This window comes from Mya arenaria, chromosome 4 (genome assembly GCF_026914265.1).
Source record: "Mya arenaria isolate MELC-2E11 chromosome 4, ASM2691426v1".
Taxonomy (NCBI): domain Eukaryota; kingdom Metazoa; phylum Mollusca; class Bivalvia; order Myida; family Myidae; genus Mya; species Mya arenaria.
In genome coordinates, this window is record NC_069125.1 from 1866515 (window position 1) to 1938603 (window position 72089).

The 72089-nt window shown below is 34.9% G+C and overlaps 1 protein-coding gene across 2 annotated transcripts; it reads left to right on the forward strand.

Annotated features, from left to right (window-relative positions):
- The first annotated feature begins 4901 nt into the window (after positions 1–4901).
- LOC128233090 (uncharacterized) lies at positions 4902–54832 on the forward strand. Of its 2 annotated transcripts, none has more exons than XM_052946971.1 (4): positions 4902–5121; positions 45113–45295; positions 52066–52200; positions 54110–54832. In XM_052946971.1, the coding sequence occupies exons 1-4, from the start codon at positions 5034–5036 to the stop codon at positions 54181–54183; spliced, it is 480 nt and encodes a 159-aa protein (XP_052802931.1). In that variant the 5' UTR covers positions 4902–5033; the 3' UTR covers positions 54184–54832. The 2 variants fall into 2 exon arrangements, with proteins under 2 accessions (XP_052802931.1, XP_052802934.1); XM_052946974.1 differs by lacking the exon at positions 4902–5121 and adding an exon at positions 43227–43431.
- The last annotated feature ends 17257 nt before the right edge of the window (positions 54833–72089 follow it).

A 72089-nucleotide genomic window follows, 5' to 3' on the forward strand; every position in this document is an offset into this window, starting at 1 on the left:
AATCAAGGCCTAACATACATTCAGTGGGAGACATACAAAGCCACAAGACAACGACAGGCACACTAATCAAGGCCTAACATACACTCAGTGGGAGACACACAAAGCCACAAGACAACGGCAGGCACAATAATCAAGGCCTAACAGACACTCTGTGGAAGACACATAACGCCACAAAACAACGGCAGGCACAGTAATCAATGCCTAACAGACACTCAGTGGGAGACACCTAACCCCACAAGACAACGGCAGGCACACTAATCAAGGCCTAACTGACGCTCAGTGGGAGACACACACCGCCACAAGACAACGACAGGCACAATAACCAAGGCCTAACAGACACTCAGTGGAAGACACACAACGCAACAAGACAACAGCAGGCACAGTAATCAAGGCCTTACAGACACACAGTGGAAGACACACACCGCCACAAGACAACGACAGGCACAATAACCAAGGCCTAACAGACACTCAGTGGAAAACACATAACGCCACAAGATAACGACAGGCACACTAACCAAGGCCTTACAGACACACAGTGGAAGACACACAACGCCACAAGATAACGACAGGCACAATAACCAAGGCCTTACAGACACTCAGTGGAAGACACACAACGCAACAAGACAACGGCAGGCACAGTAATCAAGGCCTAACAGACACTCAGTGATTGACACACAACACCACAAAACAACGACAGGCACACTAATCAAGGCCTTACAGACACTCAGTGGAAGACACACAAAGCCACAAGACAACGACAGGCACAATAACCAAGGCCTTACAGACACTCAGTTGAAGACACACAACGCCACAAGACAACGACAGGCACAATAACCAAGGCCTTACAGACACTCAGTGGAAGACACACAACGCCACAAGATAACGACAGGCACAATAACCAAGGCCTTACAGACACTCAGTGGAAGACACACAACGCCACAAGATAACGGCAGGCACAATAACCAAGGCCTTACAGACACTCAGTGGAAGACACACAACGCCACAAGACAATGACAGGCACAATAACCAAGGCCTTACAGACACTCAGTGGAAGACACACAACGCCACAAGATAACGGCAGGCACAATAACCAAGGCCTTACAGACACTCAGTGGAAGACACACAACGCCACAAGATAACGACAGGCACAATAACCAAGGCCTTACAGACACTCAGTGGAAGACACACAACGCCACAAGACAATGACAGGCACAATAACCAAGGCCTTACAGACACTCAGTGGAAGACACACAACGCCACAAGATAACGACAGGCACAATAACCAAGGCCTTACAGACACTCAGTGGAAGACACACAACGCCACAAAACAACGACAGGCACAATAACCAAGGCCTTACAGACACTCAGTGGAAGACACACAACGCCACAAAACAACGGCAGGCACAATAACCAAGGCCTAACAGACACTCAGTGGAAGACACACAACGCCACAAAACAACGACAGGCACAATAACCAAGGCCTAACAGACACTCAGTGGAAGACACACAACGCCACAAGATAACGACAGGCACAATAACCAAGGCCTTACAGACACTCAGTGGAAGACACACAACGCCACAAGATAACGACAGGCACAATAACCAAGGCCTAACAGACACTCAGTTGAAGACACACAACGCCACAAGATAACGACAGGCACAATAACCAAGGCCTTACAGACACTCAGTGGAAGACACACAACGCCACAAGATAACGACAGGCACAATAACCAAGGCCTAACAGACACTCAGTTGAAGACACACAACGCCACAAGATAACGACAGGCACAATAACCAAGGCCTAACAGACACTCAGTGGAAGACACACAACGCCACAAGATAACGACAGGCACAATAACCAAGGCCTTACAGACACTCAGTTGAAGACACACAACGCCACAAGACAATGACAGGCACAATAACCAAGGCCTAACAGACACTCAGTGGAAGACACACAACGCCACAAGATAACGACAGGCACAATAACCAAGGCCTTACAGACACTCAGTGGAAGACACACAACGCCACAAGATAACGACAGGCACAATAACCAAGGCCTAACAGACACTCAGTTGAAGACACACAACGCCACAAGATAACGACAGGCACAATAACCAAGGCCTTACAGACACTCAGTGGAAGACACACAACGCCACAAGATAACGACAGGCACAATAACCAAGGCCTAACAGACACTCAGTTGAAGACACACAACGCCACAAGATAACGACAGGCACAATAACTAAGGCCTAACAGACACTCAGTGGATAACACACAACGCCACAAGACAACGACAGGCACAATAACCAAGGCCTTACAGACACTCAGTGGAAGACACACAACGCCACAAGATAACGACAGGCACAATAACCAAGGCCTTACAGACACTCAGTGGAAGACATAAAACGCCACAAAACAACGGCGGGCACAATAATCAAGGCCTAACAGACACTCAGTGGAAGACACACAACGCCACAAAACAACGGCGGGCACAATAATCAAGGCCTGAAAGAGACACTCAGAAGAAGACACACAATGTCACAAGACAATGGCAGGCACAATAATCGATGCCTAACAGACACTCCGTGGGAGACACACAACGCCCCAAAACAACGATAAGCACACAGGCACAATGATATATTTCTAACAGACAATCGGTGAGAGAAACTCAACGTTACAAGACAACGAAAGTCACACAAGCACAATAATCAAGGCCTAACAGACACACAGTGGGAGACCCACAACGTCACAGGACAACGACAGGCACACAGGCAATATGATCAATGACTAACAGACACTCAGTGAGAGACACACAACACCAGAAAGCAACGACAGGCACACAGACACAATGATCAAGGCCTAACAGACACTCAGTGAGAGAAACACAACACCACAAAACAACGGCAGACACACTTATCGATGCCTAACAGAGAGTCAGTGATAGACACACAACACCACAAAACAAGGACAGGCATACTCATCGATGCCTAACAGAGAGGTAGTGATAGACACACAACACCACAAAACAACGACAGGCACACAGGCACAATGATCAAGGCCTAACAGACTCTCAGTGGGAGACACAGAACCCCACAAGACAACGACAGGCACACTAATCGATGCCTAACAGACACTCAGTGAGGGACACACAACGCCACAAGATAACGACAGGCACAACAATCAAGGTATAACAGACACACAGTGGGAGACACAGAACCCCACAAGACAACGACAGGCACACTAATCGATGTCTAACAGACACTCAGTGAGAGACACCAAACGCCACAAGATAACGACAGGCACAATGATCAAGGTATAACAGACACACAGTGGGAGACACACAACGCCACAAGATAAAGGCAGGCACAATAATCAAGGTATAACAGACACACAGTGGGAGACACACAACGCCACAAGACAACGACAGGCACAATAATCAACGTTTAGACACTCAGTGAGAGACACACAACGCCACAAGATAACGGCAGGCACAATAATCAAGGTATAACAGACACACAGTGGGGGACACACAACGCCACAAGACAACGACAGGCACAATAATCAAGGTATAACACACTCAGTGAGAGATACACAACGCCACAAAACGACATGGCATACACAATGCTCCAGGCTTAACAGACACTTAATGATCGACGCACAACGTCACAACATAGCAACAGGGAAAACGACCACGGCCTTACTGACACTCATTGAGACACCAACAACGTCACTAGGCAAATCTATGCCTAACAGGAACCCAAAGAGAGGCACAAAACATCCAAAGATAACATAGATATGTCATACGTAAGCATTATTGTATCGTTACCAATAAATGTTGGGCCGGCAAATAAAAGTAGGGTAAATTAATTGTATGAGGTTATAAGGGGTTAAACTATGTTGCGTGGACTCATCCCCAAATTTATTCCATACATATTCGAGAGTGTTTTTTTTTTAAATTAAACATCAATGAGTAAAGCTTTCATTAAGTGGACGCCCCTTCCTCCGATGAACATTTTCAGTTCAACATGACAAGGTAGGTGAAACACAAAATTCCCAAGGGCAGTGTTTGCTTAGTCCGCTCATTGATTACTAATAGTGTGAAAAGAAATTAATGTTTGACTCATAAAATCCATTTACAAATAATATATAAGTCAACTCCCATTAGACAAATTGTATGTCGATCCTATATTATTGACTGCAAAAACTGTAGAAAAAGCATGGTTTTAGTAAGATTTAATTGCATTCACAACAGCCAGTGCCTGTTTTTCTATTTACATTTTTTATCAATGATTCAAAGACGAGCCGGGAAGCGGTAGAGTGTTATTCATAAAAGCCTGTTCATTACCGTTGCCGACAAAGAAGCATATAAGAATAAAAAATTCCATGGTTTATAGTTTTAACGATGTATTGAAAGAATAACCAATTGTATTCAATAGCATCAAAACCGTTTCGTTAGTAGCTATTTGGCTTGGTAAAGCCGTATTACAGAGCGGAAATATGCTTTTGAACTGATTTAGAATCTCTATTGAAAAATATCTTGATAAAATCTCCGCTAGATAGACTTCTGAGTTGTGTTATTTTATATATAAATCCGTCTCAAAATTATATATTTACCTACGAATTACGGTGCTAATTGTAATCGCTATTGATTTTTGAAAATGGTTTTTGCATACCACGTGCTCATTTACATTTAAAGACAACGTTTAAAGATTGGAGCTGTAATAATTTTATTATTGAACTGAACGTGCAAAATATGTTCAAATGTTGATATAAGAATAAAAATAATCTTTATTGAAAACAAATCGATTACTTTTCGATAAGTTTATGAAACTGTATCAAAATAAATTAATATTTATCGATGAAATTTTTATAAAAGAACTTTGAAATTATGGAAATAATAAGTGGCATTTATGTTGTATTTTTTAAGCTATAACCTTAAAATAAATCCAGTTTGAATACCAGTGTTAATTTTTATGAATCATATACAGACAAGTACAATTATTTGTTCATGGATTGGATAACTTTGAATTCAGATGTGTCCACAGTGCGTACATTATCGTAAAGAGGAGTACCAATCAACAACAACAACACCACCAGTTAGTGTACAAAGCAACGACGAAGGTAAGTAGAGTCAGTTAGTTAGTATGTAGACTTTACTGAGCAAATATGTTTTATTTGAGTACGGTATCATTTTAAGACAAAAAGTTTAACTTTTTTTTACTAAGAAACCACTTTTGCAGCCCAATAATCACATTATTTCTTGAACAATAATAATAATATAAAAATGGGGATATTTGTTTTGATTTAGTTGAAATTAAGTACTTGAAAATAATTACTTCTACGAAAGTTTTGTTATTTATTGTTTTCTTCTTATGAAGCATTGCAAATTGATATGATATCGCTTAAAGGCATTACTTAACTGACCGCCCCTGCCTTACAAAAAATAATAAAAACAATAATAATAATAATACAATGTAGCGGATTTTGGCGTTCGTCATTTTCATTTTTTTAAATGTTTTAATTTTAAGACAAAACCGAGCGCCACTCGAATAGGTACGTCTTAAGGCGTGAAACTGAATTAAAATTAAACTGTCTTCAATAGGAATAAGGAGTTTATTATGCCTGATAATAACCTAGAAATGAAACGACAGATGAACAACTGGATTAAAATGACGTAATTGTGATTATCCTGGAAGGCAAGGTGTTCTCTTATAATCTTACTCCCCAAAAACGCGAGTGGAAAAAAACCCAATCTTTAAAGTTTATATTTCTATTGCACTATCTTACCATTTTTATGACGTGTCTTATTTTGTATCGGATTGTGATTGATTCAGCGATTGCGCATTCTCGTACACCAGAGTGATGATGATATGCGTACCACGTTAGATTTAGCATTGTCGAACTTCTGATGAATGAGAATGTGAACGTGAGGATACAATTCCCTAAAGCCTTGTGCTGGTGATAAGGCGGAAGCAAAATCATATTTGTTTCCGGTACCATGCCCCCCTCCCCCCCCACCCCCCCCCAAAAAAAAAAAATATATATTTATTTTATTTTATATATGTTTACAGTCGAAACCCGTTGACTCGAAATCGCTTGGCTCGAAATCCTCGTTGGCTCGAACTATATGTACCGGTCCGATTTCTTTAAACTGAAGGTAAACGTTTCCGCTTGGCTCGAGATATTTTCGCCGGTCCCTGGGAGTTCGAGCGAACGGGGTTCGACTGTATATACAAAAAATAGTAGGTCGGAAAATATTTTTTTATTAGGCAAATTGTTTCTTGCCATTTTTATGTTACCAAAAAGGTATATGCTAAAGAACACCTATACAATCAGTATTAGCATCACCTGTATTGTAATAAGCCAAGATATTTCATTTTTAACTTTAAAAAAAAATCAAACAAATGATAAAAAATCATTTTCAAGGCAGAAAAAAGGTCTCGGGTCGGGGCAAAAATAGGGTTGGTTGGGAAACCGGAAACAAACATTTTTACGCTTAAATACATTGTTTTTCATCCAAGGTCACCATTGCTTAGAATAGTATTACGAAAGATGCGCTTCTGGCTTGAAATAATATTATATGAATACCAGGCGTGTTACGAGCGGTATAATGAATTTAGCAGCGTGGAATTGTCCCCAAAGACATGTGAGCCTTTTTAGAACCACAACTTTTGAACCAGTGCTATTTGTATTCCAAATTCAATCTATTTTTATTCTTAATTAGTTTATCCAGCATGATCAGTCTGATGACGATTATAGATACTTTAAAGGCAATACAATATTGGTCATAACATCAACGCACTCCTCGGCAATTTTTATCGAAAACAACCTCGGTTGTATTTGGACAGAAATCGGTACACTTTAAGTCCGCTGGAAGAAGATCGCGTAGTAATTTCAATTTAGCAGTTAAACTTAATGACTTAACTCTTTGGAATCTTTATTATGTTTGCAATAATACACTTCACTGGCAATCAATTTAAGCTTAGATCAATAAAAAACAGGCTAAAACACTACATTTAATTAATGATATATTTAAAAAATGTACGAACTACTTCTACTGAGGTACCTGCATACATCCGAGGTTGTTTTCGATAAAAATGACCGAGGAGCTCCGAATGGTATACGCACTTATCACTTTTTACAATCGATCTAAGTCTGGGTGGTTGAACTTTTTCGAAACTTCGAGCTGTATGGGGCAGTTTCAGTAAGGACATTTTAATTCCATAAGTAAACTATCCAGTTCATTACTAATACATTCTATTCAGTTGAAATTCTGGGGCCATGATTACGAACAGTCTCCAGTCTGAGTCAAGACTCAGGACTCAGAAAAGCATTCTTATGATGGAATAAAAACTTGTCTTTATTTCATTTCCTTTAAAAATGAGTGTTATAAATAGTTAAACATTTAAATAGTATATAATTCATTATCAATGCTTTGCTTGTTGTCCGCTCGTTGATACGATATTTTGTCTTATGCTCGTTGATACGATATTTCGTCGTCTTCTCGTTGATACGATATTTTGTCTTGTACTCGTTGATACGATATTTTGTCTTATGCTCGTTGATACGATATTTTGTCGTGTGCTCGTTGATACGATATTTAGTCGTATGCTCGTTGAAACGATATTTTGTCTTATGCTCGTTGATACGATATTTTGTCGTGTACTCGTTGATACAATATCTTGTCGTCTACTCGTTGATACGATGGTTTGTCGTCCGCTCGTTGATACGATATTTTGTCGTCCGCTCGTTGATACGATATTTTTTTCGATAGCTTGTTTATTAGATCGTTCGATATTGTTTTGTATCGAATTCTTTACTTTTTATTTTTTATATCAAGGCATTTAATATTGCCTGTTAAATGCCTTGATATCAAAACACACGTGGAAAATACCGCGTGCCAGATGCAAGATCCAAATATAAATATATTTACACCAATCTGCATCGATAAGTATCTAATAGTTATAGAGCAATTACAAAAACTTGGTTCGGAAACACTCATTAACAATTTTGATGTAACTTGGCTATTACTTGCTGATTACGATTCTAAGAATTTCTGCTAAAATAAATAAAAGCTCAGATTTGATCAAATCAGCATGCAATTATTAATATGTGGTAAAGATAATAATATATTTGCGTTGAATGAAAACATAATTTCACTTCAGCTTTTGCTGAACAAACAAGGCATTCGGAACACCTCGCCCGTTTTACCTCGAAAACAACCTCAGATGTGTGCCGGTACATCAGTAGAAGTAGTTCGTAAACTTTAAAATAATAGTACAAACTGTATTAATTAATTGTAGTGTTTAACGTGAATTTTAAATTACTAAGTTTAAATCGATTGCCATTGAAGTGTTATTGCACAAATAATTAAGATTCCCAAGAGTAAAGTCGTTAAGTTTAACTACTTAATTAAAGATACTACGCGATCTACTTGCACCGTAGTTAAATGGTGATAATGGTAATATTTTCGGACATTGTAAACATCCGAAGTTTTTTTTGATGGCCCAGAGTGTTCCGAATCCTTACACGGACCGGATGGGAACATAACTGATTCACAGCAACAGCAGTCGTGGTCTTCATTACCCAGTACAATTATTACTAAATAATTTCATTTCTTAAAAAAATAATCGAACTTGACCTTGAAGACGCAAATCTTGTAAATGTTATTTTCAATATTAACCGCTAGCTCGAATTAAATTTCTTTAATCGGTATGATTTCCTTTAATGTTCATGACCACCCTCAACACTGAAACAACGGCTTTTTGGAAGCTGTATTCTATATAAGACAATTTCTTTGGTATATTCTGTGAACCCTTTGGAGTATTTTGGTGACATTGGACGTACTCTGGCCTTAACATTGAAATGGGCGATACTGTAAGTTATTATGGGATTCACTTCGAAAGAACATTGTATACTCAGTTAATAGTGTGTATATTTAGCATATGAGGTCACGTGATAAGTACAGATACATATGACGACGTTTTTTTAACATTTATTAGGATTTACGTGGTAGACAAACCCAGTAAATTTTGAATTGGAAAAAATCGCAAGCATTGCGAAAGACACATTTATTTTCTTGCAATGATATCATCTGGTGTCTAGTAAGCGAAGTCTATCCCTTCGAGCTGTTTATGGACATGTGAAAGTACTCAAGTTATGTACAAGTTATACTTGTGAAATGTGGGCGCTTTTGTCAGTTAAATGTAAAGAGCAAGAAAATTGAGCGTGAAATTACCAAGTTAGGTATGTAGCTTAAACATTCCAAAGGTTTAGGGTAAACCTTCGGATACAACACTGAACTGCAATTTTGGCGACACCGGTTCTTGAAACACGAGAAATGTATTAATGTTTAAATTTCAGTAATTCTATTTTCCGGTTGGCAACTCGAAATTCCTCAGAAAAACTGAAATACTCGAAATATTCAGGGAAACACGGCTTAATTTCGTTAAGAATTTACAAAGCATGCGATCATTCATAACAATTATCAAAAGTTGTATCTCATACTCAAGTGAATACTAAAAACGAGATCCAAGAGAATTTATAGATTCATTTAAGTTAAATTTAGAAAAAGCAAGATCCTGACATTACACGTATTCTTAAAGAATTACAGAAACTGCTGTGACGGAAATCTCATGTTGTTTCAAATTAAAATATATGAGATATTTGTGGGAGACCCGCATATATTGGATGAAATTGGCATAACAGTATGGTATTCAGTAATACTAAAAGAGAATATGATATTAAGTCATACTTAAAGACAGTATGATAAAAAGCCATGCTAAAAGAGTATATGATATAAAGTTATACTTAATGACAGTATGATAAAGTCATACTAAAAGAGAATATGATATAAAGGCATACTTTAAGACAGTATGATATAAAGTCATACTCAAAGACAGTATGATATAAAGTCATACTAAATGAGAATATGATATAAAGTCATACTTAAACACAGTATGATATAATATCATGCTAAAAGAGAATATGAAATAAAGTCATGCTAAAAGAGTATATGATATAAAGTCATACTTAAAGACAATATGATATAAAGTCATACTTAAAGACAGTATGATATAAAGTCATACTCAAAGACAGTATGATATAAAGTCATACTTAAAGAGAATATGATATAAAGTAACACTAAAAGAGAATATGATATAAAGTCACACTAAAAGACAATATGATATAAAGTCATACTAAAAGACAATATGATCTAAAATCATACTAAAAGACAATATGATATAAAGTCACACTAAAAGAGAATATGATATAAAGTAACACTAAAAGAGAATATGATATAAAGTCACACTAAAAGACAATATGATATAAAGTCATACTAAAAGACAATATGATCTAAAATCATACTAAAAGACAATATGATCTAAAAATCATACTAAAAGAGAATATGATATAAAGTCATACTAAAAGACAATATGATCTAAAATCATACTAAAAGAGAATATGATATAAAGTCACACTAAAAGACAATATGATATAAAGTCATACTAAAAGACAATATGATATAAAGTCATACTAAAAGACAATATGATCTAAAAAATTTACTAAAAGACAATATGATATAAAGTCATACTAAAAGACAATATGATCTAAAATTATACTAAAAGAGAATATGATATAAAGTCATACTAAAAGACAATATGATCTAAAATCATACTAAAAGAGAATATGATATAAAGTCATACTAAAAGAGAATATGATATAAAGTCATACTAAAAGGGAATATGATATACTAAAAGAGAATATGATATACTAAAAGGGAATGTGATATACTTAAAGAGAATATGATATACTAAAAGGGAATGTGATATACTAAAAGGGAATGTGATATACTAAAAGGGAATGTGATATACTAAAAGGGAATATGATATACTAAAAGGGAATGTGATATACTAAAAGGGAATGTGATATACTAAAAGAGAATGTGATATACTAAAAGGGAATATGATATACTAAAAGGGAATGTGATATACTAAAAGGGAATATGATATACTAAAAGAGAATATGATTCACTAAAAGGGTATATGATATACTAAAAGAGAATATGATATACTAAAAGGGAATATGATATACAAAAAGAGAATATGATTCACTAAAAGGGAATATGTTAAAAAGTCATACTAAAAGACAATATGATATAAAGTCATCATACTTAAAGACAATATGCTATAAAGTCATACTAAAAGACAATATGATATAAAATCATACTAAAAGAGATTATGATATAAAGTCATACTAAAAGAGATTATGATATAAAGTCATACTAAAAGACAATATGATCTAAAATCATACTAAAAGACAATATGATATAAAGTCATACTAAAAGACAATATGATCTAAAATCATACTAAAAGACAATATGATATAAAGTCATACTAAAAGAGAATATGATATAAAGTCATACTAAAAGACAATATGATCTTAAATCATACTAAAAGAGAATATGATATAAAGTCATACTAAAAGAGAATATGATATAAAGTCATACTAAAAGAGAATATGATATAAAACCATACTAAAAGAGAATATGATTTAAAGTCAAACTAAAAGAGAATATGATATAAAGTCATACTAAAAGAGAATATGATATAAAGTCATACTAAAAGAGAATATGATATAAAGTCATACTAAAAGAGAATATGATATAAAGTCATACTAAAAGACAATATGATATAAAGTCATACTAAAAGAGAATATGATATAAAGTCATACTAAAAGAGAATATGATATAAAGTCATACTAAAAGAGAATATGATTTAAAGTCATACTAAAAGAGAATATGATATAAAGTCATACTAAAAGAGAATATGATATAAAATCATATTAAAAGAGAATATGATATAAAACCATACTAAAAGAGAATATGATATAAAGTCATACTAAAAGAGAATATGATATAAATTATACTAAAAGAGAATATGATATAAAGTCATACTAAAAGAGAATATGATATAAAGTCATACTAAAAGAGAATATGATATAAAGTCATACTAAAAGAGAATATGATATAAAGTCATACTAAAAGAGAATATGATATAAAATCATACTAAAAGAGAATATGATATAAAGTCATACTAAAAGAGAATATGATAGAATATGATATAAAGTCATACTAAAAGAGAATATGATATAAAGTCATACTAAAAGAGAATATGATATAAATTATACTAAAAGAGAATATGATATAAAGTCATACTAAAAGAGAATATGATATAAAGTCATACTAAAAGAGAATATGATATAAAATCATACTAAAAGAGAATATGATTTAAAGTCATTCTAAAAGAGAATATGATATAAAATCATACTAAAAGAGAATTAGTCATACTAAAAGAGAATATGATATAAAGTCATACTAAAAGAGAATATGATATTTAGGCATACATAAAGACAGTATGATATATAGTTATACAAAGAGAGAATATGATTTAAAGTTATATTAAAAGACAGTATGATAAACGGGAGTATGAAATAAAGACATACTAAAATAGAATATGATATAAAATCATACTAAAGAAAAACATGATATAAAGTGATGCTGAAAGGGAACGGAGCATAAGAAAAAGCACATCATTTTATGCTTGCAGTAATTTAATAGAAAATGTATGACATGACACACGTGTAAATCATATATTTCAATTGTGGAAAATTTACACTTAGAGACTTAGAAGTTTTTTTTACAGCATAGTAAATTCCTTGTAAAATTTGTTGCATGGATTGATATGAAGTACGCTTATATAATGTTTCTAAGTGCAAATACTGAACTTTCAAATATTTCAACAATTAATCATTTTGCCAAGTATTAAGAATAGTTGTGGTAAAAGATGGCAATTTATTTATAATTGACGGATTTACATCATAAACAATTGAGTATCTGGCAGTTGCTGTTTAGTCTTCGTTCATGAAAGTATGTAAAATAACTTCAATTTTCAACAATATCACAAAAAATGCTGCCAACATAAAATCTTCGAACGAGTCCCTATAAACGGGTTCTTAGTTTACTGTTCGTCTAATGGTGGCGGTTTTATTAATGGACTTTAGGCGTAACGTCATTTTTTTTATATCTGTATAAACGTCACAAATGACAATACATCGATACATCGATTTCCTTTATTTCCTCAACTTATTATTCACTAACATTATTTCAATTTCCGACTAAAACTGACTAAGATCAAATGTTAAAATATTGATTATCAGTTCTTTTTCATGTCTGAGATTTCAAACCTTTCATGTTACCGTTATATTTATGCTTAATTAAATGTTTTTGTCTATCATGTAATGAGGAACACTTTTTTGTTCAAGTTACTTAATAAATAAGTTGAATCTTGAATTTGAATCTTGAATCTTTATTGAAACTGCCTCAAAGGCTTGTCCATGTACTTTACATTGTTTTTCTAAACCACCATGGTTATCCGTTCCAATTACTCATGTTCAAACACAAGGCTCGTCTGCAACAAGAGCATTACATGCGATTTCAAATCGACCAATAACATTATAATGTAGGAAACACGTGTGATATAACTTTAAAACACCTCTCTGATACTGTATGAGCTGCCTGGAGAGATCTTTATCGTTGCCCACAAGTGAAGCAAAACTCATCGTACGGCCCAGTGTAGGTAACAATTAAGATGTTATCCGATCCTAAACTAGACTTGTTTCTGTCTTGGAATTGAAGTCAGATCTCATAGTCTGTGGCATGGACACATATTCTGCAGCGTAAAACAAATTTGCACGTGGCAATTACAATTGATAATGTCGGATTTGTTTCCGGGAAGGTAGTAATGATTTGTATCCTGAGAATCTACAACTGCCGCTCTGTCATTGATGTACAACTCTGATGCTTTCTCATGCTATCAAGATAAACATTTCATACACACCATTCAACTTTCGTAAGCTCAAATGTTGATCGCACAACTACTTGTTAGTAAACAAGGAACAGAGCAGAACAGAACAATACTGAAACTATACAGTTGAGTGTGATACATAATTGCATACAAAGTGCATCTTACTGCCATTATACAATGAAAACTACAATACCAAGCTCAGTAGTAAAACCTTTAAATATGTTTACAGTGTGTGTATACCACGTGATAAATTGCGTCATAAATGCTACTCCGACAATATTTTGCTCTGAATGAAGACTTTAAACAAAGATAACATTACAATTTCTTCATCATTTTAAATGACACATAGCGTAGTAGAAGTAGTTCGTAATATTTTAGATAATTGTATTAATTAATTGAAGTGTTTTACTACATGTTTGTATTATTTTGCAGTTTGTATTACTTTAAATTAATTGCCGTTGAAGTATTTTATTGCATAAAGTATACAGATTCACAAGAATAAAGTCATTAAGTCTAACTACTTAATTGAGATTACTACATGATCTACTTGCAGCGTAGTTAAATGTTAAGATTTCTGACATTGTTAACCGTCCATATACACCCGAGGTTGTTATCGATGGAAAATGGCCGAGGATTTCCGAATGACCGCGAATGACGAAACGATATTCTAATTTGCTTCACATTTGCCAGTACTGCTACACTTATGCCTAAGATAATTCCTGAAGTTCCATAAGTACTGGTGTCCTTTGACAAACACCGACTGAACAAATTGACGAACTAGATAAAAAGGAATGTCAGTTCTGCTATTTATAGCCACAATGGTTTTTATTGAATATTAGTATACAGAAATAGAAGCACCTTTAACGGTAAAGATCATCCTAGACATAAAGCTGTTTCTAAGAATTGACGGAAAATGAAGATATTGTTTTGTTTATTAGGGTATTCGATGTCTCGAAGATGAGTAACATTTATGTTTTAAATGTCATATATATATAGACGAAACATCAAACAATTGTACATGTATATCTGTTCAAAACTAGAACATAATGCAACAAAAAAATGCAAACGAAGATACAATAAATAAAAATTATAATGCTTTTCTGTATTTCTATGTTGTATTACGAGCCGAAAGCCTTTCTTTACACCTTTAACTTAAAATTAAATTCATTTTACTAGTACATGCACACAATTTAAATTCGTTTAGTAGCACACGGTCAACGAGAACTACCAATATCAATATATTAAATATCAATTCAAATTTTGGAACCCCATTTGAACTGAAATTAAAATCACAGATTTTATTTAATTTTCATCAAACACGGTTTTCAACTAAGGCCAATAGAAATATATTGCTAGATCTTCATCCGTTTTTTAAAAGTGTTTGTATGTGGGGGGGGGGGGGGCAAGGGGGCCCTTTATTTTTCTTAGATGACTATCTCTTCGTTGAATATGGAAACATGCTCTTTCTTATTGCATAGGGACCATAAACATGTTTTTCTAGACGAATCACGAACACGAGCGTAACGTATCATGAAATTATCAAATGAAATAAAAATCATACTCACGTGTGTTCATGTAAACATAGGGCACAGCTCCACCATGGAAGTGTCGACAGCTCTTTTTTCTTTGCACCACCGTAAAGTGGTGGAGCTGGCGTTTAGAGGCCGTGTAACTATTCTCCTTTTTTACATGTGAATGTAATACATCAACACCGTAGATAAGAATAAACGCCATTCCAGGACAATACAGGACCGATATGCAAAAGCAAAAACTAGTTCGCATTTCTATTTGAGTCTTCAAAATTTATGGGGCGGCGGAAACTAGAGGGGGGCGGGCGGGGATTGAAATCTAGCAATTAATTTATAGTCGACTAAGAGAGAAATGGCATCAATATGATACAATACTTTTATAATCGAAAGGCAATAACAAGCCAGGAAGAAGACCCTTCGCAAATTACTCGTATACTTTAATTGTATGTAATCATCGGTAATTCAACTGTATTCCAACTATTCCGACATTATTGAGAGATTTGTTTCATTCTAATGGCCAATAAGTTAATTTGTTAAGTGCCGTGTCAAACACAACGCGTTAAAGATAAGAATATTGGCAAAATTGTTGTTGAGATTCCATATTTAGCCCAAGACGTCGATATCTGAATGATGCCTCGTCCTAATGGAGACGGATTTGGTCACACCTATTACATTTTACGTTCTTGTTATAAACATAAATGTGTTTAGCGTTACTGCGCGTAAAATAGCCGTTTGAAATTGCTGTCAATGTCCTTCTAATCATTGCAAACATGGGAAAAACATCTGATTTCTTTTCGGTTGTTAACAGTATGGGTTGTTTTATAAGATATAAGGTATTCTTCGCGTTTCTGATGGTATGATTAAGAAAGAACCATTCTAAAGGGCTCTTTTGTTTCAAAACTAAAAATAGAAAGAAAAAAGAAGACGTTTTAGTGGTTTATACTAATTTATTTTAATTACATTGGGAAGGCTGCTGACAGGTGACATAAATTTCTACCGAGTCCATTTCCTGTGTAAAAACTTTTGTTTGAGAGGCCATGATAAAGAACCCTGCGCTGGGACCGAGCCCGCTGTGGTAAATATCGGACATGGTGCACATCCCCGGTTTGAATGGCGTTGACAAGGGTTTACTTTCTGAAACATCGTAAAATAACAGAATGATTCTGTAACACAAACAATGCAGATACAACAGGATCTAGGCAACTCGTACAATTAAAGGGACATGCACTTTTTACGGATTTCTTTAAATACGAAATCAAGTGTGCCAATCATTGGGGGTGTAAAACAATACTGACGGTTGGAACCCTTCAACAAATGGTGTTATATGCTCAAATATTGTCGCTGAAGTCAATGGTTTTGAAATGCGTTAGTAACGCATTTAGCAAAAGGCTGTTAGTATGATTGGTTGATTGACATTATCACTTGATGTAACCGATGTATTAATTACAGCTCTAAATATGGCAGCTTATCACCAAGTCATTGTGGATGAGTGGGAAATGAATCGATTTTCTTGTTGTTTTTTTCTTGACTGTACCGGTGTGGGTTCGCTACCAACTACAACCAGTATGTTTTTATACTTTAATTGTATTTTTTCTGCAATTTCGATATCAAAGAGTACAATATTTATAATGTAAGTGTTTTCAGATACATTACCGGGAACATTATTTTTGATGCCAAAACATAAGCGAGTGCCTTTAAGGCTCATCTGTTTGGACAGTTAATGAAAACAGCAACAGCTGTCGTTGACAAGTTCAAGGTTAAGTGTAAATTTTATCTATTGTTGGAAGCATTTTCAAATGTTTACATTTATAAGTTATTTGCGGCTGTAAAAGAATAACAAAAAGGCAATGTTCACCAAATTAAGAACATAGAGTATATTTGTTGAGATTTGAGATCGTAATATATTTCACCGAGTAAGCACCGAAATTTATATTTCACGAGTGGTGTAGCCACGAGTGGAATATTCAGTTTTGTTGTTCAAGACGAGAAATATATTGCTATTTTTAAATGAAACAAACAATTTTTCATTTTATTATATGGCATAAATTGAAATGAAAAATCGTTTTATTTCACTATTTTAGAAAACGCGCCAATTTATATACCCACGTAACGATATTTCGGAATTGACATCATTGAAATTGGGTCCCAGCCCTGTACGCGCTGACGTTTGACTTGGACCCTGGAGCTGGCTAAAATTTCAAAACAGTGAAAAATATCAAATTGATATTTTCATTGTTTAAAACTGTGAAATATCAATTTTATTCCCCTGATAATTTTCTATAGACCAACGGAAAGCATGTAATGAATTGAAATTGATTTCGAATTTAATGCTGCTTCTCATAGGCAAATTTTCCCAAGATGCAACTATGTTCATATAAACGTAAATACCCATCATCAGGCGCAGATTTGGCCCTTGTCTAGACGTGGCGTATATAATCGTAGTCATAGATACCCCTATGATCGACTATATACTCAGGTGCATATTCACCCCTGTATGGATGTTGGGTAAAGTTGCCCCTGTCCAGGTATTTTTTTATCATTTAAACCAAAAAAATGTGGACAAATGTGTACTTTTATTAAGGTTGCCCGATTTTTTTTTTCAGAAGACACGCCTGTATTGCACTCCTCTTACCAAAAGGGCAAATATTAATGGAATATGTTTTGCTTTATTTATGACAACACATTGGCCTTCTTCTAAAACGTTTATAGTACGGGAAGCCTGGTAATGGATATATTACAGTACTGGGTTAATGGATATCTGGCTAATTCGACTGCGAAAAAAAAGTATACAGTTGCAAACACTAGTTCCCTGTCATATTGTTTTGTATTTGATTCGCGGTACGGAGGACTCATGGTATTGTTATTGCGTGCATGTACATTTTAAAGAATAGCCTCGAAAAAAAGGTTGTGGTTTACTTCCCAAGTAACGACTCACACGTAGCATTGTCGTACAGATAGTCGCATTTTGTCGTTTTTTCGCCTATTTCTGTCTTTTCTAATACACTAGTGTGTTGCTGGGTGGCGAAATTTTTTATATTCTCATTGTCATTTCTTCACGCTATTCGAAAAACGACTGCAGGCAACATACAGCGACATTACTTCGACATACAGCGACATCGCTACGACATACAGGGACATCGATTCGACATATAGCGACATCACTTCGACATACAGCGACATTACAGCGACATCACTTCGACATACAACGACATTACTTCGACATATAGCGACATCACTTCGACATACAGCGACATCACTTCGACATAGAGTGACATCACTTCGACATACAGCGACATCACTTCGATATACAGCGACATCGCTTCGACATATAGCGACATCACTTCGACATACAACGACATTACATCGACATCACTTCGACATACAGCGACATCACTTCGACATTCAGCGACATTACTTTGACATATAGCGACATCACTTCGACATACAGCGATATACAGCGACATATCTTCGACATATAGCGACATCGCTTCGACAAACAGCGACATCACTTCGACATACAGCGACATTACTTCGACATACAGCGACATACAGCGACATATCTTCGACATACAGCGACATTACTAAGACATACAGCGACATCACTTCGACATACAGCGACATCACTTCGACATACAGCGACATTACTTCGACACATATAGACATCACTTCGACATACAGCGACATACATCGACATCACTTCGACATGCAGCGACATTACTAAGACATACAGCGACATCACTTCGACATGCAGCGACATCACTTCGACATACAGCGACATCAATTCGAAAAACATCGACATCACTTCGACATACAGCGACATACATCGACATCACTTCGACATACAACGATATCACTTCGACATACAGCGACATCACTTCGACAAACAGCGACATATCTTCGACATACAGCGACCATATCTTCGACATATAGCGACATCGCTTCGACAAACAGCGACATCACTTCGACATACAACGACATTACTTCGACATACAGCGACATCACTTCGACATATAGCGACATCACTTCGACATACAGCGACATTGCTACGACATACATCGACATTACTTCGACATACAGCGACATACTGCGACATCTCTTCAACATATACCGACATCTTCGGCGTTATCTCTTCGACATACAGCCACATCTCTTCGACGTAATCTCTTCGACATACAGAGACAACTTTCGACATACAGGGCCATTTCTTCCACTTCTATGTCATGAACTCGTTGCAACTCGTAGCAAACAAGTGACAGTGTATGATATAGAGTATGTTCTTTGTTTCAGTGTAAGATCGCAATATTTTAACCGAGTTTACACCAAAGTAAATAATCTCGCATACAATAGCTATTGGTGTTCACTCGGGGAAATATATTGCGATCATTCATTGAAAAAAAATAAATCTCTTTTCATAGAATGCCTAATCAGAACAGATTATATCATTTAATTGTATTTTAATTCACTGCTAAATCTCATGGAAGCATATACAGTCGAAAATCGCTATGTCGAACTCTGTTATCTCAATGTTCTAGTTATGTCGAACTTTTTTCGAATGATTTTGTCTAGGAGCACACGTTTTGTCTTTCGGTTATACTGAATGCTCGTTATCTCGAAGTATCTCCCAAGGTCCAAAATGACTTCGACATAACGAGTTTTGACTTTGATAATTCCGTATATCGAGTTTTGACTAATAAATTCCTATCAAACTGTCACGACTTTTGATGCCTTTCATGACTTTATAGGTAAAAATAACCAACTGTCGTCTGAAGTCGAACTCATGTCATCATATCCCCACCATCGAGCAAATTATAAAGGATAACATTATATCCACACGATTACGTCCTCCTTATCATGATTCGATTACAAGCAATTAGTAGAAAATTGATCATTTATAGCATTTTGTAATATGCCCAAAGGTAATTTTATAGTTTGTGGACGATTGCAATTTTATTTGCAACACGATCATTATTCATGTATATCAAACACATGGATTTGTTATTTTCATGGCTGATTAATGTGCCTAATTTAAAGTGACACTCTTATTCAAAATCAGTACATACACATGTAAAACAAACATAAACTTTAAGTGATATACCTTTAACTACCTACTAAATAATGCATTTATGGAAATAAATAATTACTGATAACAAGATTGTAATCGTGTATTTAATAGCTGAAAACGCAAAAATATCAAATGATTGGTAAAGATTTACTGTGATCTACTATAGTCTCATAAGGTAGAAATACCACGTTTTCTGAACCTGTCATTCAAATTAAACTCGATATCCCTCATATGAAACCATTATGTTTGACATTTATTCATCTCTTTTGGTATATCACAACAATTGTATTAGTTATGGAACATCTTATTTGGAATTAAGAGTGGATCTTAAAAGTACATGGCTACTATGTAGTCATAAATGTCATTAGCTTATATATACAGTGCTGAGCGCAACTGGATGGTTATTATTTGAACTTTTAACCAAAGAATCAGCACTTAGAACTTTTCCTTGACAAGCTTCTCATGTGACGTCCATTCGGAATGTTTGTATACTTGAATAATGTCTTATACCGGTGCTAGTGGGCGTTGACAGTGCACTTACTACTTTCAGTGACCAGTTTCAATCAAACTGAGTATTTATAAATGCAGCCGAGACTGCTTTATTCCGTGTATGCGAACCGAGACAACTTTATTATGTGTATGCGAACTGAGACTTCTTTTTCCGTGTATGTAAACCAAAACTGATTTATTGCATGAACGCAAACTGTGACTGCTATGTATGTGTATGCAAACTGAGACTGCTATGTTCGTGTATGCAAACTGAGACTGCGAACCGAGGATGCTTTTACGTGTATGCGAATCAAGACTTCTTTTTCCGTATATGCAAACCGAGACTGCTTTTTCCGTATATGTGAACTGAGACTGCTTTTTCCATGTTTGCGAACTGAGACTTCCTTTTCCGTGTATGCAAACCAAAACTGATTTATTCCATGAATGCAAACTGTGACTGCTATGTATGTGTATGCAAACTGAGACTGCTATGTATGTGTATGCAAACTGAGACTGCTTTGTCCGTGTATGCAAACTGAGACTGCTATGTCCGTGTATGCAAACTGAGACTGTTATATCCGTGTTTGCAAACAGAGACTGCTATGTCCGTGCATGCAAACTGAGACTGTTATGTCCGTGCACCGAGACTTTTGCGTTTAGTCTTGCTAACAGAGACTACTGTTTTTAATCATGCAAATCGCAACTTCTGTACTCATCTTTCTTAAACCATTGTTCGAGAATCGCGTACGAATCACGATCTTAATAAGTTTTTAAACCCGCGTTCAGGAAATATTCCAATTCATGAACCCAGGCTCAAGAACTGGGATATTAGTTAAATAATTATAGAACTGATTATTAGTTCAAGATCGTTTTCTGCCAGGGGCGGATCGCTTACTAATAACAATTGTCAGAGATACCCTATTAACCGTCCTTGATGGGGCGGGTCGCTAAATAATAAAAGCTGTCAGAGATACCCCATTAACCTCACCTTCTTCTGCGTTTTATTTTTTTGCGGTATTTATATGACTAAAGAGCAATAAATACCCCTTGAGAATGCAAGGGTTGTTACTAAAACTTTAATTAAAGAAAATTAATAAAGAACTTACCAGTTGCTTCTGACAGGAAGAAGCTGTACCTCAGAATTTTCTCCCTGTTTGCCTGCAATTAATTTAGGAGTAGTTTTTGAAATAATAAACACATCGAAAACACATTTTCCGACAATTAGTTACCCATAATTGCTTCATAAGTCTGTTTGAAGTTAAAGGGAGGTTGATAAACATCTTTCGATTGTAAAACACTTCGTTAGAGTAATCATATCATTTAGTTGTTTCGCTGAGCGTTTCCAAATTTTCGCGGAGTTTGAATTCGTTTGATTCCGTACAGTTGGATAGGAAAAAACATCATTCAAATATTTTTATGATCTTGTCTTAAGTATTTCAAAACAAATTTGCAATTCTCCCCTGCTTTTACGTTGCTTTTTATGCCAAGTAATTCAGAAGTTTAATAAAGGAGGTTAATTATTATGAAGTTATGTTGATAAAGTTATGTTTATCGTAATTTTTCGAATATGTGGAATACCACACACACTTTGTTCATCCGCTTCTCTCATAGTTTCACAATGGCTAAACACGTTACAACGCCATCGAAAAAAGCTGTAATATTGTTACTATATCCGGTGTTTCCTTATATCGATCTTTATCAAACTTAACCGTAATGAAGTCTGTAGTTCATTATTCCAATAATTATGAAATCTGGATTGGTACAGTAGATCAACATGCAAATACTTATTTAAACTAGCTGTGCTTTAGATCACTATGGAAATGATTATTAATAGAGCTATACTGTCGATCAAATTATCAAATCTAACTGTAAAGTAGATCACTATGCAAATAGTCATACAATATATAGAAACTATGCAAAAACATTTTAAAAAGGAAGTTTTAAGCTTTCGTTATAATATTTGATAAATGATAATGAGGTTGGGGTGAATTTCGCCATTTTGATTCCAAATTTAACATTTTCACTCACATTATAAAACACATGTTTGAGAGCTACAGCTAACTGTTTCATTGAACATGAAAGTAAAGTCAAGTCAAGCCAAGTGAAGACAAGACAAGACAAGTCAAGTCAAGTCAAGTCAAATTGTATTTGCAAACACAAATACAACATATACAATACAAAAACAGTCCATAGATGTTATAGAGTTGTGTTTCTTCTTGACAGTAAAACTTGACACTCTTGTTCAAAATCAATATATGCACATGGATGACAAATATAAAGTTGGAGTGACAAGCCTTTAACTACTTCCTAAATAATGCATTTATGGAAAATATTTATTACTGATAACAAGATCGTCACCGTGTGTTTAATCGCTGAAAACGCAAAAAAAAGTTAAATGATTGGAGAATGCTGAAAGATTTTCTGCGATCTACTATCGTCTCATAAGAAATACCGTTTTTTTCTGCACATTTCTTTCAAATTTTACCGGGTATCCTTCATAAGAACCATTGTCTTCGACATTTATTAATCCTTTTTGGTATATTAAAACAATTGTATTTATTGTGGTAAATCTTATTTGAGAGCAAAAGTGCATCTTTAGTCGTGATGTTTTATTATTATCTTTACTAAGAATGCTATAATATTTATACTGTCATCGATTAGACTTTGCGTAAGATTAATGAGGTTTTGGAAGTCTTACCTACCTTTAACCACGAATGGATAAATAATTGCCTTTCTTGTCTGAATTTGTTACAAAGAAAGAATGCTTGAAATTCATCTACTTTACATCTAATATCAAAAGTAATTAAGCAATATCTACCCACGCGATTTTCCCGCGCGATATCCAAATGTTGACTACACTCATAAAACAATTAATTGCTAGAACATCGAAATCTCGCTAACAAATTTCTCACAAAATAATCATGAATCAATACATAAATATACTTCTTGGTTTTACAAAGGTTTAAAATGCTTATATGTGTCATAACACTGACAGATTATCTATAGTTATGATTTGCGAATTCCATTTAATAAGTATCATAATAAATGGTTAACTAGATAATATTCGTGTAACTACTTATCTATAAATGCATTTCTGACTCCTAGCACTAACTGACCATCTAGTTCTGATTTGCGAATTCCAGTTTTCTTAGTAAGTAATATAGTTACTGGTCATTCGGAACACCTAGGCCATTTTCCATCGAAAACAGCATCGGATGTATGCCGGTACATCAGTAGAAGTAGCTTGTAAACTTTTGAATAATAGTATTAACTTAATGTAGTGTTTTAACGTGTATTTTGTATTATTTAGTTTACATATAATGCCAGTGGAGTATATTTTGCTTTTATAATTAAGATTCATTAAGTGTAACTGCTAAATTGAAATTACTACGCGATCTACTTGCAGCGTAGTTAAATGTTAAGATTTCTGACATTGTAAACCGTCCATATACATCAGTGGTTATTTTCGATGGAAAATGGCCGAGGTGTACCGAATAAGTTTCTGGTTAACTAGATAAGATACGGGTTGCCAGTTATCTATAAATAGACGACTAAAACTTCACTAAGATCTTTTTTGCAACGGTACAAAGGGACTTGATGTAACTTGTTCGAGCTGATTTGTGGACCGTATACCTTAATGAATGCTACTTTAAAGCTCATAAATGCATCAAAGCATGTCATAAGATTGATATTATTTCAAGAGAATTTTTAGCATACCTCATTCATCATTTTATGTAAATACTAACGAGAAGAAAACTTCAATCAATTTAAGCACGGGGTCATATTCTTTCAAAAATGAAGCATAATAAGATCAGCCTGAATTCAGGTTTCCCGCTTGCAGTTCACTAGTATGTGATCAAAAATAGAAAGGATACAAAACAGGATCTGGCAACAGGGATGCCAAGTCAGCTAGCATAGTAATTGGATCATCTCGGCCATCTCCGCCATATGACGAGTCGCGGGTGTATGCCGGTGAATTAATACAAGTTATTCGTAAAATCAAAATGGTGGTCGGCGACGTCTATTAAGTTGATGTCTGCCTGTACATTATGTTAAGTGTCAGACAGGCGACTTTTTCGCCTGAAAAATAACAAAGCAACACAAAGTCAGGTGCATTTTGTTTTTGAATTACTACGCGATATACATGTACTTGCAGTGAACGAGTCTCTCGGCGGTTTGGGCGTTGGGTCGAACAATAAAGTCACAATTTAATTATACTATTAATCTTCTTTAAAATAGCATACTGCTGTAGCCGGTGCTATGGGATCGACAGAGTTCTGTGATTTTTGCGCGCAGGTAGTCCGCAAAATCCAAAGAACTACTTTTTTCATGTCGTTTTAATCCAGTTTGTTTGTCTCAATGCGCTTTTTGTTTAGCAGAATGACGACGAAATCATAAAAATAGATTAGTTGTATTGCTCTCCGAGTATGAGTTCTTGCTTGTTCGGCTATTTCCGCGCTATATTTTTCTTGTTGCAATTTACTTTCTTGTAGAGGCTCTCCTTGCAAAAGTAAAGTCCATTTTACCCCTTAATTGTAAAATCGAATTGTTCAGATATTATGAAACGATTATATAAAATTAATAAATGACTCAGGATATTTTTTGAATAACGGCCTTGACCCTTCCTCCAGAATCTACTTATCAACTGCAACGGAACCGCATACTTCATTTACGTAGACGGATGTTCCAATAATAGTGTGGATATTAGCTCCGTTATCGTTAAACACTGATGGCTACTGGGAATGATATAAGACTTGACCGGGTCATTCCAAGCCTTAGAAAAAGTATCTATTAGATGACTCAAAACAACCAGGTATCATTTTGTGAGAAGAAACGGTTAGTCATCATACATTTTGAAAGAAGGATCTCTTGGAATCAAACTTTACTCCATCTAAATGAAAATTACTTCATCTTGGTCATTTTAGACGCGACCCAAAGGCCAAACGTGTTTACAATTTCCGATGGACAAATGTCGAAAACAATGGTTCTTATGAAGGATACCGAGTTAAATTTAAAAGAAATTAGTATAAAACGCGGTATTTCTACTTTATAAATCTATAGTAGACCACAGATAATCTTTTAGCATTCACCAATCATTTAATATTTTTGCGCTTTCTGCTATTAAATACACGGTAACACTCTTGTTATCAGTAATTAATATTTTCCATAAATACATTATTTCGTAAGTAGGTTTATCAGTCAAAATTTATGTTTGCTATAAATGTGTATGGATTTATTTTGAATACGAGTGTCACTTTAACATATCTTTCTTTCAACTATGTCGTTCAGGAACCGTCTTGATGTTGAATAGATAAACACCGATATAAAATATATATTATAAAGAAATGATAATAGGACGGCTAAAACGGAAAAATGCAAAATATCGCTTTCTTTTGATTGTGACTAGTCACCGGTCAGATACAGTGGTTATTTCCCTTTATCAACTTGAAAGCTCTACATATCACGCACATATCTGTAGTAAATATTTACGACAGGGTACAAGTAAAGCCCTTAGCGTAATGCGTAGATTACTGAAATAGTATCCATTGTATGTGTATTGAACAACTTCCTCATACCTCTTCAAGTGTCGCATATTTCTATCACTTATTAGAAAGTGTACCTTCATTCGAATTATGACAAAAATATAAAAATGTATTCACATTTCAACCTATTCACTAGGGATTGAAAATCGGACCAAAGACATAATCGATCATCGAAAATAATCGGACGAGCCATTTCGATCAATCATCGATTATATTATAATCGAAACGGAACAAGTGAATATATTACAAATATATCCAAAACTATATTGGTTTGTACATACATGTCTTTAAATGAATAAACATATTACAATCAGTTATGTTTTTTATGCTGTTTTGTTATACAATTGATAATTTAGTAAAATGTTTTTAGGAGATAAATTAATTCTAAAATAATTGAGAATAAAAACTTGATTTATCCACACTATTGATTTCTTATTTCCGTATAACCCCGTAAAAGTCCGTACCGTTTCCCGTTTTAAAGAAAATCAGTACATACACAACACGGTTACTTCCCTTTGCCGTACATTAGCGATAATCGATTATGGAATAATGAAATCGATTATCGCCGACCTCGGACACAAATAATCGACTTTCGACAATACTCGATCATCGTTTTATCCCTACTATTCACTCGCTTCTCTGTGTTGTGCAACAAAACTCGTCTGAACGTTCATTAACTGAAATAATTTAACACTCTCAGCTAGGGATTGGTATTATTGGCAAACCCAAAACGTCTCGCGATATATTACGACATTTCACCAGCGTATCGCTATTTGCATGGGGCTTTATCACAGTATTCAACAGCGTAGGAATATATCACAACATTGTATCAGCGTATCGCTATATGTATCGAATATCTTTTGATTTTTTTAGATGAAGTATGATTATATAACTATTCCCCCTTCTGTTTAAGAAATCCAGAAGTTTAATAATAATGCTGTTTAAGTAATTTCTTTCTTTGCATCTTTGACAAGTTTTTCTACAATAATCACGGTGAAGAAATCGAGCCGTAGAATTTAAAGACATTATGGAGCAGGTGCGCTCAATTTCGAGTAAAAATAAGTGCATTTTGAAAGATATCCATTATAGTTTCTAAATGCCATGATGTGCACGGAATAAGCTGCAATTAAACGTTCAATCTGTTATTCTCTGCTGCTGAAAATGGTCTCGATATGTCATGAGAGTCGAAAAAGTTTGTCTTGATACTGCAAATTTGAAGTTACACAATTCTCGAATCCGACAGCCAGGGAAACACATAGAAGGTAAAAGGTACCGAGTTAAAGGTTCAAAAGTGCACAATCCGTGCACAACCATTTTGTTACGATAATTAAAGAATATATTCAAAATACGCATTTTATTTCTCGAATTTGAACGCATCTGCTCCAATATATACGTGAATGCTACGGATCGATTCTCCATCGTGATAATGCCATAATGAATAACATGTTAAACTTCGAAAAAAAATACTGAACATCATTTATTTTATTCACAATGGTTACATAATATGTAAATCATACACATACGTCGATGATTAGTGTAAAAATGCATTCAAAACGGGCAACACATTTTTCCCACCCCAGATGAGTAACACCAGATAGTTGGCCATGCTGGAAATTCTTATCTTGCTAACGGGCAAAGATAGCAGGAACACGAATGAAGAAAATAATTAAAAATACACTTTCACGATATTTCGTTTAACTGCAGTTGTAGAAAAAGTATTACCGTGGCCGCCCGTGTATAATATGCTCATCCCGACCCTCGTGCAGTGGCCGCCCGTGTATGATATGCCCATCCCGACCCTCGCGCAGTGGCCGCCCGTGTATGATATGCCCATCCCGACCCTCGCGCAGTGGCTGCCCGTGTATGATATGCCCATCCCGACCCTCGCGCAGTGGCCACCCGTGTATGATATGCCGCCCGTGTATGATATGCCCATCCCAACCCTCGCGCAGTGGCCGCCCATGTATGATATGCCCATCCCGACCCTCGCGCAGTGGCCGCCCATGTATGATATGCCCATCCCGACCCTCGCGCAGTGGCCACCCGTGTATGATATGCCGCCCGTGTATGATATGCCCATCCCAACCCTCGCGCAGTGGCCGCCCGTGTATGATATGCCCATCCCAACCCTCGCGCAGTGGCCGCCCATGTATGATATGCCCATCCCGACCCTCGCGCAGTGGCCACCCGTGTATGATATGCCGCCCGTGTATGATATGCCCATCCCAACCCTCGCGCAGTGGCCACCCGTGTATGATATGCCGCCCGTGTATGATATGCCCATCCCAACCCTCGCGCAGTGGCCGCCCGTGTATGATATGCCGCCCGTGTATGATATGCCCATCCCAACCCTCGCGCAGTGGCCGCCCATGTATGATATGCTCATCCCAAACTCGCGCAGGGTGTTCTGCGGAAACTCGGTAAACCTCGTCTGCGTAAAACACTCTATGCTCTGGTTGGGATGAAGCCATCTTACACTCTCGGTCATGGAAGATACTTCATGTCATATAACACAAAAGAAATTTCGATATGATTGCTCCTTTGTTTCAGTACCTGTAACCAGTCCCGTTATCGCATTATATCGGTGTATCGATACTATCGCATACCTCACTGCCAATGCGCCCTTGAACTGCCTTACACTGTTATAGACAGCTTTTACGACGCTTGAAGTGTCTCAACAGACAAAAGATAGAGATAAAACTTTTATACTTCGCAAAAAAAGAAATAATAATAAAATAATATTCAATGCACGAACTGACAGAGTCGTTATCGACGTTTGGTTTGACAACAGAAAGTCTATTGGCGTCGTTTTAATGAATAAGAGAGACGGGACATATTTCTGTTGTTGTTTTTTGTTCAATATCTTTATGAGGTGTTTTATGATATGCAAACACTAAAATATCGTTTACTCAAGCTACAGCAGAGGAGTTTTTGTCGATGTTTAGAATTGAAATTAATTTTACTTCTCGTTGCTTGAGTAAGAGTTTCGAAAAAGAACATCCAGAAATAACCTCTTCTTAAGCTTATCATTGTTATGGTATTAAATTATAATTGCTCCTTAAATCCATAATCCTCGGTTCATTTTATTCTGATTTGCATGGGGATATTCTTAAAAACTTTACAAAAGCTCCAGAAGCTTACATCTTACGATCAAAGAAACTGATCAACAAGATGGGTTAAATATGACATTTTTATTCCGGAAATATCTGTTTGTTTGGCTTATGACTTTCAATAAGTTATTGTTAATTCGACATCCATTTACCAAGCTTTATGTAGTATACTAAATGTAAGACAACATCAAAGAGTATGCCACAATATACCATTATCGTCTTTGTTTTATGCTATGGATTTAGCATGGCATTATTGTACCGGAAATGTTTTGTTTTAGCTTATGACATTTATTATGTTATTTTTAATTCGACGTCCATTTAGCAACCTATATGTAGTAAATAATATCATGGAAATACGTTAATGAATATGCCACAGTAGGTCATTGCTTATATACCTATTTATTTCACCCCGCCTGTTGACGCAATGGCTCAACCATTATAAAACTACTATATGAGAATAAATTAAAAAAACAACAACACCTAAAGCCGGGTCCAGGTTAGCTGTATCTCACAAGTGTTGGTAAAAACAACACCTAAAGCCGGGTCCAGGTTAGCTGTATCTCACGAGTGTTGATGAAAAAATGCGTTTGTGAACAATTATTGCCACCAACCTCGGAGGAGTTTACATCGTTGCTTTGGGTAGATTTTAAATATTTGTTGCAGTTTATGAATGAAAGAGACAGAATTGAAACATAGTTCTCACGTGTTTTTGTCTTTGTTTTTTGATTTGTATTATATCTTTACGAGTTCTTTTCATATGATTCAAAAACATTAAAAGATCATTTTGTCTGGCTTAGCAGACATTGTTATGGATCTTTTGAAATGGAATTAATTCAAGTTCTTTTTTTTGCGGTCGGAAACCTCGAATTCAGAAAACTCCTTTCTCTTTCTCTTTCAACGTAATAGTTTTAAAAATAGTATAAGCTTAAATACATATTTGTTGTATCTTTTCCCAATTTGTATGTTCTTGTAAACACACTTTAACATTCCGGCCATTGATCTGATCACCAAAATGGACTTAACTGCGACTAACTCTTCATTCGGAGATGATAATGACTTTATGTCACTAGAAACGTGTCTTCTAACAGCATTGCATTAAGAACTCGATATACAATTATGTAAATTTTGGATGCCTCGTGACCAAGTATTATTTTGGTGTACATACAATTGGAAAGCGTTTTATATGCAGAGAATGAATATGTAAACGTTATACTGAAACAAACATAACAAACCATAATGTTTGTTATGTTTGTTGCAAAGGTTGCAAAGTAGGTCAAGTTAATCTGAAATAAGGAACAAAACCCCCGAATGCAGAATCTTTATGTATAATGTTTTTATTATTTTGTGTAGATCAGTTATCATCTATATTTATATGAAAAACTACAGAAACAAGCTCAGTAGCCGAAATTATAAACTTTACTCCGTTTAATGACACAGGGTCAACGCCAAAGACTTTGAACACAAAAACAAACAATCACAAACAAGAAACATGGAATAACAGCACAAAACTCTAAAAACAACACAGTGCATATATACTATATAAAAACTAGGTGTGTTTATCAATGATTGTTAGATACCGCCTTGGAACGGCCAGTAAACCAGTACACGGTCAAGTTCATCTGAAATAAGAATAAAAAATACGAATGCAATAATCTTTATCTGTGATATTTTATCATCAATCAATGCGTTTGTTTTTCAAATTGCAAATTTGTATGGGATCAACAGGCATCACCATTTAACATTATCGCCGATGGCAATGTCTCTATGAAATGATTAAATGACAAGCTGATTTGCACATTGGATGCCACATATTGTTTATTCGACGTCCAAATAGCAAGGTAATATCGTTTATAATAATTTAGAAAACAATAGTCAATATGCCACACCATATTATGTTCTTGATTTTTTTGAATCGTTTTATTTTCCCCTTTTCTGTTTCTGCAATGGTTCAACTATTATCAGACTATAAGAGAGCACATCAAAAAGCCTAGAGTCCTATTGAGTCGAGCTGTATCATATGAGTGTGTGTGGATAATTGCTTTGTTAACACCGCTGCTTTGGCTTTATTCAATTATTTGCAGGTAATATCTGTATCTAGCTGGTCGTTATGAGATGTAAGTTCGTTTATGTGTCGATATGGTATTTGTGCATTTATATGATATATTGCCAATTTGATGCTGGCTCAATGATGCTATTTGTGTTGATTAATACATTAAGTAATGGTTACTGCACTCACTATTGAAATATACACGAGCTCGAAACGCGAGATTTATAATTTTAATCACAATGGCTGTGTATTTAAGTTACTGTTTGATACCAAGTTTGAGAACCATCGGACCAATCATGCTCTTATCATTAATCGAACAAGGTTTTTGTGTTCAAGGTTACCACGACCGTAACCTTTGATCTACTGACCTCAAAATTCAATCAGAGTCATCTTCTTGCCATGATCATCCTCCTTACCAAGTTTTAGGACAATAGAAACAGGCATGGACAAGTTATCAATCCGACAAGCTTGTTATGTCCAAAGAAATCACGACCGTGACCTTAGACCTGCTCACCTCAAATCAATAGGGGTCATAACCAACATATACCTTCTAAGTTTGCGAACCATGCAACAAAGCAATATCTAGTTATCATTCGAACATTCTTATTGTGTTCAAGGTAACCACGACGGTAACCTGTGATATTCAAACCATATAATTATTAAGGGTCAATTTCTTGTCATGATCATGACCTCCCTATAAGATCACCACGACCTTGGCCTTTGAACTATTGACATCAAAATCAATAAGGGTCATTTGTTGGTCATGGTAAACTTCCTTACTAAGTTTAAGGCATACTCTAGTTAATAATCGTACAACCTTTTTGTATATAAGGTAACCATGACCGTGACCTTGGACCTACTGAACCCAAAATGAATAGGGTTCATCCGCTGGTCAACATCGCTATTAAGTTTGAGGACCTTGGTCTAAACGTACTCTAGTTATCAATCGGACACGCTTAGATCTACCGACAGACCGACAAGTACAAAGCAATATAACCTCGTTGGGGGGGGGGTATGATAATTATTATATAACACAATTAAAACTACAGGGACAATCCCCATTTTGTGTCATTCTAATTTTAAATTACATTAGTTCCGCAAATGTTTGCTGTTAACAAAGTTTATAGAAACTCCTCTCCCAATTCCCATGGGGAAAGTTGACATATATAAACTACAATGCTTAGCCTTTCATCTAATTCTCTTACATTTTTAATATGAAATTAAAATCAAATAAAGTTCTAATATGTTTAAACAAAATAAGAAATAGAAAGAATATGAATGAGATGATTGAACAAAATTATAGTTACTTAATGGTGACCTTTGAAACATTATCATATTGTACAAAGATATGATGTTTCAAACCAGAATTGAAAACTATATTGGAAACACTTTTTGATATTTGTAAGTTGCCAAGGGTTAAACATCTAATTTAAGTGTCTTTATTAATATCTAGCATTTTATTTGTTATTCCAGACTTAATAATGAAAGGTCAAATATTCTTCTGAAAGGACCCAAAATATTATGATTTTTTTTTTGATATGCGTGTTTGGAAAGGAACAACGAAATTTTGCATTTTAACGCCAAAAAAATCCTTCTTGTTTTTCCAATATTTTGTGCTTACATAGTGCTATAAAAATAAAATTAAAATAATGTTAAATTTGTATGTACGTTGCATTTTGCTCGTTCGCTACGCTCACCTCGCCCATTCTTAAGCATTAAAATGTTACTTCATGTCACCTAACTATTACATAAATATTTTACTTTAGAATACAACCTATATTTGCAGCCAATGAAATTGCAGATAGGCAATTAGAACGTACTGGGCTTAATTATTAAGAATTGCAATTTTCGCGGGTGTTAAAAGGTCCGCCCACTGCCATTCACCCGATACTCACTCCCTGCGTAAAATTTGCTTTGACGGAAGAATTCAAAGACAGTTACATGACCTAAAATATGTGTTTAATTATTAAGAAGGGCTCGTTCACTAGGCCCATTCTTAATCATAAAAATGTTACTTCATTTCATGTGACAATTACTTATTTCGTCCTACCATCGTTTTTAAGAATTGATTCCCGATAAAGCTGGAAAAACAATTTAATTCTACGTGCAAGGCAACAGTCTCTACGATTAAACATTAGTGCCCCTGTACGTATTTCTGTGAGACAGTTTACTCCAACAACTGTATATGGAAAATGATACACCGTCACATTAAACAATTCTCATATTAAAGATACATCAGATTTTTTGCAAAGCTTCACTTATATTAAGCGAAAAGACATTTACCTTCTTATGCGAATTGAGTAGATGCGTGTTACACATATATAGATACGTACTTATTTTGAAATACTGGGTCAAACGGAAGAAAAGTGATGATATGTTTTATTCAGTCGGTTCTATGTTTATGATATTTAACCAAATTTGTTTGACACAGTTAAGAACCTTCTTACTAAATATGTTTTTTTTCTATAACGTTAATAGGATAATGATTCACAGATAAACTTAGGCAACGTTATTGGTATTTTTAAAACTTATCTTATAGACGAATATTTACAGATATGGCAAACAATGTCAATTAAAGTGCCGTTTAACTGTGTAAAGAGTACATAAATTTGAATCTAATTACGATAATATTGTGTCAATAAATCTTAAAATTGATAAAAAAGATTACCTATATAATCCAATAATTTAAGAGTAAACATTGGTAGATGTGGAACTTGCGTTATTGTAAAGCGTGTAGTGTAAATGCAGTGTACATACACACACTATATTCAGTTAAGACCTATCTTATTATAAAGTTAGCCTTAATTGGTTTCAACTCGTGCAATTGCTTAAAACACAACATAGATCTGGAGTTTTTTTGTTAAGAAAATATATAACGCAAGCATTTAAATTTCACTATACTTTATCGATGAATATATAACACATGTGTTCATGTTTGTAATAAGTCGTCTGTTACGCTAACAGTGAGAATATCGTGTTCAAAAGTTCATGGTGTACTTCATATACCAACTATTTAATATTATGTGTGTTTATGTTGTTACTCAATTATATATGGTTATTAAAACACCTTTGTCATATAAGTTTATTGTACTATAGATGCTCATTTGCATTTCTATTTATTTGATGTCGCTCACTACATCGTATAATTGAAATAAGTTTATAAGTTTGTTAAGTGCATATATGCAACTCAAAAACTTACATGTGTACACGTTATTTAATCTGTTCTGTTAATAGTTTACTAGGTCGAGTATTTTTATTGCTATTTCGGAAAAGAATAACCCAGATACATGAATACTGTTACACAAATATCAACCAACAAATGTATTTATCAGAAATATTGCTGTCCCGTTCCTTTCCTAGACATAAAGTGAAGAGCACTATATATAGAATGCTTTTAATCGAACTGTGTGTGGGAGTTTGATAGGATGAAACGGTTGAAAAAATATGTTTTGTTTGTCTAAGACAGGCGTTCCACTTAATGGATAGTGCTTCCATGGACGCTCTCTCTAGCTGGGCCGTCATTGTTTGGGCGCCGGGTAACGTTAGTTTTGATAATTGTTACGCGGAGGGGTCATTGATCAAAGTGCTTCTACGAATGATTCATACACAACACGCACGTAAACGTAATTAATTTACAATTATGGACTTGTTAAGTTATTGAATATGATGGTGATATTCATCAGTGGAAGCATTTGGAACTCCTCGGCCATTTCTCATCGAAAACAGCGTCAGAATTCTTTACATTTAACTACGCTGCAAGTATATCGCGTAGTAATTTCATTTTAGCAGTTAAACTTAATGACTTTACTCTTGGGAAGTATTACTTATGTAATTATACACTTCAATGGAAATTAAACGATAATTTAGATATAAAAACACTACAATTAATTAATAAATACTATTATTGAAAATTTGACAAACTATAGTCTACTGATGTGCTGGCATACATTCTAGGTTGTTTTCGATGTTGACCTAGGTGTTGACCATCTAACAAGTCCATAACAGTTTAATTATGTGTTTTCAGTTTATGTTTAAAAAGTCATTTAATAAATATTTCATTTTTCAGCCATGCTATTTTTGTTTTGCAATAACATAAGGTTCTATTTTTAGAAGTGCCAATGTGAAAACTTATCACGATTGAGAGAAATGTACAGATGGGCTAATTTTAGAAGTGTCACTGAAAACTCTTCCCATAATTTTGAGAAGTTAACATAGTTTTCTATTTTTATTATTGTCACTGTGATGTTTAACAGGGAGAAATGCAAATCTAGTGAAAATTATTTTGTATATTGAGTATGAGGTCGTGTACTGGACTTTGTATATAGACCATGTTTATAATAAACACTTTTAGTATAGAACCTTTTCCGTTATTCAAAAAAGTTGATCGATTTTCAGACATGTGTTTCAAACTAACACATTTTGACAAAAGTAACGTTTCAATAATTCATTCCAGAACATTTTTATTATTGACAAAGAAAATAACGACTGTGTGAATCTAATCTTCACCGCAGATGTTTGTATGCTTCATTTTTAATACTACCTATTACCTAAAGAGCCTTTCCCACTTTTCAAAGAAATAAATAGTATTATATTAAATCTCCGAAACAGTTTTTGAAACATCGGCTAAATTTAACTCCATCGCAAACACCGACGTATCGCAAGTAGACCTGTCATTGACTGACGGAAAGGTCACCAGAATATGACCTCCTTCGGGTGAACATAAGATCCTTATGGTAAATCATATTTAGGATGCGATTTTGAATTAAATTGGGATCATGATTTTGTCCCAACATTACTGTTTGTTTAGACAATCGCGACATTTTTGTCGTGCAGTTTACTAATATGCCTGCGTGTCTCAGAATGATATCCTCTATAGAAAGTACTAATACCACATCAAACTTTTATTTCGTTCCTCGGATTTACTTATACTTTTGAAAACGAAAAATGACATTTTTAAGGTATCGCTCAGATTTTTCACAATGATTCTTTCCAGCGAAAATGCCATTTTTGATTAAGCCATTTTGCATCGAACAACGCAACACATATGCTATAAACTCTCTTTTAAAATCCTCCCATAAAACTGAACAAAAGTCTTCTTCGAGACGAAAAAATGCAATCGCAAATAGGTTTCAGAAGTTTTATGAAAGCTTTCGTGGATGTCGCTAAAAGGTTTTAGTAAGGTTAGAAAGTGGTGATAAGAATACACAAAAGACTGCCTGGGACCGAATATGTCGCCCAGATGTTGCATGGCTCTCCTAGAGTCCTTCAAAAGAGTGTTGGCCTGTTTGGCTAAGAATATGCGGCTTATATGTGATTGATCATTGTTGAGGCGTTCAGTGACCGGCGCTTCATCAGTTGAAAAGTAGTTTCCGTGCAGGCGCCGACTATTTGCCGTTTGATTTGCGACAGTACATACCAATATAACTTGTAGCAAGAAATAATAGAGGTCACCAAACTCCACGCAGTGTTACTTCCCTTACAGTACAGTAAAACTGCAACTATGCAAATCTCTCGACCCTGGATATAATGTAGATTATATTTGATTTTAAGCATTTTTTGTGTTTTCACCTCAATGCACATTGAATAATCGAAAGTTGATAACAACTATAAAAAAGAGAAGAAAATAACATTTGGAAAAAGAAGTTTTATGTCAAGTTCATATCGTTTATGGTGGCAGAGATCTAGATTGCATGTCAGGGGAGATTACTACGTAGGAGATTGCGCTCATGGTGGCATATGTCTAGTCTGCTTGTCAGGGGAGGTCAATGCGTAGGATATTAAGCGGTCACTTCAACGATTTTTCATCTGTATGCCGAGTGAATTCACCGTGTGAAATGATTAACAGAGATAAACTGAGTATAATTAAGATTTTCGTTAGTCATTGCCAAATGAACATGGACATCCCATTGGTCATTGTAATGCTTGTAATTTTAAACTAGAACTCTTATTGTCCAGTGTTAAGAAAGCCGAATAAAATAAAGGAGTATCTAATAAGTCTCGAACAATTATGATCGTTTTAGGTTGTGAAAAGGTTGAAGTAATAGTGCTCATAGTTTAAGGCTTAACACATCAAGATGAATTCTTAAAATATGATGAAAATTTGAAATTGATCTGGCTGACCGATAAACACAGGTCAAGGTCACCCTACGCCGTATTGGATATTGTTTAGTCAACGCGTCCCCACGTGAAACAATTGCGGTATCCGAAAAGGTGTGCATGTTGTTGTTTTTGTCAACTACTGCATTGTACTGCTCTTCTAGTCCCTGATTAATCAACGTCTAAATATCCATCACCGATTAAGAATTAAATCAGGAACAACTCTAGAGTGGTCAAATATTCCAAAACACCAGCGTACACTAGTCAACCGTTGGTTTACCACGGCCGAATATCTTATTTTCTTGAGTTATATATAGAATTTCCACCAATCACTTTCGTTCGTAAAGGCAAGATAAAAAGTTTGTACACCATCATGGTCTCTATTTTAATTTTGTTCATTATGCAAAAGTTCTGCTCCTCAAATCTTGATAACTGACCGAGAAATGATTTGATTCTAGAAAAAAACATTTTTTACATGCACTCTATTTTGATCGGTGGTCAATGGCCAACTAGTCACCGATCAGTCACCGTAAAGGTGCAACCAGTCACAAACGATTCTTAAACTAGTAATCTATCGGTGTCAACCAGTTTTAAGCCTATCGCCTTGTCTGCGGTGAACGGTTGCCGAATGGTTGCCACTTAATCATTGGCAAGCAGGCAAAACTCTTTTGGTGCTACCACAGTGAAATATTTACATTCGCACTTTATTTCTTAACGGAGGTTGTTGTTTATCAATTGCACTTTATTTCTGTAAAAAGTGCAATGGCATTTCCCATCGATATCGCGTGCGTTTGTTCGATACTTCTGTCCTGTCATTGGGCGCAATAATACCAAGGGGCGGGGCATATTTACTACGGAACTATTTTTTTTAATGAAATCGTAGTAAAATTATTGGCAACATGCAAAACTATAATCTGCAGTAAAGCAGTTAAAACAAAATAAGCAACGATAATTTGATTGATTTTAATGTAGATAATTTCATGATGGATGGAACAGTTGAAGAAACGTTTGTGTTTAAAAATGCTGTTAAATGTCACGAAAATGCAAAAACAGTTAGTTCAAAATAACCCCTACAACGGGTGCGTGTATGACGTCATGAGTGATGTCATTGAAAAAGTTTTACATTAAGCTCGATTCGGACCACAACATAACTCGGCAGCTACATTTTGTTTCGACGCCATTTTTTTGCAGTGTTCATTCGTTTTTTTTTTCGAAAATTGACTGGATTACTGGGATTATTTACACACAATACCTATTGGGTAATCAATTAATTACCTATTCAGTCATACTTTAACCATTATTTGTTTTTATAACTAATTTAAGCCTGAAAATTTTGTAAACATGTTCTTGATAAAATGTACAACATCTTCAGCATCAGAGAAAAAATATTTGAAAATTTCTTTGTTCATTGCATACGACGTAATGGAATCATGTCCATATATGTCGTACGTTCTGAATAAAATCGACAGAAATAACTCAAGTTCGGAGGAGTTAGTCGTTTTAGACATAATTTAGTGCTTTAAATAGTCAAAACAACTGCAGAAAAAAACTATTTGGTAAACACATCAGCTTGCCAGGAAAAGACAAATCAGCAGAAAATATAGAAGTTATATGTGGTTTATTTCCTGTTTTGGTATTTGTATGCAGCTACATTATATAATCTAAAATATGTTTTTGGGCAAAAGTTTGCATCGTTGACCAACTTTTGGTCAGAAACCAGGTCGCTCAGCCTTCATTGTTATGATGCGGGCCCTGAAAGCGCATATGTAAAACAAAAAAACCGGGCATTAACGGCACGTGAATTTACTGAATAATGCACGTTTTCTACCGATAACGCCCGCGTTTTTGCGTTTTTACACCACATTAACGGACCGAAAACACACATTGAATGCAATAATACGTATTTATAATATTCTTGCTCTTGAAAAGATAGAAAATAAACATATAAATAAAGGAACTATTTTATCTGTGCGTTCATTGTCGTATAAAATTAAGTTACGATTAGTTGTACTAATTGACCAACCGTTGAGAACAACGAGAGAAAGAAAAGAGAAAATGCTCTTGCATAATCAATTTATTTTAGCAAAAATGTAGATTTAAATGAATGTAAATATAAGTATTAAAATTCGACATGTTGCATTTTATTGGGGTATGGTATGCAATGGCGCAGTTCAAAATGTTAAAAAATCATTTTGAACAGCCCCATTGCATATATACGACATGTATAAAGTTGCGATACATAGGTAAAAGAATATGTAGCTCACCTTCAGATGACAAGCATAGGAATTCAATATGGGCAACTTACGTTTCAATGTTGACAAACTATATTTTTTGTTTAAATTTAATTCTCCGGAGATCTGTTTCATGGTACAGTGGAACATACATGACGGCATACTCTCGGGTTATATGCTTATAAAAAAATCAGAAATGTTTATCTTTGATAACTTATATTTTGAAGGATGTTATAAAATCGTCGAATATGGCGTTATTAGACGCCTCCCTGGCTATTTAAGATGGAGAAGTGCCTCATTTTATCGGAAATGACAGGAATTTTTTTTATTAGAGGTTTGTCTTAACATCATTTCCGTAACACAACTTAAATCATTATCTCGATTTGACACGAAGATTAACGGTTTCCGTAATGTTCACATCTTTAAGAAATTAAAATTCCCAACGCTTGGCAACCCCGCTTATGGTGTCCAGAATAATATGCGAGTTGAAATTTAAGCAGCATTTCCGTAATTTAATCTAGGGTCTGCATAATTGGCCAAAATTACGATGAAAGACAGCATTTCAATTTCATAACATTTTAAGAGATCACTCGAATAAGGAGTAGGGTGGAAGGGCAAACATGAAATGTTTGAAATGTCATGTTTTATGTCATTGTTTATGTTCAATTTGTTAAAAGCATAAAACGATTTACTTTTGCACATGTTTTTTAAGTGTGTTTGAGACCCGATATATGGACATCTTACCCAAAATGACGTGGGTTCGAGCGCAACTAGAATGATTTTCTGCGCCTCTAAAAGGACAGCTTGCTGGTTCCCATGTCATCAAGATTCCTAAGAACAATTTAGTACGTAGGAATGGACAGAGAAATGCGCTCCCGTTTTCTATTAAAGCTTAAAAAATGTAATTGTCGGCGCGATTTAGCAAACATGACTTTGCATAAACGGAAGAAAACCGACGTTCTATGATATAAAAACGCCCTAGACAATGGAAAGCAATAATAATCTGAACTAGTGAAAATATCTCAAAACTGCTTATATAAGCTAAATACAATATTCCTAGTTATTGGAAACTTAGACATATACAGTTATCATGCAATCGTGACAGACCACAGACGTTTACTGCGTGTAACTGCTCTGCACGTCAACTGAAATAATTGTTTTTTCTGATTTTGTGGGAAAATTATCCACTAGGCAGAATAGATGTAAAAATAAATGTTTATCAATATGGAAACGCTTTTTCATTATCTTTCAAAAGTATCATAAAGATCATAAAAGTTGTTTTAATTATTGTTGAGACCACGATACCAGGTATGTACTTTTTTCTTTTACACCCTGTTTTGTTTTCACATGACGTGTATAATATTTTCGCGCCAAAATCATGATTTTAAAAGCTAATTCATGTACGGAAAAAATGGCATGTAGTTAATCTCTGAATTATAACTCTTTGGCATAATATTCAATATATTATCCATTAATAAGAAGCGTAATATACCTTTAATTTAACCTGAACCTAAAAAAAAACATGTTATATAATGAGCGCCGCCATTTAATGTTATTCACAGGAAAGTATAACGTCATATTTCCCGCTTTCATCAATTAACTATATGACATATGCTTGCTTGTCGCGGACATTCTTACTATTTCTAGGTTTAATCGAACAGTTTTCTTCTGGAGTACTGTGAGCCGGAATTTAAAGTTTTTCAAAGGAACCTGTTTCAATTACTTCCCTTTGTTATGATTGTATTTTTTTCTAGATTTAAACGGCATTGTTTGACGGCAACATGAATTATATCGCAATAAAACGCTTCATTCTAAATACCTATGCATTAACTTTGAGAAGTATACATAGACATGTGTGATGCTTTATTATACATCAAATATATCAAACTATTGATTATTATTACACACACAATGAAAGATAATACATCTTGACATTGTACACATTCTCTGTAACGGATCTATTTCAAACGGGATTTAAATGTTGTTTGTATTATATTTGTTTTCGTCAAATCATTATCTCCTATATCGGAATGGTAACAAGTAGGCGAAGCTTAATCGTGCAATATTTATCGGGCGGATAAATAACAATGCATTTAAAACACACACTGGCTTTTGATTGTCGTTAATGGCAACATCGTACACAATAGATACACAATTAAAAAAGCAAAAAAGTGACGTTAATTTTTAAAAACTTTTTTTAACAGAAAATATATGAATTTGAATGAAAATATTTCTGAGCGTATACAATACTAAGCTATTTTCTGCTTCTACACGCGGGAATATTTTGCTTGTATTTTAATGATGCAACCCTTAGCTAAAAATCCAACTTGACAGAATTTTGTATGACGATGCAACGCTGAAATTTTGTCCAAGGATTTTATAAACTAAGAAATATTTTCAAATAGTTTCTGTCAAAAAACGTCGCTTACTTGAACCACGGACCTTACAGGTCCGTTCTTGTACATCAATTTCTATGTGTTTGGAAAATGACTTTTACATTAAATTTTGTAGAACATATCTAAATGATACCTCACAAACAAGAACACGTTTTGCCAATAGGTTAAATATTATTTGTTCGCCAAGGATTGCATCATTAAAAATCTAAAATATTTCACACGTGTTGGAGGAGAAAATAGCAGTCTTAAGTAAATAGATCAAGAACTATTTTTAAATATTTTCTTTCAAAAAAGTTATTTAGAAGTAAACGTCGCTTACATGTTTGTGTACATCGGTTGTGGCCCATGGAGACCCATGTGAGAACCCCTTTGAAGTCACGTGATTCCTCACCTTGAATTCAATGCATTCATTTCTATTTTTCGGGAAAATGTTTTTACATTTGTGGAACATATCTAAATGATTCATCATAAACAAGAACAAGTTCTGCCATTAGGTTAATGTTATTTGTTCTTAGCGCTTCGTAACAAGCATACATGACTTACAAATTACTTTTATCGGACCCCTGGAATGCCATGTACTAATGATGATTTCCATTCAGACCTTGTTTAATATTACTACAAATTGGTTCCAATGTATTGGAAACGCGAATGGCGTTGTATCAAGTAAATATTCCATATTAGTATCACCTAGTTCCCCTCACTAGCGAAGCATGGGTTGCCTTTAACAACTATTGGCCTTTTTCGCGTGGGTATCGTACAAGAATGAATAAAATGAACGTCGTCATCATGTCATCTTCAGTCTGACAGACTTGTAGAGAGTGATACGTTTGAACCATAAACTTATAAATGATTGAGAAAACTCTTTGAAGTTCTAAAGGAAACAAGTAGCCGATAAATATATTAACATGCCAAGATCTTGACCGTCTGTGACTTTTAGCAATTTTGTTTAAATAAATGAACGGATATTAAGAAGAAAAAACGGTTTTAACAATTTACAAATATTTTAGACTTTACTTCCGGAATATGACATTATGTTATGACCCAAAGGGTTGAATTGGAAAAGGTAATTTTACTATTAATAATTTTGTGCACGTGTTGAGAACTTAAAATACGGTAATATGTTTCAGAGATAAACATATTTTTGCCTGTTAACCGTATCCTTATCAATGTTCTTAAATTAGAAATTTAAAGTTTTGACATAAATTACTATTTTTTTTTACAAAGCTATGGCGTTTTACATTTCCGCAACAGGTGTTTATATGTAATGAAAGATAAAATAAGGAAATTATTTTCGTGATGTAAAGATTGTTTAACATCATTGACAACAATATACATGATATTACATGTCGGCTAAACACAACTGTCAAGTAAGCATGTTTGCGGGAAACAATGCAACCTTAGTTAACTTGGTAATTATGTGATTACCATAAACTGTATAGATGCAATGAACTTATGATCTGTAGTTGGTGTAGTTAAATATATTAAACCATATTTCATGCTGTTATTGTAGCAATTATTTCGCGTGTTTACCATACCGTTGTTGAAATTATCAGTTAAACAATCAAAAACAACAGTAAGACTAATTTTCGTATTCGACGAAATGTGCAATTCGAATAATTATCTTTTTCAACGAGCTGTTATTGTTGACGAAATGTCTTTCGTTGAAATGTCGTTAACGCTTAGTTTGCACTGTAAACGATAATGTGTAACACATTGATATTTACAACGATATAGAGAAATTTTGTCTAGTACCAACGCTTGCAAAAACTTTACCGTCAAAAAAGATATACTTCTTTGGAAATCTATCTGAGTTTGAAAAGTACTGAGAGTACCGTTGTTTTTTCAGCGATATACTAGAATGGGAAATATCATCCAAAAATGATAGGATATTGACATAAACAATGAGTAGTTAACTTTTCCATGGTTTGTCGTCAATAGCGATGATGGGGGAAGACAAGGAATATTTGTTTCATGAAAGCAGTCTTCCGGAAATTACGATATATTGATGCCGTTATAACACTGGTAGCAGTCAGCAGAGATCAGAATTATAACAATGGAGTATTTCCACTCTTAGAAGCTAAAATATATCGCCCGCGCCTGTTTCTAACACAAAGTAACTGAATTGTATTTGTATCATTATTTAGCTCGCATCTCCAGTAGTCCAATTTCCACCGTACAAAAATAAATGCGTGTGGCCAAAAATTTAAATCCGAACTTAAAGGCCATCTAATAAGCGGTCAAATTGTACGATCGATTAGTCGTATAGTTTATTCTTAGTTGTAAATATACAGTTTATTAAACGAATAACCTGACTGGATTATGACTATGCTTATGTAGGTCTAAAAGGGATTTTTTTTTAAATTTTGTTTCTGGCACGCGCTTAGCATCTAATTGTAAATCGTGATCTTAAGATATTATTTTGTCATATGCTCGTTTAAAAATGGCCTCTATATTTCAAGCAAAAAATATGAAATAAAACTTAAAAAAAAGATATAAAAATAAAAGCATATGAAAAAAAATAATAAAAAGAATGAGTTATTAAAATATTCCGGTTTTTAAAAAATAACTTTAAACCATTTTATTTTTTAATCAAATGATAAGTTTCGGCAAGGAGTTCAAAGATAATCCTTCAGATACTTCCAAACGGTATTTGTTTACCAAGCGGTTACCTGAGTTTCGAATATGATAGGTTTGTGTATTTTCAGATGTGACAAATTCACAGTAGACATTTTGTGTATTTGCAGATATGCCAACACCCGTGATAGTTTGCCGGCTTTCAGTTTACATCTCTCTTTGTCTCACCGTATCCAGTCTCTACCTGCCGGAGATGGACGAGTCAGCAAGCGTGAGGCGGCCAAGTCGGTCAACAGGGCGTCTTCCTTCCCAAAACGATCTCCACGTACAGTATCGCATCCCAAGATCAACAGGTTAGTTTACCTTTCGAATACGATATTCACATATAGTATCGCCCATCCCCCACCCCCAAGATCCACAGGTGAGTCTTCCTTCCCAAAACGAAATTCATATATAGAATCGCCCCCAATCTTCACAGGTGAGTTTCCTTTTCAATACGATTTGAACATATAGTTTCGCCCCCAATCTCCACAGGTGAGTTTCCCTTTTCAAAACGATATTCACATTTAGTATCGCCCCGAATCTCCAAAGGTGAGTTTCCATTTTTAAAACGATATTCACATATAGTATCGCCCCCAAGATACACCGATGAGTTTTCCTTTCCAATACGATATTCACATATAGTATCGCCCCCAAGATTCACAGGTTAGTTTTTCTTTTCGATATGATATTCACATAAAGGATCACATTATTAGTTTTTCTTTTTTGTTCCGTAAAAGTCATTAGACTAACACCATATAAACTTCACCGAAAAATTTGATATTGCGTTACTTAGTCAAATTAGAGTATTAGCCCTTGGATTTTATCAAGTGATATATTCATAAAACCGCTTAAGTGTTTTCAAATCAAATATAGCAATGTCAACCATCTTTCATTATGAAATAGCATTTTTACAACAACATTACAAGCTTTTCTGAGACGCGGTCTCAAACTTTAACTATAGATGTAAGCGAACAGGGTCTAGCTCTACCGTTGCGTTGGATCAAGAGTTTTGATAGGTTCCGGTCTTTAGGGGGCCCTTTTATATTATTGTCTTTTGTCATATCATTGCATGAGATGCTTCAACGGTTTCTAGACTGCTTGAAGCCCTTTTATATCATTGTGGGCAGTCTTTTCGCCCTACCGTTGCATAAGACGCTTAAATGGTTTCCGGTCTGCAGGAAGCCCTTTTAAAACATTGAGGTCAGTCTTTTTGCCCTATCGTTGCATTTGGCACTTCAGTGGTCTCTGGACCGCAGGAAGCCCTTTCATATCACTGCAGTCAGTTCTTTTGTCCTACCGTTGCATTAGACACTTCAATGGTCTCTGGACCACAGGAATCCCTTTAAGATAACTGCAGTCCGTTATTAGGCCATACCGTTGCATAAGACGTTTCAATGGCTTCCGGACTACAGCAAGCCCTTTTATATCGCTGCAGTCAGTTCTTTCGCCATACCGTTGCACACACAAAACGCTGCAATGATTTTCCAGAATGCATGAAGCCCTTTGATATCATTGTGGTCAGACTTTTCGCTCTGCTGTTGCATACAATGCTTCAACGGTTTCCGGACTGAAGCAAGCCCTTTTTGATCATTATGGTCAGTCTTTTCGCTCTATTGTTGCATTAGACGCTTCAACGGTTTCCGGACTGCAGGAAGCTCTTTTTGATCACTGCAGTAAGTCTTTCGCTCTATCGTTGCATTAGACGCTTCAACGGTTTCCAGACTAAAGGAAGCCCTTTTGCCCTACCGTTGTATAAGTTACTTCAAAGGTTTCCGGATGTCAGGAAGCCCTTTTATATCACTCCAGTCGGTGTTTTCGCCATACCGTTGCACAAAAAGCTGCAATGATTTTCCGGAATGCATGAAGCCCTTTTTTATCATTATTGTCAGTTCTTTTGCCCTACTGTTGCATCAGACGCTTCAACGGTTTCCAGTCTGTAGGAAGCCCTTTTTGAACACGGCTGTCAGTCTTTTTGCCCTACCGTTGCATAAAACGCTTCCATGGTTTAAGGAATGTAGGAAGCCCTTTCATATCAAAGCAGTCAGTCTTTTGTGCTAATGATGCATACAACGCTCCAATGGTTTCCAGACTGGAAGAAGCCCCTTTATATCACAACAGTCAGTCTTTTATGCTAATGATGCATACAACGCTCTAATGGTTTAAGGACTGGAAGAAGCCCCTTTATATCACAGCAGTCAGTCTTTTGTGCTAATGATGCATACAACGCTCCAGTGGTTCCCGGACTGGAAGAAGCCCCTTTATATCACAGCAGTCAGTCTTTTGTGCTAATGATGCATACAACGCTCCAATGGTTTCCGGACTGGAAGAAGCCCCTTTATATCACAGCTGTCAGTCTTTTGTGCTAATGATGCATACAACGCTCCAATGGTTTCCGGACTGGAAGAAGCCCCTTTATATCACAGCAGTCAGTCTTTTGTGCTAATGATGCATACAACGCTCCAATGGTTTCCGGACTGGAAGAAGCCCCTTTATATCACAGCAGTCAGTCTTTTGTGCTCATGATGCATACAACGCTCCAGTGGTTCCCGGACTGGAAGAAGCCCCTTTATATCACAGCAGTCAGTCTTTTGTGCTAATGATGCATACAACGCTCCAATGGTTTCCGGACTGGAAGAAGCCCCTTTATATCACATCAGTCAGTCTTTTGTGCTAATGATGCATACAACGCTCCAATGGTTTCCGGACTGGAAGAAGCCCATTTATATCAAAGCAGTTTTATATCACAGCAGTCAGTCTTTTGTGCTAATGATGCATACAACGCTCCAGTGGTTTCCGGACGGTATGAAGCCCCTTTATATCACAGCAGTCAGTCTTTTGTGCTAATGATGCATACAACGCTCCAGTGGTTTCCGGACTGGAAGAAGCCCCTTTATATCACAACAGTCAGTCTTTTATGCTAATGATGCATACAACGCTCTAATGGTTTAAGGACTGGAAGAAGCCCCTTTATATCACAGCAGTCAGTCTTTTGTGCTAATGATGCATACAATGCTCCAATGGTTTTCGGACAGGAAGAAGCCCTTTTATATCATAGCAGTCAGTCTTTTGTGCTAATGATGCATACAACGCTCCAATGGTTTCCGGACTGGAAGAAGCCCCTTTATATCACAGCAGTCAGTCTTTTGTGCTAATGATGCATACAACGCTCCAATGGTTTCCGGATTGGAAGAAGCCCCTTTATATCACAGCAGTCAGTCTTTTGTGCTAATGATGCATACAACGCTCCTATGGTTTCCGGATTGGAAGAAGCCCCTTTATATCACAGCAGTCAGTCTTTTGTGCTAATGATGCATACAACGTTCCAATGGTTTCCGGATTGGAAGAAGCCCCTTTATATCACAGCAGTCAGTCTTTTGTGGTAAGGATGCATACAACGCTCCAATGGTTTCCAGTCTGGAAGAAGCCTCTTTATATCACAGCAGTCAGTCTTTTGTGCTAAGGATGCATACAACGCTCCAATGGTTTCCGGACTGTATGAAGCCCCTTTATATCACAGCAGTCAGTCTTTTGTGCTAATGATGCATACAACGCTCCAATGGTTTCCAGACTGGAAGAAGCCCCTTTATATCACAGCAGTCAGTCTTTTGTGCTAATGATGCATACAACGCTCCAATGGTTTCCAGACTGGAAGAAGCCCCTTTATATCACTGACCGCGATGAACAGGGCTTCATTTTAACCCATATTATCAATAGACACGCCATTAAGACGAAATGTTCTATCTGCATCCTTTTATTATGCTACTTAGAACCGTTGAACTTTTATTATTCGGACTGCATACTCCAATTCAAATAAGCACAACACAGACAAGCAATGAAGAGTACATTAGTTACAATTGAGAAGCAAACGAAAAATGATACCTAACTTTCCGAATACTAAACATTATCCATTACATGTTACATGGATAAGATAGCAGATGCTCGATACGATTTTATATGCCATTAGTCGTAATGTACTTTTTGAAGCCTGGTGACTCCATGTAATTTTGGTACCATTTGAAAAGGCATTGCCAACTGGTTTCGTATGGATTTTTTCCCCAATTGACCGATAATATGAACCTCAGATCTAAATGGCTGAAAGTATATTAGGGAATGATTTAAAATAGATTGCTGAACAACTATTCTCAAATTTACAATTCAAAAAAGTGTTTTTCTTTATTCTTACATACGAAACGGTCTATAAGCGTTGTGATGAAAGACTAACAATTGAATTTTAAAGATTTGTTGAGACTACAAGCGTTATAGGAAAAACAAAAGCTACATGAAGACTACTGTTTAATTTCAAACAGGGTGGTTTATTTCTGGACTTCCGGTTAATGTGTCCGTATACATAAAATAAATATCGTTCGGATACAGTTATGGCGGTCCTTTTTCTATTATAGTCTATTTCAAGTGAAATCGGAAGTGAAATGTCCTATTTTCAGTCGTTCAATGTGAAAACAGTATGTTTGTAATAATTCTATCGTTATAATTTTCATATGTTCTTCCTCTACACATGAAACGGATATCTTTGTAATTTCAATCATTGACTTAAGCACATTTCTACCTATTCGGAACTCTTTTGACATGTAATGAAGCAACTTATACATCATTATGCTCTTTCGTACGTTCTAAAATTTGTTAAAACCTGAAACATGAATATACGTTAGAGTATAATGTGCTTTTTGCCATTATCAGAACTTTTTGTTTTTGCTTCAGACTAAACTTTAAACACACTTGAATCATTACGAACTCTGAGACTGGCTTCCTCCACAGGGAATAAGTTAACAAAATTTACAGCAAATATAAAAAATAAATTCAGACAATATAAGTCTATTGTCTTCTTTTTTTATTAAATTTGATTCCTGCGCCTTATTTAAAACCCTTAAGGATTTCGCACCAACCCACACAATTTGGAAAGTAGGTGTTTATAGAATTTTCAGCAAACACAAAAATAAATTGAGACAAAGGAAGACCATTTTCTTTTTATAAAGTTTGATTTCTGCGCCTCATGTTATACTCTTGAGGTTGTCGCCCCAACCCACTCGATTTTGAAAGAAGGCGTCAAGTACAGAAGAAGCTGACGGATGCCAAGGTTCAGATGAAGTTCCATAAGTTGTGCCAATGTAATTACCAAAAGCAGACATAAATAAACTATGAGTAACGCAGATATTGGCATTTCATGATATGAATATGAAATAAGTTTATACAACCGTTCCCCGTGAATGTGTTCCGGCCTGCAAACTGTTATTTGTTTTCGGAACCTTGAGACACACATTCTCGTAATGATGGAACAAAAAAAGTACATCTTCTAAAATGTATTTCAGTGAAAAAAAAAGTTTCCAAAAATATTCATACCTAAATAAACATTAATGAAACATTATGCCATAAACCAGATGTCGTAAAACACTTTCCATGATGTGCAAAAAAACACCAATAAGATCGTTGTAGTAGTTAAATGGAGTTTGATAGCGTACTAAAACTGCATTTAAACTGATCCCTGACCCAGTGTGGTATTATTGGTGCGGAATAAAATAAGATATTAAAAGACAAAGAGTCATTATGAACCGAGTTAACTCTCATAAAACATTAACGATAAAGACTCTTAATATACATATAGGCACCAGCAAATCTTGCATAAGCTGTAAAAGTAAGAAGCTTCGTCAGAAGTTGATCCGTCTTGTTATACGAGGGATGTTTAAAATATGCTGCAACTGCCATTCGCCTTTCCTCATGGATGGAGTTTGAATCTTTAATAAACTCCTGAAAAAGAGGCCCGTTTACCACCTGTCTTAAAATACCTTGTTTTAGGATTTTTAGAATTTTGAATAGTAACAGATAAAGGATTTTTTGTGTTTGCGTTTGAAACTTTTGCAGTATACTTTTTCCATATCCTAAAAGTTGCCTCAACAGCAACCATTTAGTACTCAAATCAGAGGATGTAGATGAATGGTTTATGTTCATCGATCCGTTTTTGTAAATTGTTAACACAGTTGCATATTTTAATGAACAACACTCATTTTGCTGTTCTTTTGTACATTGTCACAATTTAAGTATACGGTTTCAAATTAAGACCCAAGAAAAGGTACATTGAATTGCCTTCAAAAAAGGTCTAAATGGACGTGTTAACTATCTTTGAAATAATTTCTACAAAATTAGTAGTGGTGTGTTCATCAATATAATTTAAATAGATTACCATTTTACCAATTTGATATTTTAATTGAAAGAATGTTCGAATATCAAACAATCGCAATAGTAGTTTGTTTCAGGTATCCGAGCCACACAAATCTGAGTTTTGGTTGCCTTGTGACCCTATAGTATTAAGTTATCTCTTGATAGAGTTTAGTGTGACGAAACAATAAAAATGAAAATACTTTCATAAAAATTAAAAGATTCCAAAATATGTCATTTTTAGTCCGATTTCAGTTAAATAAAGAGCAATTACATTTTTTATAATGTTATGTTTATGTACTTTTGGTCAATAATTTCAAATAGTAGTTATCAATAAGCAAATACCTAACAATACTGACCAAATTATTTAGGGTAAAAAAGATCCAAATTTAATATTAAGGTTCATGGAGCTATCAGAGACCTAACTTATTGGGGGTCGGGTTTCTTAAAAGACCTAGTTTAAGGAAAGTTTTACATCATGGTTAAATCATATTTAAGGGCTATTATGTATAACATATAACATAACACTTGCACTAATAAATTTTTTATTATTTGAAAAAGTAAACACATTTTGTTTAGACAAAAGCATTAGTTAATTTCTATAACAAAACCTAAAGTAGGGCACAGCAGGACACTCAGATCTAAGATCTGATTGAGATCTGATAGACAGCAGACAGCACTAAAGATTAAGATCAATACACTGAAGAAGTGAACTATACACGGATGGGGGTCACTTACAACATGCTTAAACTAGGCCGAAAAGTTTTGCGATAATATGAATTTATAAGATCTAACGAAGCAACACTGATCTAAGTGAAATTACCTTATATAAAACCAATGACATTTATCAACACCAACCTGAATGTTTTTATGTAAAGCATTATAAGAAATGGTACTTTTTTTCTCTTTTCAGATTCCGAAAGCTCCTCCTGGCAAAAACGTCAGTCAGTCTACAAGGTTTTCTCCAATATGATGGCGCGTCACGCCAACCGACATAACAACGACAGAGCGTTCGTTGATAGGCTTTTTAACTTATTTGACCTTGATGGTAAGTTCTTTCTTAGTTTTGTTGTACTGACTATTGTTCGTTTGAGTCTTGTAGATTGTGTTGTTCAATAAGTATATAGTAAATCAATTGTCTTCTGGGACACAGTTGCCGTATTAAATAGCCTATTAAGATTAAACTTAAGTTTAATTGTAGATACTGATCGTGTTGATTGGACTGTAAAACTAACTGGCCATTGGGTTGAATGGAATCACTTAGGCGTGTCCAAGGACAAGAACAAGAATGATGTTGGAAATGGCAAAATGGTTAAATGTCCTCACTATGATATGAATATTATTGAAAGTGTAAAAATGAAATATTTTGTTTCTGACTTATCTATGTAATAAAACTTGCCCAAAACTTTTCCAGTCGCATTAAGCTTGCATAATTATACGATCTGGTCAATCGAAGCATATGTTTCTTGGAAGGCATTATGAGTTTGGTCAAAAAATGTTTAAAGGAAGGTATTTTGATAATTCTAAAACATGAGAGAAGAATCATTTGCGTTTGCAGTCACGAACCAGTTAATGCCTCCATCAATGTTATTGGGCTGTCGGTAACTGAATGTTGGATTATTCGAAAGCCAAATTTACCATGAAATCAAGCAAGGACCTCTGACAAATACCAGAGCTCATTTAGCTCAATTATATTTAGTCCGACCTTTCGGAGATTTAAACATGCATTCATGTATTAACTGGGGTTGATGAAATTTTCTTGCCAGCCACAGGAAAATAAATTGCCATCGATTACCTATTTTGGTCAAATTGATCATTCATAGCTTCTTCCTACGCAACACAAACGGTGCTATCCCTCTGCCTGTCAAGTTAATACGCGAGTTGATAGTGTGCCTACTTTTTGTATATCCAAATTGCTCCAAAAATTGACAAAGCATTCGAAAACGCATTTGCAACACATTACATGAACGTAAAAGAAGCATATTATGCAAAACTGATTACAATTGGAACCGTCGTTTCAATTAGATTTACTCGGCTGTTAAAATTATATCAAAGTTTTCGCAATGGAGCACATCGTGGGGAAATGAAGACAAAAATAACTTTGATCTTAACTATTTTTGGTGAAATGTTGCAAATATAAGGACTGGACTCATGGTTTTCATGTTAAAGTAACTATTAAGTTTCGTTCTTCTAAACAATTAAGTCGAGACAGCCCGGCGCCTGCTTATCGTTTAGGAGATCAACAATATATACTTACTTTCGTAGTGTTCAACCCGAAATGCCGAGCAAGTGCCTTAAAATTTCATCAAGACGGTTACTTAAAGGCATAGTTGAAGCCTTCTTTAAGTAACCCGCTCCCCTGGAATCCAGTGCTTAGTGTACAACTTCTATTGATCCTAATCTTTATTGCCTACAGCCCCTCGCAGTCTTTTATCAGTTATCTTCTATTAGATCAGTTTATTTCTGGGAAGCATTTTTAAATTTAAACTTTTATTAACAATAACAAAATATTCTCAAAGTCAAAAACCTAATTTAATAAAAAAAAACTATCGCATATTGTTTATAGATGGAAGATCACATTTCAGGGGAAAATTGAGATTATCCATTGCAGATTTGTGAATCCCAAAAGCCCCAGTTGGCAATAAAGCAATCAACAATACACTGACAATTAGGACCCCTGCTATGATCCCAGAAGTTAACACAACACGGAATTAATGAGCCAAACATGAAGACTTTAACCCCTGTGACAAAAGTTCAAGAAATTACAATCAAAAAACACTTTTAGAGCTTAGTTAAAATGTTCTAGAACAGACATCCCAGTTTCTTTTTTAAACCTGGTTCAAGAACTAATTTTTAATTAAACAGTAAAAAATCTTAAATTGAAACATTTAAGAAAGAGTCTTTGTATGCCATCATTTGTTAAAATTGTTCAAATTTCAATTTTATTTCATTTTCAGGTGATCGAGTGATAGAAAGAAGAGAATTTAAAGCCGTGTTACAGATTTTAGGGATTGTTAGCCATAATTTTTAGTGAAATCATTTCAATAATGTATATATGTGAACAGTATAAAGGCCTGTGATATGATACGATGTCAAACAAGTATTGAAATGAAACGCATAGGAACATTTTGATTTTTTTAACATTCCATCCTTGGTGACAGTCTGTGGATCTGTGAAGAAACGGGTAGATGCCGAGGAATTACTTCGCGGGTATTGTGCAATATTTGGTGTCCATGGTAACGATATCACAAACAGTCGCTGTTACCATGGATATATTCATCGGAGATGGATGGGGAAGTGCAAAGCGCGAAAAGAGGATTACCAAGGACACTATTTAGCAGAAATAAAACATTGTACAGATAGTAAATTGTTGACTTATGTTCGGAATATATTGTAATCTTTTTAAAGTATACGACTGTCTTTTGAACTTAATGACCCTGTTTCATGTCTGTTCTCGGAAACACCAACGCTACTGATATTTGATATATAATGGCTATAAATACCCTCGTCATCAGACGCCTCCGAAAACCATATATCAAAACTTGGTTAGATTAGAGCAGATTACGACAACACAGCCCATTCGATATCGTAAGGAGAGGTGGATTTGTTTATATAAGTCCTTGCTCTTTGCCTACAGCTGACAGTGAAGCATTTTTCTTTTATGAGTGTTTACCAGAATATGTTTTGTTTTATTGATATTCTTGATCGAGTATTTATTAATAAATGTTGATGCTCTTATATTGTGGAGACTTGTCCTTTGACTTATTTAATGACTGTATAGAGTTTTAGAGAAAACAAACTATTGTTGTGCATACAGTCTGAAAAGAAGGAAAGTCAGCATAATACGGACGAATCCAATTTATGTCCCATGTCTGCTTTTTATTCGACTATTATTTAAAAGATGCAATATAAATGCTTAGATGCTAAAGCTATTCAATCGCCATGTAAACAATGCGCTTTATTTCACATTAAACACAGCGATTCAAATAAATATAAATGAGATTTCAACAAGATCATATCAACTTATAAGATAAATTGCAAACTGCTCAAAAGACTGATATCCGGAATATGCTGAAGTAACATACCTGATATTCTCCCAAATGTACACTATTGAATTAAGCAAGATAGCTCGGTAGAGACCCGATAAATGCCCGTCTTGTGTGTTATTGGAGCATGAATGGTACGAAAAGCAACGTATAACAATAAATTAGTGATTAAATTATGATGATCATGAAGATTGTTTATTAATTTAGATTCCGAAAAAATCCTCTTCAACTATGGAAGAAGTCTCATATCCCCTAGAGTGTAAACTTTTATGTCAAGGGAAAATAACACTTGAATGACTTTGCCGCGATCGACTGACTGACTAAACATTCGTTAAGCATTAGTTCCTTCCATCTTGCACCAAGTTTCAGAACAGTCCCCCTTAAACTGTTGAAGTAGTTCACTAAACAAACTTCAGTATAGCCATGACGTAAAATAAAAAGCTAAAGGAAACATAACTCTTATACGCTTTGGTCGCAAGATACGCAAAATGTGTTAGGCACTAGCACACTTCATGATGACAATATGTTTCACGCTTGAGAACAACCGCACCTAAACTTTCGAAGTAGTACTATCCACATGCCAATATTATAGTCATAAGCGTAAAATTTAAATGATATTCAAGGGCATATAACTCTGGACCTACTTTGCAGCAATAGAAAAAAGGTTCATTTCTAGCTAGTATACCTCATAGTGTATCAAGTTTCAATACGATCCCTCGTAACCTGCGGAAAAAGTCGCTCCACAGACCCACATAATCTATATAGTTATAATTCAACCAAAGGAGCATAACGAATTTTACCACAACTGACTTAATATGTGTACGGTACTGGATCACTTCCTAGTGACAATGTGTATCATGTTTCAGGCAAATCAGTGTTAATCTGTAGAAGGAGTTTGCTTTTCATATCTGTATCTTTTTCAATACCCCCCCCCCCCCATCCCCCGACAGACAGATCATCAGGCGTGTCGAGTATTACCGTGTGGTTAAACAAGTAGGTTTGTTTTTAGTCAAAGAAGGGTCACAACTCTCAAATATTAAATAAAGTTACAAGAAAACAAAGTTTAACGTGATTATATTAGGTTTTCAATGAGTAAAAGACAATCTAAAGACTTCATTGCATGCATAGTTTAGTCAATAGATAAGAGACACGCATTAAAATTGTCCAAGCCCAAAGAAATTCTACTCTTTCCAATGAACAGCAGTAAAGGTGCCTCTTCTCATGTCCAGGCTCCCTTAACTTGCAGCAGAATGTCTTCTGAGGCCACTATTGCCTGGCCCCAGGACAGTATTTCTAAGTCACAGTCTTTGTCACTAACAAATGATCTGTCCAACCATGCCAAGTTTCTCTTGCCTTCAACTGTCTTTACCCCATCCACTTAGTCAAACACATGCAGCAGATATTTCTCTCCAGATCAAAGCACTTCTATCATAGTTTTACTGTGCATATTTCAGTATCTTAAACTTCCATTTTCACAAATAAATATTTATGTGTGGTAACTGTCAATCACTACCAAAAAAACGTTTGGAAATGCCGAAACATGAAATTCATGAATGTTTAATCAATCCTGATTTATTCGCCTTTTGAATGTTAGCAAGAATAGTTATATAAATAAACTGTTTCAAACAGTTTATATCATATTTTTTTCGGAACTGTCAATAAAATAGCATTAAACTTAAGTGTTTACCTGTTTTTATTCGTAATCAGTGTGATTTGCAATCATTTTGTATATATCCCTGCTTTTATTTTTGGAACGCCAATAACACATTGACTAGATCTTCCTGAAATATCAAAGAGCTTAAAGGTTTGGAATATCAAAGCACTTGAAACTCTGAAGGCTAAATAAATTTCTTATAACAAAAGAAAAAAGTGGACTGATAGGATAAATAGAATACTAGGTTAGTGTTTAATATATATGACGTTTATCGTACAAGCACTTCATATACATGAAATTAATTTTATCCTGTCACTTGCATACAAATTGGTCCAATAACAAGGTGTCGTGTAAATTTTAATTTATTAGGATAGTAGATCACGTGATGTTTATCTACAGTCAGTTGGTCATGCGACCGCGAAAACGTACTTCTTTTCAATTATGAAATGTCAGAGGAAAAACACAAATTTCAGTATCATATCAATAGTCCGCCATCAAACGACCCCAACAACCACTCGCCCATAAAGTCCCATCACTGAGTATGATATTGAAACTGATAAAAAAAATCGACCAGAAAATCTACATCTGATGTGAAAATCTTACCCCACCCACAAATTCTAGAGACTGTGCAGCATTCAACGAGAGTAAATTCCATTTCTATGGCGAATGACAATCTCACGTTCAACAGAAATGAATGTTCTCTTTGCCGGTGCAGTTCTGAACATCCATTTAACATGTGGCGATTGTTTGTAAACACTCATGATCTTGAACCATGACCTGTGTACTGTACTCTGTGACTTGCGGAATAATTGTTACATCATCAGATAATGTTTGGTGACTGATTCATGTTTATGCATTTTTAAAAGCTTTGATATGTTTTGAATTGATATTGACGTATTAAAATGCAATGACTTTGACTGCAAGCGTATTGAAAAAAGTTGAACAGTTTTGAGAACTATTTCGGGAATGATTTAAACATGGAGTGTGATGAAGTCACCAGGGAAAAACAGTTGCCCCCACCCCCCTTATCTTTAAAGAAACTTAATAAATGTAAGGTTATTGATAGTGTTTAAATAAACAAAGTAGCATGATAAATAGAATAATAGGTTAGTGCCGTTGATAGAGAGGGCTCACCCGATAAATTCCTCCGCCTTGCGAGATAAACTTCCTCCATCCACGGCACTAACCTAGTAGTCTCTATTTACCCTAAAATTTGGATGTTTTATTATAGAATTATTGAAACAACGTGTTTATGGTTAAACTATTTCAGTCATATAAAAATTATTTTTACGGAACGGCCTCAACCATCCGCTGCATGAAATTTGAATAAAGAAATGAGTTAGTCCGTACCATAAAAAGTCACTTAGTTACGCCGTGTAACCCATTAGTTGGGTATCAAGACATTTGAAACATGTCTGTTGATAACCCTGTTTATTTTTTACAATGATTGTGTGAAAAGGTATAAATTGTTGGCATGATGCTACGGGGAGTGTGGTCTTGGTCTGTGTGTCGGGTGGGCGGAATCCCGGAGAAAACCAACATGTCCGGCTTGGTAACGACCTACCAAACTCACATACGCCCAGATAGTAAACACTCCTACGCACAGGGTAATGAAGGTAGAAATTTCAGCTCTCTATATTCAAATATTGCTCTCCCGAGCTAATTTTTGACCACTATGCGCAAGAGTGTAAACCAAACACGGGTCGCCTTGGTAAGAAGCGAGTGCACCAACCACGACGCCAACCTAACAACCGTCATACAAGTCTTTAACTTCTTTTCGTGTGGTTAGTGCCAAGTGAACATGTACAAAGAACAATAATGGCATCCAAGATAGCAAATTGTTAGTGTATGTTTTATTCATAAATATGATGAACATTATTAACATAAAATTTCTATACAGTTGTTAAAAATACATCAATGTCGATAAATACCACTTTTTAAAATCTTGACTTGTTGAAAGCACTTTGAAAGGCATTGAAAAGTTATGGAAATAAACGACCTAAAATCTGCAGTTTAACTAAATGAAGAAATCTTTTGGGGACAAAAGCTGTCTGTGAATAAGTAACGGGGTCAATAGCACCTAAAAGTTTTATGGTCACAACACCCATTGGCTCCTGCGTTATTACAACAATAAACAGAGAAGTGCTTTCAAAAATTTATGAACCAATACATGCATACATACATCGTTAAACACATAATTGGAAAAGATGAACTATGATAAATGAATAAAATGTACTGGAAAATAGCCAGCACTCAATTGTATAACATTGAATTTTGCTTTGGTGTTGTCAATGTTTATTGATTGATATCCGATATTTACTACTACCTATTTAACGCATTGTCATTTTTTGACATTTTGATGTATTTCTACAAACTGTGTTGAAATCCTAAGTAACCCTTTGATGTTCAACGCATTTAAATGTAAACATTAACCAAAAAATAATCGTTAAACAGCTTTATAAGCGAACCTAGATGACTTTTAACGCACGATAAACATCTGTGGATTGTTTCAATTAAAGATATCGTGCTCTCAATAATATTATTCTGTATAAACGTCACAAATACCAACAAGTTGATTGTTTTTGTTTCGTCACTTTTGTGTTCATTTTGGTACTGGCTAAAGTTCAAAACACACAAATATGAAGCATAATAAATTATGGCACTAAGATAATTTCAATTTACTTATTTCTTTTATTTAAAATCTACTCAGATCTTATTTAAACATGCCTCTGGAGCTGAATTGTCATTTGGCGAAGAAGTCAATGAGCTTCACCTTGACCTTTGGTGACTTTTAATTGCAGTTTGTCATTAATCTCTACATCTATAGATTACATTCTGCAAACATTTAAGTCAAAATTATAAGTTACGGGGTTAGTAGGTGACACGAAATTGGATATACGGGGCAAAGGAAACCATATCGGGTGAGAGCGAAGCTCGAACCCGAATATTGTTTCCTGCGCCCCGTATATCCCATATCGGGTCAACTTCTTACCCCGTAACGTATATATCACGGCGACAACTTGTTTACATGTATAAATGTTTCACTTATTTATCGGAACCGGAAAAAGACGCTATTTTGGTATGATATAAATTTGTTGACCCAATATGAAAAAAATATGGGGTCACCGCGTGACCAGTCCTGGACCAATGGCGTTGCGTCATTTATGTTTTAGGCGTGATATAGTTCCGTATTTGATAGTAATAATAACTGCAGTAAGACTAGTCGTGAATTTAGAACATGGCGTCATTCATGGATGTTGTCTTGGTTACTTATATAAATAGAAATGATCAAATCCAAAGAATACAAACATGTTCATCAATGTAAAAATAAAAAAAATATAATTTATTGAGGTGATTCTTTTTCATTTTTTGAAAACGACCTTCCTTTAATACTTAAACATTAAATGGCATTATCTTTGGAGAAAAGAATATCACCGGCAAAAGATCACTAAAACTGTATTTGGGTTGTTTATGTAGTTTTTAGTGTATTATCAAACGTGCTTTATTGAAGAAACGACTCCTCAAGATTAATCAAATATAACATAGCAGAACTCATTTCTTCCAACCAGTCCTACGCATATGTACCAAGGAACTGCTGAAATTCCGCTAGAGCTTATCAGCACTGCAAAACATTATTTGTGTATGTAACTGTAAATACTGAGAGGCTCTGGGCTCAGAAACTTGACCATCACAAATTAGGGTCATTGCTGATCTTATCTTGTTTCAGCCATGGTAACTTCTTTTCACTCTTTTAAGCAATCGGAAACAGAGTTTTATGTTGTTACATTTTAGAAACTAACATTAAAGCTGCATTCTACAGATTGGCAGTTTTGACATTATTAATTTTTATTCTTTGCCTCAGAACCAGCCTTCAATTAAGTCATTTAAGATAGAACAATGGAGCAGATCAATATTTTCTTTAAGCGTAAAGAACACTTTACTCATCTTTAGCCATAAAAGATCAATTTCCAAAAGTAAATTTAGAAAAAAATATCTAAACTTTTGTCAGCAGCTGTTTTTCAGACATTGACGCAAAAATGCATCATTCCAAGACAATATAAAATAAATTGTCAAATCGGTCGATCTGTAAGAGATCATCTTTAAACAGAGACTATATGATATGTTATGTCTCAGAGACAATGTTTTTGGTTTATAATATAATCAGTGTGTATATATTATCTAAACCTTTTTAACCTATGAAATGTTTTGTAAACCTTTTGATGGATTTAAAATCAAAATCGACTTGAAAGTTGATTTTGATACAGAATAATGTACTCTGGTGGAGCCCAACAAAAAATTGTTTTGGAAATATCTATTACTTTATATTTAATCAAGAACAGCCACCGAAAGCTGAGATTTGCCCACATTTTGCATATATGCTGATGGATAATATATATGTTGAATGTAACAGGGGAACACAGATATCATACAATACTGCGGCCAATTGATGAATTGATTGATTGATTGATTGATTGATTGATCTCATAGTTAAGACACACATGTGATTATCAAATCTTGAAGTTTGAATGGAATTCATGACCGAGAAAAGGTTGCAACTAACAGAATGACAAAGTAAGAGAAGCAGTCGTGGTGTGTGTGTTTTTTATGGTTAAGAATTAAATAATGTAGATAAGAATATTGAATCTGACCCTGGCTTCAGGGTTCCAGAATATGTAATTTACAAAACATTGGTCATTTCAGTCTTCTCAGTCAAGTTAGTGATTTGCAATTCAATAGTGGTCAGAAGGCATCCAAGAAGATGTTATCTGCTAGTTTCATGAGCTCCCTGTTCTTTTAATAACAAACACCACACTGACGATCAGATATAACATTTTGGGGAAAAACTAAAGATTTGGTAAATATGCGTATGACTGCAACAGGATTGGCAAATTTGTCTGCGGGGATGGTAAAGCTAATCTCTAGAATCCGATTTGGCCTAGCTCTTCTGAGCGAAGTCAAAACTCGATCGTTTCACAATCGGAGTACCTCGCACATTTTCCATCGAAAACGACCTCCGATGTATGCGGGAGCATAAGTAGAAGGAAATCGTAAAAACAAATTAGAGTTAATTATTAAGGTTAAATTGACAATGGAAATTTTTCATACGATCTAATTGCAGCTTAGTTTGATATGGACTAGGGGACGGGTCGAAATTTCAAAACCGTGAAAAATATGCACTCGTAAATCTCTATAAACCACATAAAAACATAAAATAGATTTATTTATGATCTATGTACAACTCGAAACAATACTTTTGACAGTCCAAGAAAAGGAGAAAGGTTTTAGATGGATTGGTTTAAATGTTTCATGAAAGACATCATTAACAAAGAGATACGAAGAACGTTTTAGATAAAATCGAGCTCTATGAACAAAAATCGATCTCTTGGTCAGAAAATATTTGTGAATGATCGTATTTCTATAGGCAGACAAAAAGGCTAGTTTTGTATGAGTTATTTACAAAACAGAATCAAATCTCATCACATTCCTGTCAGAACATTTTTTCTCATGTTCACAATATCTGAATAAAACCAAGCCAAATGATGGTTTGAAGACATATACGAATGACAAATTATCTGATATACAGAATGCTATTGGAAGATACAATGTCCTTTATGTAAGTCTAATTAGTTATTATATCATGTTTGCATGTATTCTATAAGCTGTTAATAAAGTAACAGTTGTATCTGGAATGAAAACCTTTCTGTGTATTATGAAAACAGTCAAAGATAAAATTTCATCTCTCGAGAATGTCCTGATAGTTTTACTAAGGGATCATATCCCTGTCATACTTTCACGACATTGCCTGAAATTCTCCCGACATGGCGAATTAGAATAGTGTTATCAAACTGTGTATACCGGTATTCGCAACTATTCTACGATATTACTGTGCTAGGTTAGAGCTAAGATACGATCAAGAAGAAGAAAACAGTCCAACAAGTCTGCAAATGAGTTGTTGCAATTCCAATGACTATTTGCTTCTAAACACATCTAACAGCATTGTGTGGTTACAATGAACATATGTATAACTTAATTTAACTTGTCTGCTACCCTATGATCAACAAACAAACTGGTTTTGAATATGTGTTGTTTTATAACAGACATCTCGATTCAATGCAATCTTTCGTGTCAGGTATTACAGTTTGAATAAACAAGTGCGCCGCGGAGGAAACTCCAATGTACGTATGATTGTTTTCAATCAAAGAAGGATCACAACTCTCAATTATAAAATAAGGTTCAAGTAAAACAATCGCGATTATATTTGGCTTTTATTGAGTAATAGACAATCTGAAGAATTTTCATTGCAAACACATTTTTATCAATAGAAAAATAGTATGTCTTATCCCAAATAAATGATTCAATTATTTCCGATAAACAGCAGTAAAGTTGCCTCTTCATATTCTGGCTTCCTCAACTTGCAGCAGAATTTTCTTCTGAGACCACTATTGCCTGGCCCCAGGACAGCATCAGCAGCCTCTAAGTCTGTCCAACCATGCCAAGTTTTTCTTTTCTTGAACTGTCTTGAACCCACCCACTCAGCCCAGCTGTCGAAGAAGCAACTCTACCAAGTCAAAGCACTTTTATTTTAGTTCAACATTGCATCATTCAATATCTTAAACTTCCATGATAACAAATAAATATTTAAGTGTGAGAAATGTCCATTACTACCCACAAATCGTTTGAAATTTCGGAATTATGAAATTCATGATATTTTAGTCTATCCTGTTTTTTTCGCCTGTAGAATGTAAGCAAAAAAGTTATAAAAAAAAACTTTTACAAACTGATTATATCAAATTGTTTCGGAACTGTCAATAAAATGGTATTAAACGTAAGTGTTTACCTGTTTTTAACCCAAATCAGTGTGATTTGCTAAAATTTCGTATATATCCATGGTACTAATTTTGGAACGCGCAATGTCACATTGACAATATCGTTCTGAAATATCAAAGAGCTGAAAGGTTTGAATGATCAAAGCACTGAAAACTCAGAAAGGAAACTAAATTGCTTTTAACAAAAGGAAAAGGCGGACTAATAGGTTAAGTAGAATACTAGGTTAGTGTTGAATATCGATGACATCTATCGTACTCGGCCTTGAAATAAAAAGCACTCGATATAACTAATTTGACACCAAAATATGAATATGTATTTTTCTTGACATGTCGAAACAGCGTTTAATAGTTGATTATAATACAGTCATATACAATTTATTTTTAAATTTTCTTTTTTACAATTTTCTATCTTCAATCCTTTCTTCATTCTGTACGCGAGGTTAAGACTCGTAGACCTACAATAGAAAATTGACAATTATTTTGCGAAACGGCCCTATCAATCCGCTACATCAATTTTGATAAAGAAATGAGTTAGCTCATGCCATTGAAAGTTACTTAGCTACGCCATGCAAACAATTCGTTAGGTATCACGATATTTGAAAAATGTCTTTTGTTTACTTGTTAATTATTTTACAACGATTGTGTAGAAAGTAACCGAATGCTGGCATTATGCTGCAGGACAGTTTGGTTTTGTATTGTGGGGCGGAGAACCTGGAGAGAAAACACTTTCCTCTGCGCCGAGACCGAAAATCGAACACCGGTCGCCTTGGTAAGAAGCGCGTGCCCTAACCACCGTCAAACAAATCTTTCACAGCATCTATTGTGTGCTAGTGCCAAGTGAACATGTACAAAGGACAAAACATTGGCATCCATGACATCATTTTGAAAATGTGTTATTTATTAATAAGGTGAACATCAATAGTTAACTTCAGATTTCCATACAGTTGGTAATAATACATCAATGTCGATAAATGGCAATTTTTAAAAAAAAATGACTTGTTGAAATCACTTTGAAAGGCATTGGAGAACTTTAGAAATACACGACCTAAACTCTGCAATATAACTTTAAAAGACCAAATCTTTTAGAGACAAATATTGACTGTGAATAGGTTACAGAACGGTTCCAAAAGCATATAAGAGTTTTATGGAAAAAACACCCATTGGCTCCCAAATTATAACAACAATAAATAAACAGTCAAGTGCTTTCAAGAATTTAATGAACCAATACATGCATACATACATTCTTAATCAGATTACTGAAAAAATAAACAATAATCAATAAATAGAAGGTACTAGGAAATAAACGGCAGTCAATTGTATAACATTGATTCTTGTTTTGGTTTTGCCAAAAAGTTTATTGATTGATCAATATGATTCCGGTACAACTATTAACTAATCAACGGAATGTCATTTTTTGACATCGATGTTTTCTTACAAACTGTATGGAGATCATAAATCTTACCACCTTTGATGTTCTACGCATTTAAATGTGAAGATTAACAAAAAATACCTTTATAAGCGAAACTAGATGACATTTAAGGCACAATTTACATATGTGAGTTGTTTCAATTAAAGATGACGTGACTTCAACTATTAAATTCTGTATAAACGTCTTAAATAGCAACACGTTGATAACTTTTATTTCCCCACTTGGTGTTCATTTTGATACTGGCTAAAGTTTAGTTCACACAAATATGTAGAACAATAATGATACTATGACACTAAGATAAATTCAATTTTACTGTCTTTAAAATCGACTAACTTCTTTATTTAAACGGATCTCTAGAGCTGAATTGTCATTTTCGGAGATACCTCGTTGATATTTAGGATAGTCATGATTCAAAATATAAAAATGGGTATTTTCGTAATACCAAGATGTCATTTACATAATACTGGTGTATTCGTTTGATCAGATAAAGTTCGTCGAAACGCATATTTATGGGTCTATACTAATACAATAATTACTATCGACCAATCAAATTGTTTTTATTTGCAAACTAACCAAAAGATGTGGATAACTTAATAAGTTTTATGTAATTGGCTACAGAAAAAAAAAACGAACAAAAGCATTATCTGGGGGAAGGTCATGTGTGATAGAAAATGTTTTTTGCCGAAATACAATAGTGAATCTGATGATAAAGGCATTATTTTAGGCTTGAATTTACACAGTTATGTTTATATGAGTACCTGAGTGTTGCTGGTTGGTGTGTGTTCATTAAATACGCAAAATAACTGAATTTCAACACAGTTTTATAAAAGATTTTCCAAAATAAAATCTGTGGACGAGTCCCTTTGATACAAATTTCAAGCATACGTTTCAAAAACACAAGTTTATTTTCGAATAATTATTGTTTGGATATAAGCATCATAATGAAACAAGCAAGATAACAAACTTACAACAGTTGAAACATGGGTACAGTGCTTTTTTGGCTTCCATATTCTACGCGATAGCAAGACAATTGGGAATTTGCAGTCAATGTTGGAGTCACTCTTTAGGAGACGAATTTTATGATATGTTTGAATGTTCATATTTAAAAAATACAAGAGACTTGTATACCGATAGATTGTTATTAACACGTCCGAGTACTGTTTAATTTGAAATATTAATGAATCATAATAATAAAGATACATTGTTTTGTTCTAATTGAAAAATTGTTTTCATGAATTGAGCAAGTTGCTCTTTCTAGGCAGAGCATTTTGGGTTTAAAAATATTTGTTAATTTGTTCAGTGGTACATTTTGTTCGGGACAACTATTTCCACAATTGGATTTTTTCCTGTAGTAAAAGAAAAACATTTCAATTAGCTTATCTTTTGCAATAATTGCGGTATGATTTTTTTGTTTCATTTGTGTTTTGCTTTGAATTTGAAAATAAATTAATAAAATATCTGACAGGAACTTACCATTCGTTAAACGTCAAAAACAGTTCGATAATGAAACTTTATGGAATTCAATCAAAATAAAAGTAGTTCTTGAACATTGAAAGGCCGGTTCTATAACAAATCTAGAAGAATTAAAAAAATTGAAGTTCTAGAACGAATTGTTATTGAAATCGTATAGTACCCGATGTTCTAACACAAGCAAGTTAACGTTTGTCCATTGTTCTAAAACCCATTTGTTGAGGTGTTGAAGAGCTGTTCTTAAAATTCGAGCCGTCAATGACCACTACCTTGATCTTTGGTGACGTTAAATGACAGATTGTTATAACACTCCACATCTATGAATAACATTCTGCAAATGTTTATGTCAATATATTTCCGTAAGGCCACAACAAATTGATCATATATTCGTCGGATTTGCCGCACCTAAAATTCGAAAAACGAAAAAAAAAATAAAAAAACTTTTTTTTTGCGCCCGCACATATTATTTGGCCGCGCGGATTTTTTTTGTATACTTCTGAATTTCCACTATTTTCTTAATTTGATTTACTTAAAATTTAAACCTGTAACGTCGACTTCGTCTATTTTTGAAGGTATTTCCATGCTTTACATTCTTCGCGAGCAAACTTTCCTCGTGTCAGGACAAAATCAGGTCCGGGTAACCGCAAAACAGCCGATATTTGTTGACAGTCTTTTTTGTCGGGAATATTTTGCAGGACGCACCGTTGTTATCTATTTCCGGTATTCATTTTCATTTTACTAAATCAATTTTCGTAATGTAAAATACACGTTTTAAGTAAAAATCAGTGTCATAGTCAATGGATTATAGCCTTCAGTAAACAACAGCAGTTTCACAGCGTCGAAGGCATTAATTATCTATGTGTGTTTTAAGTAATTCATTGTTTTGTACTCAAAATTTAGTGCTAAATAATAACTTAATCAGATTTTGAGCGCAAAACTTCTATTCAAATACACGCCGGACACACGACTTACAACCATTGAACATGTTTTCGTGAGTTATTTTTTTTAAATTCTAAAATGCATTTCTCAGTATTCATATACTGTACTCATAAGTGTTATAAACAGAAAAAGTAGGACTTGTAAATGTTTTAGAAACAGTCTGTATTTACACCTACAGTATTAAAATGCACCAGTCTATTGTAACCACGGCTCCCCCCGGTGCGGGGGTATACCGGGAATAGCGGGGAAAATGGGCCGTGTTTTTACCTTTCAGGTGGCCCCGCAGTGCTGGGTGAATGAGGTGTTTTTTTCGCGCAAAATATAGCAGGGAATGTGCCTTCCCTGGGGTGCGTGGGCATTTGGCGGGGATTTTACCATCAGTTCGTTCCCACAGGGCGGAGATTTTACCTGGGTTTGGCTGGACCAGAAGTCAAAGTCCCCGTTATTGGCCAGACCTTGGGGGCGTGGTTACAATTGACTGGTGCATAGTAACATCAGTAAAATCAGAAAATAAAACCTTTTATAAGTAAATGACTGTTTGAATTTTCTAAATTTTTTGTTCTTATCGCACTTATTTTCTTTGATCAATTAGTGATAAAGTGGCCTGTTTCTTACAGGCATTGAAGCTATGGAGGCTGTCATGTTATTCTTTTTCAAGGCACAGACCTTTAAACCATAGGTTCGTGGTAAAGGTGAGGTCTTGAAACGGTTCAAACATCTTTATTCCACCACCTGCTCTAATATAATGACCAGGCCACATATTTGTTTAACACTGCTTCAATGTTCATTGTATTTTTTCAGAAATGTTCTCTGTGTTATATACATTTTTATATTCTGCCATGTCAATGTCACCATAATTTTATCGTGTAATTCAGGAGGTTCAAATTTAGACCTGACCCAATATTTAGAAATGCTCAAATGATGAATTACTCTTACTTGTCTAAAATGTTTTTTTGTGATAGTAAGTTAGATTAGTACGGAATGAATGAAATAGTTGTTCTTTTTGGTCTTCGAATAATTGCATGTTACTGTGAGGAATGCTGTTTTTACCAGGGCTCTCGCGAGGGGGCGACTTGGGCGAAGTGGTCGCCTAAAATTCCCAGACTTCGCCCATTTGTATCATCAAAACGACATTGACTTCGCCGAAATTATAACACATTGTAATACTGTCAATCAGCGAGTATTTGGCCACTGTCCCATTAGTCATGACATCGCAATTAGCCATTCATAAAATTATAAAGTTTACTATAATATCCACAATTAAATTGCTGATGCAATGAAAGTTAATAGTAAAGCACTTGATCTTATTGCCATTTGTTAAATATTGAGACAGATTTTCATGTGATGCTTTCAAAACCTTTTCATTTATAACTGAGAACCTTTTTTTGCAATTAAAAAGCACTTCTTGACATAGTTGTGTGATAAATTTGGTAAGAAAAATACATTTTTTTTTTATTTTCGCTCTTCGCCCGCCTCTGATTTGCCATAAATTTAAAAAAAAAGTATTTATTTTTTTCGCTCGCTCGCTCCTACTTTTTTTTGGCAAAATCCGTAGAACAAACGATCAATTTGTTGTGGCCTAATTAATAGTAATTATAAATGTAGTAAAACCAGTCATGGGCTCAGAAAAAGGCGCCATTTATGGATGTTGTCTCTGTTACAACATAATGCCCACCATTCTACCCACTGTCTTACCTCGATATAATGAAGTTCTCCTACATCAACAGTTAAAGTAACGCTCTGGACATAAACATTTACGCAATATCTCTAGGGCATGCACTCACTAGACAGAAAACAGTTTTAAAATGAAACGGTATAATAAATAATAATCCATTTTAACAACATATAATTATTTCAAGTATAAGTTGTTCGATTTATTTAAAACTATTATTAAACATAGAAAGGTTTGAGATTGCGATTTTCATTAAGATAAAAGTACTTAAAACCAAGGAGCACAAACATGTTCATAAATTCGTAAAAAAGAATATGTTTAATTGGGATGATTCTTATTATATTTTTCGAAAATGGCCTTCCTTTAATCCTTTAACATTAAATGGCAACATATTTGGAGAAAAGAATGTCACCGGCAAAAAATCTATAAAACTGTATTGGGTTGTCCTTGTAGTTTTAAGTGTATTATTAAACGTGCTTTATTGAAGAAACGACTCCTAAACATTAATCAAATATCAAATAGCAGAACTCATCTTCCAACAGGATCGGCAAATGAAATTTGTCTGCGGGGATGATAAAGCTAATCTTTAGAATCAGATTTGGCCTAGCTCATCTGAGCAAAGTCGAAACTTGATCGTTTCACAATCAGAGCACCGCGCAAATTTTCCAACAAACGACATCAGCTGTAAGCCGGTGTTTTAGTAGAAGTAGCTCGTATAATGAATCAAAGTTAAATCCTTCAGTTAAATTGCTTAATGGAATTTTATATCCGATCTTATTGCAGCATAGTTAAATGTAAAGCATTCTGATATCGTAAACCGTCATACACGTGAGGTTGTTTTTGATGAAAATGCCGAGATGTTTCGACTGGAGTATACCTCAAATTTGCCAATACATTTTTGTAACTTCTTGATATTTTCACAGATTAAAACATATCATTTCTTTGATGGATATAAGTAATCGAATCTATAAACCACCAGAAAGCATATCAAAAATAGAGTATGTTTATGAACTACGTACAAGTCGAAACAATACTTTTGTCAGTCAAAGAAAGAAGAACGGTTTTAGATAGATTGGTTTAAAAGCGTCCTGAAAGACATCAATAACACGGAAAAGCGAGCCACGTTTTAGATTAATCGAGCAGCAAGGAACAACAATCGATCTCTTGGTCAGAAAATATTTGTGAATAATCGTATTTCAATAGGCAGACACAAAGGTTAGTTTTGAATGAGTTACTTACAAAACAGACTCAAATCTCATCACATTCCTGTCAGAACATTGTTTCTCATGTTCACAGTATCTGAACAAAACCAAGCCAAATAACGTTTTGAACCTATATACGAATGACGTATCATCTGATATACAGAAGGCTATTGGAAGATACAATGTCCTTTATGTAAGTCTAATTAGTTATTTTATCATATTTACAAGTATTCAATAAACTGGGATCATGATCATATTAATAAAGTAACATTTGTATATGGAATAAAATTATTCAACGTATTATGAAACAATTGACGACGACAACAGTCAAAGATATAAATGTCTTGATAGTTTTACTGGGGTATCATATCTCTGTCATACTTTCACGACATTGTCCTGAAGTTCTCTAGACATGGCGCGATTTATGGAGAGATAGACGTTGCCATGGACGCGAATTAGAATAGTTTGATCAAACTGTGTGTACCGGTATTCGCAACTATTTTACGATATATCTGCCCAAGTTTAGAGCTACAGATACGATCAAGAACAAGAAAAAAGTCCAACAGTTCAAAGTTGCAAATGAGTTGTTGCAATTTCAATGACCATTTGCTTCTGAAAATATCTAACAGCATTGTGTGGTTAAATAGAAGATATATATATAACTTAATATAACTTGTCTGCTAAACCATGACCAGCAAACAAACTGGATTTGGATCTGTGTAATTTTAGAACATACATTTCATTTCAATGCAAACTTTCGTGTCAAGCATTACCGTGTGGTTAAAAAGTGCGCCGCAGAAAAAACTCAAGTGCGCGTAGGATTGTTTTCTGTCAAAAAAGGATCACAACTCTCAACTAATGAATAAAGTAAAAGGGAAACAAGCGTGATTATATTTGGATTTTAGGAGTGTTATAGACAATCTAAAGAATTTTCATTGCAAACACATTTTAATCAAAAGAAAAAAGAATGCATTAAAATGTCCCAATGAATGAGTCTACTATTTCCGATAAACAGCAGTAAAGGGGCCTCTTCTCATGTTCTGGCTTTCTCAACTTGCAGCAGAATTTCTTTTGAGACCACTATTGCCTGACCCCAGGACAGCACCAGCAGCCTTTAAGTCTCAGTCTCTGTTTCTAACAAAGGCTCTGTCCAACCATGCCAAGTTTCTCTTGTCTTAAACTGTCTTGAACCCACCCATTCAGTCCAACTCTCGCAGAAGCAACACTACCAATTCAAAGCACTTTTATCGTTTATATTCTGAATCTCAAAATTCATGATATTTTAGTCACTCCTGGTTTTTTTTCGTCTGTAGAATGTTTGCAAAAATATTTATATTAATAAACTGTTTCAAGCTGATTATATCATATTGTCTCGGATCTGTGACAAAAATAGTATTAAACTGAAGTGTTTACCTGTTTTTGTTCCAAATCAGTGTGATTTGCAATCATTTTGTATACATCTATGCTACTAATTTTGGAACGCGCAATGCCACATTGACAAGATCGTTCTGAAAAGTCAAAGAGCTAAAAGGTTTGAATGATCAAAGCACTGAAAATTGAAGTAAAATAAATAGCTTAAAACAAAGGGGAAAGCGAACTGATAGGATAAATACAATACTCTGCTAAGTTTGAATATTGATAACGTTTATCGTTCTCGGCATTGAAATAAAAAGCACTCGATATAACTGCTCTTACCCC

Excerpts from the sequence above, each read along its gene's own strand:
- LOC128233090 (XM_052946971.1), top strand. The coding sequence starts at position 5,034 with ATGTGTCCACAGTGCGTACATTATCGTAAAGAGGAGTACCAATCAACA. Across the intron at positions 5,122-45,112 it reads TGTACAAAGCAACGACGAAG|ATATGCCAACACCCGTGATA; the intron begins GTAAGTAGAGTC and ends GTGTATTTGCAG. Across the intron at positions 45,296-52,065 it reads TCGCATCCCAAGATCAACAG|ATTCCGAAAGCTCCTCCTGG; the intron begins GTTAGTTTACCT and ends TTCTCTTTTCAG.